General features: G+C 48.3%; 1 protein-coding gene across 4 annotated transcripts; it reads right to left on the bottom strand.

Moving 5' to 3' along the window:
• Nucleotides 1-7,908: 7,908 nt before the first annotated feature.
• Nucleotides 7,909-45,549, bottom strand: TBX5 (T-box transcription factor 5). 4 transcript variants are annotated; one of them, XM_015878483.1, is made up of 9 exons: nucleotides 45,291-45,549; nucleotides 40,192-40,367; nucleotides 38,890-38,984; nucleotides 36,211-36,330; nucleotides 35,478-35,625; nucleotides 33,461-33,613; nucleotides 26,106-26,197; nucleotides 16,320-16,546; nucleotides 7,909-9,029 (listed from the first exon to the last, which is right to left on the bottom strand). In XM_015878483.1, the coding sequence occupies exons 2-9, from the start codon at nucleotides 40,336-40,338 to the stop codon at nucleotides 8,446-8,448; spliced, it is 1,566 nt and encodes a 521-aa protein (XP_015733969.1). In that variant the 5' UTR covers nucleotides 40,339-40,367; nucleotides 45,291-45,549; the 3' UTR covers nucleotides 7,909-8,445. The 4 variants fall into 4 exon arrangements, with proteins under 4 accessions (XP_015733969.1, XP_015733968.1, XP_015733967.1 ...); XM_015878482.1 differs by lacking the exon at nucleotides 45,291-45,549 and adding an exon at nucleotides 42,810-43,206; XM_015878481.2 differs by lacking the exon at nucleotides 45,291-45,549 and having other exon boundaries at nucleotides 40,192-41,764.
• Nucleotides 45,550-68,586: the final 23,037 nt, after the last annotated feature.

Here is a 68,586-nt window from a genome sequence, read left to right as displayed (position 1 = left end):
CATATCTTTCTGCATCCCCCAGGCAGGAATACTCTAATCACTAACATACCCCCAAACATGTACACACAGTGGGCCGAGAATTGCTTCCTTCTGGCCACAGCTCCAGCTAAAGACGTGATAGGGATTGAGCTACTTTATCTGACAGTCGGTAAATGAATTACCAATTCATTCTGAGCTTGGAGGGGGATTTTTTCCCCTTTAAAAAAAGGGTCCTTTTATATGTGTCTTTGATCAGTCAGGGCCTTGACAAATTATTTTCCAAGGAATTTCTTTAGCCCTAATGCCACAAGGAAAAAAAAAAAGATTTGCTCTCAAAGAAAAGCTTTTATGTCTCAAAAAGTTACAGCGATGTAAGGGGCTTTCCTCCATTTCCCACTCATCTCGCTTGCTTCAAGAAATGGAGGCAGGTAGCCTGAAGATTTTTCCATCCCATCTAAAGGCAGAAGGGAGGTGGAGGATGGAGAGGAAGCACTGTCAAATCTCCTAGCCACATTATTTCCAGTGTGGAGGAGCACTGTTTAACCCCAGCACAGACTCAACCAAAAGGTCATGGCCATCACTGACACTAATAAAGAGACAGTTTGGCACTAGCGTGAGCAATTGAAGCAAGAGACAGCTCAGGGCCATGTCACCAAGAAGCTACTTACTTGTCCCAAACAGCAGCACAAGGCATTTGGGGAGAGTTGAGATACCAGGGAACATCTCCCTACCTGTATTGCCAGGTGCTGGGGTCATTCTGAAGTGAAGAAAACATTTATTTTTCCTTTAATAGAGTCCAAGATGTTTGGGGCAGTTGGGGGGGATGGTGGGAAGGGGACTCTATTTTTGTCACATGGCAAGCATTGCATCCTTGATTAAGTTCCAAGCAGTGTGGGCAATGGATGGCACAAGCCATGTCTGGGGCATAGCTGTACTTCATTATAATGAATTAACAGGGAAATAACTCATCCCCCAGTTACCCTGTGTGTCCTCCATGAGGATGGACTCACAACAGGGTCCCCAGGAAGAAGGCACTAAACTTGAAAACTGTCTCAAGCTGGTTCACTTTTTCTGTAGTACCTGTTAAACATTTCCTGGCTCACAAAGTTGGCTTTGGCTGAAGACCTAGTGTAGGTTATATATAGCTACCTGCTCCTCTCAGACACAGGGCCACCTCTCCTGCCCTTGGAAGTCCATTCTCCTGGGAAGAGACACAGTTGTGTTCCCATTGGCTGAACCCAGTGAATGAACTGGGGGACTATCCTATCCATCAGTAACTGATCAGGTTGTTAAAACTGTCCTAAAAGCTGCCCCAGTCAGATGAGGAGATACCATGGACAGATTTCCCATACTATATTATGTAAAATCTGAGCAACCTGACATTACAAATAATTCCCTATATGAGGATCAGTGATGCCCTGATTGATGAGACTGCTCAGTCCAAGAGCTCACTTCCTCACCAGCGCACATCTCAAATGTTGACGTGGCTGGAAGAAGAGCATTGGGAAAACATTTAAAGCTTGTTTTGGATTTTCATTTTAGTGTCCCAGCCTTAGAACTAGGAATGAGGTGGCCCTTTTAAAAATGGAGGTGAAAGTACAATTATTTCTTTGGAAGCTAAGCAAATGATGTTATTCATGCTGAAGCAGTGTTTTGGTGCTTCAAGAAAATAAAAAAAGAAGTTATCTGCATTGTTCCAGTAGTGGTATTTAATTTCTTTTCCAAAGTGTTTGAAGGTCACCCAGCAATGCAGAGCTGCCAAATCTGCAGGCCATGCCCCTTGCTGTGCGGTGCTGCCTCCTTCCCAGCCACACAATTTCCATCGAAGACACTTGGAAACGACCCAGAACATGGTTTTATTATTTGGTCCCTGCACAGGCAAGTGCTGCAGTCACTGCCAAACTGACTTTTTCATCACCACCTTGACTGGCATCAGCCCAATAGCAATACTGGTGCCTGACACTCAGTGAGGCTGTTAAAGCGTCTGGGTTCATGCACACACTCATAACTCACTGACCAGCTCCAGACTGCTTACAGCATCGTGGACCAGCCGTGGTCCACTGACCCACTGCCTTAAATTAAAAGCTCTCCAAGTCTGGAATCACCTCTCAATCCCTGTCCGGGCACGCCAAGCAAAAGACTCAGGCAGGGTAGCCAACATAATTTGAACAGCAGCAAATACATCATGCTAGTCCAGCTTTCAACCAGCTAGGCTTCCTTTCCCAGGTATGTGCCCCACAGAGACCATGCTGTGCTGCAGTAGGCTGCCATGTTTCTAATTAAAAGATCTGATGAAGAAGGTGAATGCAGACCCCTTAAGGTTTACAGTGATCTTGAGATGGAAACCCCCAGGTCATCTCCCAGACCATGCTTCTGATGAATGGACCTGCAATTTATAATCTCAAGAGACAGGATAGAGGAATCTGCCTTCCTGTAGGCAAAGAAACACTGGAGAACTTCACACAAACCCTGGCTTATCTAAGGCTTCGGAAGTCTCCCATAGTATCCTCTCAGCTGAATTAACAAGTTATGGACTGGATAAGTGGGCAACAATGTGGGTGGAAAAGTGGTTGTAGCGTCAGGCGCAAACAGTGCAAGAAGTCCAGCTGGTGGCTAGGTACCAGCAGCATCCTTCTAGAGTCAGAGCTGGCACTACAGCTCATGGGCACCATTACTGATGACCAGGGAAATGGGGCAGAGCTCACAGATTGTACAAAATAGAGAGAAAGCAATCTATTGGAGCAGTGGGGTGGCTGCTCAGAGGGATCCCACTAGAAAACAGGGGTGGTAGGAACCTTATGCAGCTCAACAAGGGCAGAATTGAAACCTGGCCTCTGGCATGAGCTACCCCATGCAAAAGGGCAGGCAGGGCCTAGCAAGCAGCTTTGCAGAAAACAACCTGGGCATTCTGGCATATGAGTCAAACAGAGCCAGCTATGTGCCCTTGGAGCAAGGATTATTTGCACCATCAGCTGATTGTACATCCAGGGGAGTGACTCCTTCTCTCTGCACAGCACTTAGAGCAAATAATACCCCATCATGACACCTGTTTGTCTCTCAACAAGAATGTTCAATCAAAAACCCAAGGACAACAAATAAGTTCCAGATTCGTTGCAGCCCAATGCTGTGCAGGAGCTGAAGTGCAAGGCTGGAGGCCTGTGGTACTGTGGGATAGTGATAGGGATATTGAAACCCCTCCGTGCTACAGACATGCACTGCAACCGTGTTCTCTGTGTGCCAGATCACACAAAGCAGACAAAGAGCTGCAATATGTTATTATTATCACGATAATAAAAATAATAAAATACACGTTCAGCCTTAGGCAACAAAAGCATCTCCAACACCAGCATTTACAACTGTACTACTGGAGCTCTCAGTCCCTTGCTATTAAAGAGCATGTGCTCCCCCCTCCACTCTAGGTCTGCACTTTCCATCCATAATTCAGGCAGTGTTTTTGTTTGGCCTCGAGGTGGATTACAAGCCATTTGTTAGGGCTGAAGCAGAGGCCAGCTCCTTCCAAGGTACAATCACACAACCCCACACTGGTTGCACAGAAACCCCTTCTTAAGGACTGATTTCCATCTCCGTACTGCAGCCTCATTATTTTACTCAGCCTGAAAGCATGTTTCCCAGCAGTGCCTCTGCCCTCCATCACCATGGCATGACAGCTCACCCAGGTGATGGATCTCAGCAGGGTAGGTGATGCATGAGCAGCAGCAGCCATGAGAGCAGTGTCCTTCCAAAACTTGAAGGGAGCATATAAACAGGTGGGGGAATGGCTGTTTATAAGGGTGGATTAACAGGACAAGGGGGAATGGTTTTAAACTGAGACAGGATTGGTTTTGGTTAGATATTAGGAGGAAGTTTTTCACACAGAGTATGGTGACACACTGGAACAGGAGGTTGTGGATGCCCTGGAGGCATTCAAGGCCAGGCTCTGGGCAGCGTGATCTGCAGAGGGATTGAAACTAGATGATCATTATGGTCCTTTTCAACCCAGGCCATTCTAGGATTCTATGGTTCTCTGATTTGTTTCAGCCAAAGGAAGGATGAGAGCTGCTGAGCATGGGGCTTCTCATTGAAACACATCACGGTTTCATTCTGAAAGGAATTTGGGTGGAAAAACTTTTCATTGGAACTTTGAAAGAGTAAAGGCTCCTAAATATATATATGTATATGTATATATATATATGTGTGTGTATATAATATATATATGTGTATATATATATATGATTTTTTTCCCCTAGGGGCAGGAACTTATTCAGGCCACTTTCTGAACGTTTTCCATTCACTTCCAACTTTGAAGCCTTCATTAGGCAGCACTTTTTCAGGGTGAGCACACATACCAAAAAATAGAAAGCAAGATATTTTTGTCTGGTGATGAATCCTCATCCCACTTCCAGACAAGCTGCTTCTTTTCTGCCTCACTTTCCTCCCTGGTAAAATTTCCATTATTATTATGTAGCCTAAAACTGAACAGAGAAAGGGGAAAAAAAAAGTCCTCAGTATCCCTTGAGAATTTCATATAATCACAGGGCTCCAGAAACTGGAAACTTAGAAATAGAAATAGAAATAAAATAAAATAAAATAAAATAAAATAAAATAAAATAAAATAAAATAAAATAAAATAAAATAAAAAACACTGCAAATCACACAAGACTCAATGTAAAAATGTCGGAGTTGGCAGCACCATACAGATCTATGGTATTGTGGGTTGGATTTATGGGCAAGAATCCTGAGGCTTTGGGCTGTTTTCTACACCCAGCCCAGAGGCACAGGGCTGTTTTCTGTCTGGGGCGGTGGGGAAGGTCTCACAGTTCCTCTGCCCCACTCAAGTGGCCTCACCCCCAGCCCGTGTTGGGTTGCCAGGACTTGCAGGTCCCACATGAAAAGCCAGCTTCTGCTAACTGCCCTCGTCCTGGCTGCTCAAGGTTGAAATAAGCTGATAGGGACAAACAAAGAGCTCTCTATTTGCCTGCTCAGGGCATCTGCAGCTTCCCTAGGTACAAATGATGGTGACTGGAGAGTGGTTTAGCCCAGGCAGGCAGCTGCAAAAACAGTGCCTGTGACCACAGCCTGCACATTGGCGTTCATTCCTTAAAAGATGTTTTGAGCAGAGGTTGGGTTTCTCTCTCTCTTTTCCTCTGGTTGAAGGAATTGCACAGCCTGTATTTATTTATTATGGTTCATACAGAAAGCTCTGTTTTTCTGTGTAGGAAAGTTTCATAGCTGCTTTCCGTACTGCCAAGGCAGCCTGAAGGCCATCACCCCAACATGGGAATGGGCCACCACCACCTCCTTCAGCCATCACATAATGCCCAGGGCCCTCCTCATTTTGGTACACCAGGGTGTTTTGCCAGGAAGAGGTACCAGCAAGTCCAGATCTCAAGGGCTCTTCAGAGAATCATAGAATCATTAAGGTTGGAAAACACCACGATGATCAGCTAATCCAACTATCAACCCATCATTACTATGTCCATTAAACCATATGGCCATATTCCACCCTCTCTGTCCCCAAGCCCATGGCAGAGGTACCCTCAGTAGTGCTTATGGCAGTGACAAGTCACAAGGCAACTCTGAAGACTGTTTGATGACAGCTGGGACTTGTAGGCAAAAAGGGAATTGCGGAACCATAGAAACATAGAATTTCTTGGATGGGAAGGGAACTTAGGATCATCAGTGTTGCTGATGGCTTATTGTCAGCTTAGCTCTGGTTAGCATTTACTTCTTTCAATGACATCCACTTGAGTGTAATTTCCACTAGCTTTTGCGTCATCATCACCATGATTCTGCTGAGGAATAAGTCCTTAAGAAGAGAAACAAGGGAAATCCCTTCAGCTGGTGAGCTGGGAGGACCACTTCTCCAGGCCCAGCATGGAAAGGCACATTCACACCCAGACTGGAACTCACCAGTTTAGTTTCCTTAGTACTCTTAGGGATGCAAGGCACACATTTCTGCTAAGACCTCTCTCCTTACTGTATAACCACTGGCCATTTAATTACATGTAAATTGCCATAAAGTGAGAAGATGATTACATGATTAGCAGTGGGGTGATGAAGCCTAGAAAGTACCCCATGGTGACCCCATGGAGACAAGCAGCTTTGTGTGTAGTTCCAGATCCCAGACACACCCACAGACTATACAATACTTGCATCTCCTTCTGCCACTGCCCAGCACAAGCTCCCCTGGGGCAGAGCATTGCTTTTTGACTGTGCATGCCTTATCAACACCAACATGCGGCACTCACTTCTTGCATGCAGAAGGAAGTGAAAGCAGAGAGCAGACGGAGGTACACTTCAGCCTGCAGCAGGGCAGTCCCAATGGATGCCATTCCCCAAGTCCTGCCTGCAGTGGGGATAGCTAGGTGGAAGCATGAACTGTCCCTGCTCACCTTCTGCATCTCATCAAGGTGTCCCCAGTACCTGGCCAACACTCCTGCTGGTGTGGACACATCTGGGCCTCTTGGGTGCAGCCTATTTCAGTGCAATCTTTTTCTCTGGCTCTGTTTTCTCATCTTCCCATTCCTGAAGCACACAGCATCATCCCCTCCTTTGCTGAAGCTGGGAGGCAGCCCCGTGCCTCCCCTAGGCCAGATATCCCCACTAGAATGGGAAAAGGCTCAGCTCCACCTCCATAAGGTCCTCACTCCCAGCTGGGTTCCCGAGGCTGTTCCTAAATCTTCCTTGCTTGGAAAGAAACCCTGAGAGCCTTAGGGCTGACAAGGGGAGATTGTTGAGTGGGAAGGACTCAGCAACTCACACAGCGATGTAGAAGCAAACCACTCTAACCTGTGCCCAGCAAGCTTAGCCCAGCACTGCCTAAAGGCATTGGGATGGTGTAGCTGGTCCACCAGAAAGAAATGAAAATCCAACTGGTTGGTATCAAGCAAAAAAGAATAGAGAAAAGAGGTAAAAAAAGAAAAAAGAAAAAGTGGGCAGGTCCCTTGCATTTCATAGCATGTGGTGTTTATTAGATATAAACTTGCACACAAGAATAGGAAACCATAGCTAAGTCAGGATGCATGGTGAGGGTATCTGTCTAGGGTCCCTCCAGCACACACACACGCATTCCTGTGCGCTCACACTCATGTTCTACTTTGCTGACACAGGTATAGCTCTTTTGTTGGTTAGAATTACTTTTAATAAAAAATATGTGTATATTATAGAGAAAGAGAGGGGAGCACAGCTTGGAGAGAAAGAGGAAAAAGAAGAAGAGAAAGCAAACCATATTCAATAAACTGAACCCTCTGAGTGAGCTGTTTTGTTGGCTTTGTGATGCAGGAGGACTTACTCCAACCCCTGTAAATAAACAGCACAAGGAAATACCACACCTGAAGAGCCCTGTGTGGACATGACATGAGTTTGCTCCTCCTACTCTTGTTCCCTTCCACTCCCTGCCTCCCATGTGCACTCAGCAGCTCAGCATACCCAGCCTCCCTCTCTTCCTATTCCATGAGCTGCAGAGCTCCAGCAGCAGCCAGGCAATGAGTGCTTCCAACTGGGAGATACTTCGTGTTTGTGAGGCCAGATGGTGGGCTGAGAGACCAGGAGATGGGAAGGTGTGAGACAGGGAGATAATGGGGAAGGGGAGAGAGATGAAGGATTGGCAGTGGTGGGGAGGTGCTGCTCGTTGGCCATGTGTGGGGGATGTGATGTTTGGAAGGAGCAGTCCCACTCACAATACGACACCTGGGTGATGTAGCTGCCAGCTTTCTTGTCTGTGGATTCAGAGCATCTTTTTGCCATTGAAGAGCGATGATGACCATACCAAAAAGGAAAAGAACAGCACTCCAAACTTGGTTTAAAAAAAAAGAAAGAAAAAAAAGGGGGTCGGTGTCTTTTTCTTCTTTTTTTTTTTTTTTTCTTTTTGAGAAAATTGAAAGAAAATAGATATATATATATTATTATTTATTATATAACATTGTCAACATCAACACCACAAAAAAAAAAAAAAAAAAAAAAGAAAGAAAGAAAAAAAAAAATAGTAACATCCCAGTTGTTTTCATCCCAGCACTCTGGCTGTGTTGAGAAAGGCAGCAGGAGTCATGTGGCTCTTTGGGAAGGAGAAAAGAGGGGGGGGGAGGGCCAGGCAGAGGATGGCTGTGGCAGCGACACAGACCAGGGGTGGGGAAGTGAGGGCAGCTCTCTGCTCCGCTGGGTTTGCCTTCTGAACCAAAGCACGGGGCGGGGGGGCAAGGGGGCACATCCTGCCGTGGCCAATGAGTGCTCCATCCATGCTTCCAACCATTGGCACAATCAGTGTCCATTCCCCTCTAGTGCTGACGGAGAACATTCACTTAAAGGAGACTTGCAGAATGCTCTTGTTTTTGTTATCAATGGGGTGCTGTTTCCCCACCCCCACCCCCCCTTTTTTTTTCTCTTATTTCCCCCTCCACTTTTTAAATTTTATTTATTTTATTTTATTTTATTTATTTTATTTTATTCCCATTTCCACTGACTGCCTCGTTAGCTGTTTTCACTCCACTCTGGCACCATTCCCACACCATGCACAGAGTGGTACTGGTGGGGTGAGAGGGTTCGAGGCACGCCATGGGAATAGAGGAACTCTGCAGGCTGCAGGCTGCTCGGGGGAGACTGGATGCCGGTCTGAGGTCCGCACTGCCGCACAATGGGTTGGTGAGAAACTGAGGTCTGGTGCTGGAACATGCTATGGGTGTCTCCTATCTGGGGGGACGTGTGGTTGGCCACGCTGCTGAGCCGGGGCATCAGAGGCCCCGAGGTGAAGTGGGCAGAGAAATGCTGGTAGGGTAACCTGTCCATGGGCTGCATGGCAGACACTGTGCAACTGCTGTAGGACGGCACGCTGGGCCATGTGTTACAGCTGATGTCTTCCAGGCTGGGCACAGGGTCCGTGGGGGGAGCAGAGCTGGCATACATACATGCTTGGCGCTGGGCTGATTCAGTCCTGTATGAAGTGTTCAGTCCCTGCTGCTGGGGGTAACTGGACCTGTAGAAAGGATCCTCTTCTGCCGGTGAAGTTTCCATGTAGGGCTTCTTGTAGGGATGCTCAGTGGTGGAACATTCCTCATCTGTTGAAAGAGAAAACTCCTGACAGCAAACAACAATGCCATGACCTTGGCTGAACCTCCCTCTCTGCAGGCTGCCAGGACCATCCTCCTTTTACCAAGGGCACAGCCCATACAGGGCTGAGGAAGGTGTGTCCTAATGACCATCTCGTTCCAATCCCTCTGTTGCAGATACATCTCCCAGTGCTGTCACAGCCCTTCCTTGGAACTGTTCTGAACAGATCCTGCTGAAGCAGCCCATTTTGCCTGCTGGGCTGGAGAAGGAGGGATTAGTTGGGAGCTCTGGGAGGAGAAGTAATGCTATGAAATGCAGAAGAAATCTGGAGACGTATTATTTCTGGTGATATCCCATGATACCAAACTTACCTCTGTTGGCTGCCAGCACTCCTGCCTGCAGACACAGCACCCTAACAGACATCCCACTCCCAGAGCTGATGCTCTTAATTAAAAGCTTATACAATTATACACTTCTGTGATAAGTGACATGATAAAAACTCTACTGTGAGAGCACCAGCTATGACAGAGGTGAAGCAATCAGATTTAACAGCCTCAGCCTTCAGCTGTGCCAAGGGGCACATAAATCCATTCAGGGTTGTGTGTTGGGAGCCAAGCAAAATGAAGAAGTGAATGTTCCATCTCCAAACAATAAGGCACATCTAGCAGAGCCCTTTTCTTTCCCTGCAGCATCCCCGTGCCAACAGCAGGAAGGAGATAAACAATGTAGGTGAAATCTCTAGGGGAAGTAAAATGAATAAATGAATATGCTCTTATTTATTCATTCACGGGGTCATCAAGTGAAATCCAGCTCTGCTGGAATGGATGGCAGAGTTCCCAGGAACAAGAGCTTCACTGAGAGATTTTAAGGTCAGTGAAGAAAGGGAAGGGGAGCTTGTTCTGACCCATGTTAGCTTGATGTTGGTGCTCTAAGAGCAGGATTCCTGGTGTGGGCAAAACATGGCACTCCATCTAAAGGCATAACATTGGAAAGAATACCACCAAGAAATGACCCTCACTGCTGTAAGCAGCCTTATGTTCTTCTCAGAAGCTGCACCTGCTCTGCTTGTAATATAACCCATCACCTCCCTCAGGTACCCACCCAGTGCAGCCAACACATCTGGGCACCAAAGGGCAGGACACCCACACATTGGAAAAGCATCTTTGGCACAGCCAAAATGGTTAGTGCGTGCAGCAGTGGATCACTGCCCTCATTTCTGATTAGGTTTGTTGTATAGGTGAAGGTGATGCAGTTCTATATGAAATGAAATCTAAAGTCCTGGTTCTGAACGTGGTCCTTCCTAAGAGGCACATTTGCAGTATCGGCCTCTTACACACAGCCTAAAAGCTTTGGATCCCTAACCCACCACTGAGTAATAAGAACGCTGGGGTGGAAAAACAATGTCTTGTAAAATGAAGCATTGTTCTGCTAATAAAATTTTCAGCATTAAACCACATTACTCTGCTGGCATTAGAAGCCTCTGGCTTGGGGTTTGACTGTTTATTTTATTTTATTTTTTTAAGTCTGAAGCTCAAAACAGTCAAACCCTGTTTTTCCATTGTGCTGAAGTGAGCCTGACATACAACCTGAGGCTGCTGACTTTTCCATTGAGCCCAGATGTTCCACTCCCTGCTTCGGCACATCCAGGCAGGGCTGCAGAGCCACAGGTCTGCTTCCAGAATGCATTGCAGGTGGAAAGAAGAAAATGAAAACAACCAGCACATGAGTGGAAGCCCTACAGCTCTTTCTTCTTCTTTATGAGCTCTAGCAAGTTCTCTGCTGTCTTTTCTAGAGTCATGCTCACTGATCTCAAATGTGGAAAGGACGTGGATATTCCAGTTCTTAAGAACTTTAAGGGGACTGTACCTATCTCCAAAGAGGACACTAACAGAGAATCACAGCCCACCCTACCAGTGTCTTCCCCCAGACCCTCTTCCTACTTCCCTACTTCCCTACTTCCCTACTTCCCTACTTCCACCTCTCTCGCAGTGCTAAAAGAAGAGGCATTCCCATCCTGGGCAGCTCAGAGCCAGCCCCATCTGCTCTGGAGCCTGGACAGTGCATCCCAAGGCCACAGTCCTCTTCCTGAAGGTCCTCTCACACCCACAGCACCAGCAGAGCATAGTGGAGAAACATCTGCTTTCTTCTGGCTTTGCTTCTTGATGCTGGTTTCCTAACAGTCACCCTTGTCCTTTTCCTGGTGGCTAACTTTGGGAGATGCTCACCATCCTCTGCACTCATTGCTGTTCTTAGAAGTCTGGGGTGGCAATCAGCTCTTGTGAGCAGCCCCTTGGTACTGCACAAATCTCCAGTAACAGGGGGTTCTGCCAAGCAGGGGAAGCAGCCAGAAGTGGATCTAAGGAAAATGGAGCCTGCAGAATGCATGGAAACTGGCTCCCTCTTAGATGATTTATCTAATGAAGGAGTTTGAATGAGAGCATAAACAGTTCCAAGATTTCCGGTATTTACTACTTCCAGCTGGGTTGTAAATACCACACAAATGACTTTTTAAATAGAATTTTCCCAATTCCAGGATTAGACCTATCCAAAATGAAATGCAAACACGTCAAATCTCCGGACTTCGGGGTAGCCAGGGCCCACCTCTTCCCCTGGTGCAAATCCTTTGCAAAGAGCTCCTTTCCAATTCATGGAACTGAGCTCCCTGGGATAGAGGACAGTGAAGAATGGGACCCAAATGTTTTAGTTTTTAAAGCTCACCCACACTTCTCAGACATTACAGAAGGTTCATCCCAACTTTATGAGGGACAGACAATGGATGATTACCATTAACGCTGTTGTTTTCCCATTCTGGTTTCTCATATGAATCTAACATGAGTGGGAACAGCCAATCACAATGTACAAAGCCAACAAGGGCTGTCAAAGAAGAAAATGATGGACTCAAACAAAATGCACATCCCTAAAGGGCAGACAAGTCATATGTCCTGGGACATTAAACCTAAGATGTGCTGTGGTTGTGGTAGTTATTTGAGCAGTCACACTGCTTGCAGTGGCTGCATTGCACTACAGGGGAACACAACAGAAAGAGATACAGGGCAGAAAAAGGAAAAAACAGCACCAGAAGCTGTAGGCAGCAAATGGCTCATACTGCCTGCAGAGGCATAGAAAGCATCTCCTGGTGAGGCACCAAGGTGTCTGCATGAAGCAGCACTGGCCTCATGAACATGTCCCTTCTTTGCAGCCTATTACTCCAGGCTCCGAGCTACATCTGCTGCATCCTCCCAGGCTGCAGACACCTCTGGCTGCGAGGTAGCTCAGAGCTTGGCCAACTCATTGCAACTCCTAAAATGCTGGCAGGAAGATGGTCATCCTACAGCAGGCTTTTATTCAGCCCTGGTCCTACAGCTTTTTCAAGAGAAAGAAACCCCATCTCTCCATGATAAGGAAGAAATCAGCTTGGTAAAAGGTCAGCCCACCCTAACAGTGCCTGTTCTTGAGGAAAAGGGAGAAAGGCACTGCTGCATCTCCACCAACCTCAGCAGAACAAGTAGGAGATGAGAGATATATACTTCCCCATGGGCAGGGTCACGTCCAAGCTGAGTGGCTGAACAACAGAGTTCTTGCTGGTTGGAGCCGGTGGATTCTGCCTCATCCTTCTTCTCCCTCAGAGTGCCAACATGACAACTTTTATGACCTCCCCTGAGAGAAGCTGTTCCAGTCGCCTCCTGTTAAGCATCACAAGCATCCCAGAAATCTGCCAAGTGGTTGGGATTGTGTAAGGCTGGGAGGGAGCAGAGGTTTAGAGGAACAACTTTTTAGTTCACAGGAAGTCTGAGAGAGAGGATAACACAAGGGAAAACAAGTACTGATGCCCTAGTTGGGATGTGGGAGTAAAATGAAAGTCAGAAAGCCAGCTGCCTGCTGGCAAGTCCTTTTGGGCTTCCCAAGAACAGCAATGAGACAGGAAGAAATGGAGAACAACTAGAGAAAAGGCAAAGCTTTAACAGATCTTCGTTGCAACTTAAAAATCCACGTCAAGAGATGAGGCAACTCCTTAGGAGGACACAGTTGTGGAGTTCATCCATCCATCCGTCCCAGAGCAGTCCATGCAAAATGCCATAGGCAATATCAGTCTGGAGGTAGGAATCAGTGCAGGACCATTCAAGCTTTCAGGAGTGCTATTCCCTAACATTCAGCATGTCCAGAAAGTGCTTGGAGCAGCGACCTGTCACATCATACTGGGGTCATTCCCAATGCCCTGACCCCGTGTTCCCATCCAGGCACCAGGAATTGCCACATTGGTGGCTCTGGGATGTGTCCTTCCTTCCTCACCCAGAAGGGGATCTGCTCTCTGAGACAGAGGAGCCTTCAGAGATAACATCCCTGCTGCTCTCCCCTAATGCAACTCCATATCAGATCTACAGAGTGAATCCATCTTGTCTTGACAGCTAAGAACAACACTGTCAACCACTGAGTGAAATCTTGGTCTCAAGTCACCAAGAAAGGAGAAGGTGAACAAGGTGCCATTTAGCTGCTCAAACAGATCCATTCTTTACCACGTCTAAAAGAAGAATCACCCTCCTTATTAGAAGGGTTCCAAAGAAATACCACAAGATGTCAAAGCTGGATGGAACAGTATCCAAGAGCCTATCTTGTAAAGCAGGGCTGGTATTTGCTGCAGAAGATACAGATACCAGCTGGTCTTGAACACATAAAGATTACCCTCTGCCCTTAGGAGCACTTATCCATAACCACAGCCTCATGAGAAGGAAATCATCTGCTGGAAACAAATCCTAACCTGACTGAAGAAGAACCAGTACTTTAGGAATTGACTGAACAGATTTCTACCTACACTTTACCTTAGATAAGAAGGCTTGTTAAAATATATGCAGAGAGAATGCAGTAGGAAAGCAGGAGAGGTGTATCAAAGAGTTTGGTATTTCACTGAAGGAGGAGAGGCTGCAAGAGGAAGATAAAGAGAAATATAATAGATAAGATGATTTCCCATAGTTTAATGCAGACCCTGTTCAGCACTAGAAGAAAGTGCCACACTCGGCCTGAGTTTGAGATGAAACATTGGATCACGTTCTGATTTATCTGAGAAGAATTGCTCATTCCTCGGTTTTTGTTGTTGTTGTTGTTTTAATTAATTTCACTTTGCAAAGCGCTGCTTGGCAGCTGATGTTGGCTCTCTGTTTCCCATTAACTTTGTGTTTCTTTCCTTTAAGCCCCCATGACTGTTTTCGATTTGCTGCGTGCATGGGAGGAGAAAAAGCACAGTGAGGAGAGGAGAGGCTCAGGTTCCTGAGACACACAGCTTTGGGAAGAAGGCAGTGATATCGGACAGGACGCTGCTTCTCTTTGATTAAAGCATTTGGCAGCTTTGATAAAAGGCCCTTAACTGCTTGTGCCACTCAAGCCATCACAGAGATAATGAGGGGCTTTCGGCCCTACAGACAAGGACACGCTTGGCCAGTCTCCTGCACTTCTGCAAGGGCCATGCAGGCCAGAAGGGGCCAGGGAGCTTATTATGGGGTAGATAGTCGTCTCTTTTGTGACAATAAGAGGAAGTGAGATAATTGAGGGATTGAGGGAAACCACCCATGGAGACACCACTTAGTGGGAATCCCAAAACTGGAAGGAAACCTCTGCTGATTCCTTATCACTTTACAATGTGGAGGCCAATGATGAATTGCTCTATGGTGCAGGGACATGCAGATTGCCGAAGGGCCACAGCCATTTGGGCCAGCTTGTTTTGTTTAGTTACAGTAGAGGGGAAGAGGAACGTCAAAAGCTCAGCTCCCAAGGCACCGACGCTGGATCTCAGGCTGAGACACCAAGGGCCACTGTGACCTCTTGTCCCATTGACAACATCAGGCTTAGTGGCAGTCCCACCTTGTCCCAGCAGCTTGTATCCATCATTCTGCACCAGGATGGGGGGACCAAGGGAGACACAGCTCACTCAGACCTCAGAGAACTCTCTGGAAGGGCACTGCTGTTCCTTACTCTCCACCTGGCTGCTCTCTTCCCACCACAGCTTGGATATGGGCTGTGTGAGAACCAGGGTCACCCCAACAGCTGAAGAACTTAGGAAATTATGCCTCCATTCCTCACTGTTTGGCTCAGCTCCACAACATGACAATATGAAGATTTCTCAACAATTTTGCATAGGTACATGTATATACAAACATCTGCAGATGCTATGCTACAATACTTGGAGAGTTCATCAAGAATGAGACCTCTATTTCCACTGCCCCATCTGCCAGCACTTCCCAGCATCCACCAACTTCACCCTAAGTCTGCACTATACATCCCCAGCGCCCCAGGGTACTGATGCTAAAAATAGTGGCATGTGGCTTGCTGATAGGACCCTGCAGGGAAGCAGAAAGAGATCTGTTCTAGGAAGAGATTACCAGGCTGGAGCAATCCTTGGTGCAGCCAAATGCTGAAGTGTGTGATGTCTCCTTTTGGCTTTCCCTGTGCACCAAGTCCCAATACTGGAGAAAAGTGAACCGGGGTAGGCAGCCACAACTTCCTGCCTATCCCATAGCACTCAGTCCTGGAAATTCCCTATTTTCCTCTGAGGGTCTGGGCCTGATCTCGGGCTTTTGCTTTCCCAGTCCTGAAGCGTTTCCACATCTGGGCACTCCCATTGCTCTGGAGAGGAAGGGAGAGCCCACAGAGTGCCTGCTCCTGCCTGAGAACAATTATCCTGCCGGTACCCCAGGCTCTTCACGCCAGGATGAGCTAAGCAGTCAGTGTAAAGCACTCACAGTGTGATCCCTCCAGCTCTGTCAAAGCAAGTCAGTCACGCCAGAGGGGAATGAACATAGATATCATGATTTTCAATCCCATGCCCTGCTCATTAGATCGAGCAGTTAAGTGGAAATGCTTTCTGCATATGGGCAAATGTCTTCCAGCAGTGAGACTTTTAGACAAAAACCACAAAATCCAAGCTGTCAAGGTATCTACACTCAGAGATTAACCCTTCTGGGGGCTACAGAGGCAGATAAGTCAACTTTATCTCTGGCACCAGCTAGCTTGTCACATGTGGATTCACCACGGGTGAAAGGTGCCAGCCCCTCTCCCAGAGCCACTCCCAGCCCAGGGCAGAGGAAAAAATCCAGGCTCCCACTGGTGAGATGACTTTCATAGTCCTCCTCCGTTCTCCATTCTGCTCCCCACCTCCACTGCACAGCCCTCAGCCCTTGCCCATCTTCAAGTAGCACCACAAAGCAAGCTGAGGCCACCCAGCCCACAGCAAGTGAGCACCACAAAGAAATGGTCACAATCACGCTAGGGAGAGCAGAAGTCACAAGCAGAAGTATTGAAGGCCTGACCTTTTCTCTTGGTGCAGTGGTAGATCTGGCTGTGCTCCTGGGAGACTGGATAGGGGTTGGCAGGTGGCAGCAGGTCCTGGGAGGTGCTTGACACCCCATTCTCACACTGGTACTGGGAGCCCAGGTTGGAGGAGGTGGAAAGGACCCTGGTCTCACCACTGAAGGGGCTGTGATTCGAGGACACTTTCTGTCTCACTGTGCTCCTGGGAACAACTGGGTACTCTTTACTAAAAGCAAACAAACAAACAAAGCAGAAAAGCAATCAATTAATAAATAGATCGGTGAATTAATAAATGAAGGCAGCACATTAGTGTCATGGTGTAGATGAGACTTTCATAGAAATAGATATGCTCCTCCCAGGAGACTGCAGCCCCATCATGCTTTGTCACTGTAGCATTCTCTCCTCTCCTACTCTCCTTTCAGTATGTTTGTATTCTTGCCTCTTCACCACTAATATTTTAGACAAACGCATAAGATAAATATATATAAAGTCATAGCAAAATAGTGTTTATGAAGTTCTTCCTATTTAGATTGTATATATGAGTATGTGTGTAAATAAAAACCTCAGTTCTGCCAAGTTGCTTACAGGGAATCAAGCCGATGTGAAAGTGGATTAAATATTTAGGTCTACTTTTTCCCTGTGTGGTGGTTGTCCCCATTCCTTTTCCCCAGGCTCCTCCAGCCTGGTTGTCCTGAATGGGGATCTCTGGGCTCAGAACGGTCTGAACCAGAGCCCAGATTACAATACAACTTTCATCTCTGCAGCTACAATCTCCACAGTGGTGATTTACAGGTGCCCTGCTCACATGCCCAAGGGTGGATCCTCTAATCCCGCCTTGAACAGGCTCACCTGGCCACCTATGTGTGGAAGATGAGCCTTCAATCTCCTCTTTGGCCTTTTAGAGAGGACCTATCACAGCAACAACTCAGAACTTATTTACAAAATTTAACAATGCCAATTATATAAACCTACTCTCAGCAGGGAGCTTTCATCCAAACCACTGCTGTGGTGACTGCCAGAACCATTAGCAACAGAGCTGTTATAGAGGGGAAACTCACCCAGGAGCTTAAAACCAAGTGAATGTGTTTCTCATTGTGCCACAAATGCTTTCCAAACCCTGGCCAAACAAAGCCTACACCAAAGGCGGTGTTCTTCCCCCACCAGCCCTTCAGCTCCTTCCCACAGCTGACCAACCAGGCATCTTTTTGCCCAGAAGTAAATTCCAGGCTGTGCATGGTGAACAAAAAGAGAGGTGGGCTGGTAGGAACATGAGAGGAAGTGGGGACTCATTCTTCAGGTTCACAAGGCAGTAAAGGGTGCCAGGAGGTGCTGTGTGCTGCAGGAGACCTCTCCACCAGTGGGCATTCAGCATCCACGATTCCATTGCAGGAGCTTCTGCTGGAAGTTGGCCACAATTCATTACCTTCAGACCTCCCTTCAGATAATCCCCTTAAGTACTATGTCTTCCAGCCTTACCAGATTATGGCTTTGAGCTGTCTGCTTCTGCCACAACCACAGTCCAACCATACTACCCTAACCCTAACTCTAACAATCCTCTGCTAAATCGTGTCCCTGAGCACCACATAAAATGGTTTTAAAACGTATTCAGGGATGGTGACTCAACCATCTCCTTGGGGAGCCTTTTCCAGTGCTACAAAACCCCTTCTGTACAGAAGTTCTTCCTGATATCCAGCCTAAATCTCCCCTGGTGCAACTTCAGGCCGTTACCCCTCATCCTGTCACCTGTCACTGTTGAGAAGAGACCAACCCCATTTGCTCTGCAATCACCCTTCAGGTATTTGAGGAGAGCAATAAGGTCTCCCCTCAGCCTCCTCCTCTCCAGACTAAAATGACACAATCCTCTTTTTTTTTCCCCAATGGAATGCCTATGAGCTGCTACAGAGGAGGGACACACTGTGGCCCGATGTCACATCATGCTTACTGTGGCTCTTTTGGAGGACAGCAAAGCTGAATACTGTCACAGTTTCTTCATTCTGGGGTGGAGGTATTGGATGCCTCCAATGGACAGCCCTTCTGCAGGTGTTTCTTCCAGTAAGACCACCATTTGCATCAGGCTCTTGCTGTGCAAAGCACCATATATATACTGAGAAGCAGCCCTCACCGTGATGCTGCTCACCTATAACAATTATTTCTCTGTTGCTATAGAGAGCTGTTTGTTTTTCATTAATAAAAGGTATTTCCTTTCTCTAAAGGATCTGCGTGCCTTAAGCTGCAATATTTTTACCCTAAAGTGCCTAGCAGAGGTGGTGTCAGGGTCCCAAAATACTGTTGAGCACTAATTCCTTTCCAACTGCTTTTCCCGGGGAAACCATAGCCTCTGTGGCTGTCAGAGGAGTGTAGTGCTCCATGGCATGGTAGGACACATGCTGGAGGGAGAGGAGTTGGAAACATCACATTTCTGTTCACAGGAGGCATCACACAGACTTATCTTCAGAGAGAAATATTTCCATTTCAGTCTAGCACACTGGGTGTTATTTTTGCCCCCAGAATTAACAGCTGGAGAAGCGAGAGGCAGGAAACTAAATATCAAAAATATTCTCTTCCTTTCACTTTTTCTCCTACCATCAATGGCAGTTCTCTCTGTATTTCTACTCCTCTCTTCCTTACAAGCTCTGAGCTCTAAGAAAGGGATTGCTTCTGTGCACTGTATCACTACAGTCATCTTGAAGCATTTGTACTATTTCCTGAGCACAGCCACAACTATAGATTGCCTTTTGGTCTTTCAAAATGCCTTTTATTTATTTATTTATTTGTCTCCATTGAATACCTAGAAGTCACTGTCCCCAGAGTAACCAGCTGCAACCCTGGACCACAGTTCAATGGAATTAAAGGTTTCATTCACTGCTGGCACACAACACTTCTTGTGTCCAGAACCGTTGCTGTCCACAAAAATGGCAGAGAAGTTGGGAGGACTGATTAACTGTGACAAGACAGGAGGTTGTCTGCATAGTAAGGGAGAGATTGCTGTTCTTGGGTAAGCATGAGCAACAGTTTTATATGGGATCGTTAATGAGCTACATTTCAGTGAAGGAAGGGAAGGGAAGGGAAGGGAAGGGAAGGGAAGGGAAAGGAAGGGCGGGATAAGGAGAAGCGGAAGGGAAGGCGAAGCGCGATAAAGGGAAGGTCGGAAGGAAGGGAAGGTGAAGGAAGGAAGGGAAGCAAAAACACAGAAAAGAAAAGAAAAGAAAAGAAAAGAAAAGAAAAGAAAAGAAGAGAAAAGAAAAGAAGAGAAAAGAAAAGAAAAGAAAAGAAAAGAAAAGAAAAGAAAAGAAGAGAAAAGAAAAGAAAAGAAAACTTTGGTTTGGGAAAGAATTTACAAGGGAAGAAGATGTTACTGGTACACTTAAAGTGAGTTCTAGTTAGATGAACATTTGGTTACCACAGCTCGTGTCATACAACAACAGAGGAGGACTGGGAGGAAGCAGAAGTGCTGTGCAGGGCACTGAATGAGCTCTGCTAGGTGAGATTAGCAAACTCCTTCCCATTGTCACATCTCGTGGCATCTTTCCTCTTCCCCAGCCAAATGACATCCTCACCATGACACAATGACATAACTTATGCCACCAATTGGTATCTAGAAAGGATTCAGAGGAGGAAGTTCAAGGAGGTCTTCTAATCTTAGAGTTGTAAACCTCTTTGGCCTCTTTACACTAATAAAAACTGTGGAAAATGATAAATGTATCTTCACAGTGCGGCATTCAGTTCTCTTTCCTGCTTATCACTGTGTTGCAAAAGAATAGTGAATTTTCAACATATTTTCATGTGCAGACTTGAAGTTCCCCAGTTTACAAGTCATTCTATAGTAAACATAGCTAGCAGACAAAAATAAAAAATTAAGTCTCTCCATAAATTCAGTTTATAACTGCGAATCTTCTCTGTTACAACATCCAGTCCCTAGTGGCCCTAAGCAAATGATTCTGTTATGGCTCCTCTGATACTTCTGCAACAAAGCAATGGGTACCAGGCTCTTCAGAGCTGTTATAGTAACAGTAATGAGAACATGGGAAGAACCATTAAGTACCAGGTCCCAAAGATAATACCAATATCAATTTGAGGTCAGGATGAGACATGACATGGAAGAGAATTTCCCCATGGTTGTATGCTGCCGTGTTTTCATAGCATCCTTTGGAGCCTCTAGGCTCAGCACCATCTAAATTTTCCTTGTGATGACAATTCCTACCCTCAAGGCTGACATACAGTGTATCAGTGGCCAATATCACATTCCTCTTCTCTCTTTCTAAAGCATCATAAGATTTAAGTCATCCACTCAGCACCGATGGATGCAGTGGTACAGGATCAGACCCTTATTCCAGATGTGCAAATACAACTTGAAGGTATTTGATTTTGCATTACCCAGGCCACCAGTTTTTGTCCTTTCTGCTGAGATTTGAGCGTAGGAAAGAAATGTAAGTAAGCCACAGAAGATATAGAGAGGAAGAGAATATGTCACTGCAATAAGTATAACATCTCCAAGGGAAAAATAATAATAATACCAGCAAACAATTGCCAGTTGTCACTGTGCATTCATTTCAGCTTATTTCCAACACACTGTAATAAAACCAAACCTCTCTCAGGAGACTGTCTGGAGAGTCTGAGGTGGATAATCTACAGCGTGAGAGGACTTAGAGAGAGGGAGACTACTGAGTACTTCCTTCAGTCTTAGCACAGATCAAATATGAGCATGGGGACTGCAGGGCAGCCCCACAGAAAACAGTGTCCCAGACTAGATGTGTACTAAAATAAGTCCAGATATCCAGAGAAATATGAAAAGCAGCAGGCTCCACCAGCACATCAGATGTCCTGACCTCCTCTCCAGCATGTGAAGGGGCCAAATACAGCTGTTCTGGGGGCATGTCTATGCCAAGTACCATTTCCCCTGTCACTCAGTGTGTGGCACAAATAGCCCATTGCAATGAACCCAAAGAACTAACAGAGAAATTGCTAGAAACCCAGAGCTCTTATCATCAGGCACATGAAAAGCTGGAATGCCACAAATACCGCTCTTCATGTAACAGGAACACAAGAGGATATGGAAAATGGACGTTGGCCGGAGGCAAAATCAGCAGGCATCGATGTTGGGCAGATCTACAGATCGGGTCCTGCTTGACAGATTCAGTGGTGGGGGAAATTACCTCTGAATATCTTACTTTAAAAGAATGGTGGATACCCTCCAGTAAAATCCACAGAGCCTTATTCTGGATTTCATCTGAATCTCATCAAATTCTGCAGAATGTAGTTCAGGCCCATGGTTTCCACTGGGGTTTTGACCAGGAAACTTTCCTCAGGGACATTTGCTGGAGGAAAACAACATCTCTCCAACAGATGTTACAACCCTAAGTCTAGCACTGAAAACGCTTCATACAGCATGTGGCCCTTGGGACATTTCAGTGATGGAAGATGGGAAATGAAAGTGGATGTAAAGATGCAAAGAGAACATGCCGTGAGAGTGAGGTTGTTTGTGGTGGACTAAGACCTACTTGCAGGAGGTAGAAGAGGGCCCATCAGTCCAACATGATGTCAATATCCTGGGGTGGATCAGATTTTTAGAGCCTATAGGCTCATCCATTTACTCTACAGGCAGCCAAAAATGCACCATCTTCTCTGTTGTACCAGTTCTGAATCATGGCACTGTTTGTATATTCTATGAGTCTGGCCCAGTTTCTGCTCTCGGTTACACCAGGAAATATTTGGAATAGTTCCCCTGGAGCCAAGAAGATTACTGTTGATTGATGCCAAAGGAAGCAAGCTACGGCTCAAGCTCCTTGATGGAGAAAACATATCTATAGCACTGAGCCACATCTGTAAGTCACACGGCCACTCTGCCCTTCGCTGAGTGCACTGCTCTGGGTCTCACTTAGTAAAGGCCCAGGGCAGCCACCACAGGAGCTGAGAGCCACCCTTCCATGTCATCATCTTTCCACTCAAAAGCTTTCCCAATGAAGAGCTTCAACAACTAATTGCAGCAACCCCAGTGAGCAGTAACCAGGGGCTGAGATTTCCAGAAGCTCTTCAGCACCCATAGTAATCAACACAGACAATAGGAGTTGCAAATGATCAACAAAGTTGGCTGAAGGGTTGAACAGAATGGCTCTGTCACAGCACTCTAGCCCCAGACCCACTGACACTTCTCCCCTGCTGTCTCTTGGCAATTACAGATTAAAAGGATAAATAAAAGCCACAACTTGCATGACAACCTCCCAACTCATTCTGCAGTCACCGTCTATTATAAGCACAGCTCCTCTGACTGTCGTGCATGGAGAATTGTTAAGGGCCAAGTCCTACTCTGGCATATGCAATTCAGACCTCATTGTCTCTGCACAAGCTTCACCCTCAGTGGATTTCTGCTGTGCATTTTGCTCTTTGTCCCCACCAAATTCCCCTTGGCACTGGCAGGAGAGCCGGAAGGGATTTCTGCAGCACAGAAACAGATCTGAAAGGACTGCTTCGCCTGATATTCCCAGCATCACAACCACATGATTCTATTCACCTGATTTATGCCTTTCAATTGCAGCATGACCACAGGATGCAGATGCAGTTTAACATATTCCCCATGCATTTTCCTGTAGTATGTTGGTGGGTTTTTGTTGGTTTTTTTTCCTAAAATAATCAGGAAGGAAAAAAAAAAACAAAAAACTGATCTCACTCTTGAAAAAAAAATTGAGTTAAAAAAACCATGTTGTTTCAGAGCACTTATCCCATCAGAGAAACTGCTACGGGTCCCACGTGCCTCAGGAAAGAAGGGAGGAAGTGAACTTATGTCAGAAGTCTGTTTTCGCTGGAATTGGGATCTCTCTGGAGCTCAAGGCTATTCACTCTGAATGAAATCATCTGCTGCTGAGAGGCTCAACAACACTCCTGAATGAAGTTTTCTACCTACACGGACTTTTCTTCTGGGAAACCAGAGGGGAAAAAATCATCACACAGGTCTTGCAAATAAGAGCCACAGAGACGGCTGGGCTCATGCACATCCTCATCTGCCCCACGGAACACCCATCCCTGGGGTGCTCAGGACAACGTGCTGCTCTTTCTTGGCTGCAGTGCAGAGGGAGATGGAGGGAGAGCCTTCAACAAGGCACCCGAGGCCTTGCACTGAACTCACACTTGGCTCTCAAATTTGTCTTTCTTCCCTGCTTTGTCTTCCTCCCCCCAGCCACTGCTGTCTGCCATCAAAGGGGAAAGAATCGCCATCACCAAGAGCTTCTATACACCACTGCAAATTGAGCTGAGCAAAATAATGTTGGACCCAGCAAGCCAGCCTTTCTCTTTGTGCTTGCATCTGCTGACAGGCACAGCTCTTCAGGCCCAGGTGGAGCTCCTCTCTCATAACTCCAGCTTTTGAAAGTTAGGCATTCACTCTAAGCACATCATTCAGACTGCAGGCAAGGCAGGGAGGGTCCTTCAGCCCAGCTTACTCCCATATCACTCACGTCACTCATGTTACCACCTTCTCAAAAGCAGTTCTGCTCTCTGAAAGCCCCTTTTGCACAGAGGAGACCTAGAAACCCAGCCCAGCCAGGTATCTGGTATCTTCAGCCAGTTGCTGCCATCAGGTTCATGCCCACAATAGGGTCAGTGCTGGGAGCTCATCACAGGGCTTGGGTCTCCCTCCAAAGCTTTCCCAAGACATACAGGTGATGGAGGTGAGAAAGGGAGTGCTCTAATCATAGCTGGTATGGCATTCCCCAAACCCACCATGCTCTGAGCTCACACACCCTGCTGGAAGGATTCCCTTCCTCTAGGCCTGCTCTCAGCTCTGAAATGTCCCTCTGCACTGGAAGTTAGGACACAGTGAAGAAAACAAAGGTGCCTAGGCTTTCCTCAGCATGAAAAATTTATTTACTCCATGGCTACACCCCCTTAATGAGATGATCAGTGACCTGATGAATGTCAGGTCACCGCTTCCCAGGACTAAAGGCTATGTGCTGGTTTGTAAAAGTATTTATTTTTCCCAGCTACATTTTTTTTCCCCTGTAACGAAGAAACTGCCCTAAAATTATGCTCTCTGAGAGCACACGCAGCCATCATTCCCCAAAGTCTATGTATCAGTTTCTGCCAGCCAGTGAAGAAAGCAGCCTCACTGCATGTGTGTATACACACATACATTGTATTTAAATATATATTTATGTATGAAACATAAAACCACAGAGGTAGGCCGAACTTCTCTAACATACTCAGTGCTGAATGGTTATTTATCTCACATATACATCATTTGCATGTTTTAATATATCAATACATTTTGTAGGAGTTGTGATACATAAAAAGTCCACAAACATGAGTGCTTATTTGCCTGTATTTACAACCCTGGATGGACCTTCATCATAATATAATAAGCTGATCCTGCTCTCTTGTTAAAAAAATGACATCTTTGTAAGTGTGCAGAGCTATCTCCATGTAATCTGTACAGAGAATAAGTTATTAAGGAAGCAAGTGAAAATTAACACTATGGATTTTAACCCTTTCAATGTCAGGTCTGAGCATGTGTGTTTATATATTCCAAGTGTTTCTGTTCACTGTATCAGACTATGACTGCAGGCCCCACAGAAATACACCAAGCCATTTTTAGCACAAGCTCAGCATGGCACGTTGCCATGCTCTTCACATGTCATGAAGTCCTTCTAACAGTCCTCGCTGTTTTACCTCTTCCCTCCCCCCTCCAAAAACCCCACAATGAATGTATACCTTCAGATCTTCCTATTGGCCCTAATGAAAGGTTATGGGTGTTTTGAATAAGGTTCTGGATTTTCAGGATTACAGATGTCATTTGGTGCCCGCCTGTTGCATGGCTGTAAGATCTATAGGTCACCAACTGTAAGACTTGTGGATCTACATAGACATCAGCTCCCAAGACAGCAGCTACCACTTACAGCCTGGAGGGATCAGCTCCAAGTTCCTGGGCTGCCTGTGGGTGAATGCCTCCAGAAGCCCCTACAGCCCTCTGCTCAAAGCCAGCTCCACTGCCTCCAGAGAATAAGGGATCTAAATTACTCCTGCATTCCTGGATGGAAAATGCTATATTGAGATTCTACATCTGTCTTAGGTGTAATCACGGGTATGGCAAAGTTCCTGCAAAACATTTGAACCAGGAAGTAACTTGACACATGTATGAAGTTCCAAGGCAAGTGAAACGCATGAAGTTAATTACCAGCAGAGCCTGACATTTAGAAAAAGACTTTAAACAGGATTTTTAAACAGGATTTAGGCATAAGTTTCAGCCTACATATTTACATCCAAAACGGAGATCCAAAAAGACCTCTTCAGCCACCTGGCCCTGGAGATCCCAACATTTTCCAGCACCATCCTGTTTCACCCTGAAGCCACCGTGTCTATATCCCTGCTTTGAGAATCCAAGACTGACCAGAAGACCCATCCTTCCTGCCTAAGACCCTGTGAACATCAGAAACCAACACAGTGCACCAAGTCTCCGGGATGTCTGGAGAATCCTTAACAAAATTGCACTCAGAATGGAGCTGAGGCCTTTGGCTCTACAGCATTGCCAGCTGGGGAGAAAATAACCCTCAACTCTTCTGCAATAGCCCTTTGTCCCAGTGGCCACAAACCTGCCTCTGCAACCCAAGCATTAAAACTGGAGTGGGTATTGGCCTCACGTTGCAATGGTATTTCACCAACCTGGGGTAAAAGGCACAAGAAGATGCCAGAGAAGGGACTGTCACCATGTCCTTGTTTGCTCACCCACCAGTGATACACAAAGCAGAGCCTGGAGATCTCATAGGGCTGGGGATCTCCATGATGGAGGCATGCATTACCTCTGCATCCTGGACATCCTGTGGAGCTCCATGTCATCGCTGCCGCGGAATCCTTTTGCAAAGGGGTTGTTCTCAATCTTCAGCTGAGTGATCTGAAAGGGACAAAACACAATGAGTTCATCGCAATTCCAAGGCACGGACAGGGAGAGAGGGGATGTTGTTTATTAAACCCAGGCCAGCTGGGATGGTGGGGGAAAAACGCTTTCGGGAACTCAAGTCATCCTTCAACTCAGGCTCGGAGCACTCCAGATGGGGCTTCCTCCAGCTCTCTCCACTGGAAAAATATCTCTTGTCAACAGCATCTCACTTTCCTCTGGCTTGCCCCCTACCTAACACATAGAATTCTCACCAGAGGAAAGCTGCTTTCTGAAAGTTCCATGTCATCTTTTTGCTGCTGGGATAGAAAAGGCTGCATTGAGCAGTGGGCTGGTGATGAAGATGGCATTGCCCAAACAAATTTTGCTAACACCAACAGATATGCTTTCATCTGTGCATAACCATAATCAAAACCTCTCCAGCCACAGAAGCCACTCAGCCAAGGCTCACCCTGTCTGATTTCAGAGCTGCTACTAGCACCCCAGGAGCACTGCAGCTGACATGCCTTCCCCACCCAGCTACATACCTGCAGCCACAGATTAGGAATATTTCTCTCCCAGTTCACTATAGGACAAATTAAGGGGGTCTGCTTTGCTCAACTAGTTAGCTGCATTCGGAGTCTAAACTTAGCAAGCGTGAACTGACCTCAGTCACCTAACTTTGGTCTTCCTGCAACATCAAACTTGAACATTTAAAGCATCTGCCATAGAGAATGTCCCTTTATCCAAACCAACTCTGTTGCAGAGGTGCAGTCTTCTCCTTCCAGTACCTCCCCTGAGGTCTTAGGTAAAGACACAGATTTTCTCACCCTCAGGCTGACATTAAAGCAGATATCACCTGTGGACTAGCAACACTCCCCACCACACTTATGATCTTCTATGAGCTCCTGTTGCTGTGCCACATTGCTGCAAGCACTTTGGTGGCACTGCAGAGAAGAGCTGAGGCTGGATCAGGCACACGCTGTCCTGAGAACCAGCCTGGATCAGCTGCTCCTCCAAGCTGGCATGGCAAAATGAAGGCAGCATGAGTTTTGGCTCACTTGACAAAAACACATCCATAAACTCACTGCTGTATGAAACAAATCCGTCTGCAGCACGCAGCCAGGGTCAGCAACCAGGGAGCATCAGCCTTACAGGGAAAGGAGATGGCCAGCCTCTGTGAAAAGCCTCATACCAACATTCAGCTTATGTTATATCAAATACATAGATGGCAGAGGCGGCAGTTTCCCTTCTTCCCTTTCTCCATCACTGCTGGTCAGTCCAAGCGCAGGGCCAGTAGCAGGGAGAGCCCTGTGCTTGGAGCAGCTTCACGCACTCACCGTCCAGTGAGCCAACGGGAAGGGAAGACCTCAGGAGTGATGGAGGGAGAACAGAGAGAGGTTCATGCTCACCAAGCCGAGCACACACAACTGGACCCACCTCTTTGCCAAAATTCAAAGAGAGAAATCTGGCCTGGCCAGTGTCAATAGCAAACCCTGCCAGGTGTCTACATTACCAGCTCATTTTGTTTTTTCTCATCGTATAGCATATTTTTTTCCAAAGGCTAGTTGTTTACTTGACTTTTTTTGCCTAATTCAGACCCAGATCTCACACAGCCCCCATCACCCACGTACACATGTCCCCATAGGCACTCCCACTAAGTCAGGCCCTAATTCGCATCATAAACAGGCACTAATTTTTTTGTTACACATTTCAAATTTCAAGGAGTAGACTGAACGAAATACCTATTCGGACCAATCTACCATTTGAGATGTTGTCTAGCAGTAAACCAGTGATATATTTTACAATTAAAAGCCCAGAACTGTTAGAAAACTGTTAGAAAACTGCCGTGGATGTTGCAAAGTAACTGCCTATCAGTTTCCACCGCTGAGGCAGTAGCATGTAATAGGCATTATTCAACTTGTGGAAGGTTCCATTTAATCTGCATTCTGAAACTCGCTAAATGTATGGGTTGTCCTCACTCGCTGAACCCAATGGCAATATTTGCTTGCATAAGTGAAGTCCTTCACGGAGCGAGGATTTACAGTATTGGCACTAGCGCACAACCGTACAAAGGTGCAGATTCATCCCATCCTAACCAAAGGCTCTTTAACCAAGGTGCCTGCACAGAGGACCTCAGCTCCCGGTGTTCCTGCTGGAATCAAGGGAGGAGATGGGGAGTGCTGGAGGGCAGGCAGGCTCTGGGGTGGGCAGTATTGCCCAAATTCACTCTGCTCACTAAAGAAGAAGCCACCAACGTGAGCCCCTTAATTAAGCGTCTCAGCTAACTGCTCTTTTTGACTAATCAAGCCCTCAGTCCCCACAGAATGTTGGCAAAATATGATACAAGACCTCCATCTTGCAAAAACATTGTTTACTACTAGAAACCTCCTAACGCTCTTTGGGAATGCCTAGAAATAATGGGATGAATGCATGCGTTGATTACAGAAAGCCCCATGTAGATCACCTGGAACTGCAAACGCCCTAAAACAAAGGATCTGCTGCGCTGAAGGGATCTAAGAGCTCTGGAGTACAGAGAGCCCTAAGTTAGGTCTGAGCTCAGAGGTTGGCATCCTTCAAATGGGTTTCCAAGTGGTTTCTTCGGATAATACTTAGGGGCATCAGCTCTAGTACAGAGTCTAAACCAGTTTTAGGGGGAAAAAAAAAAAAAAAAGAAAAGAAAAACAAAAGAGAAAAAAAAGGAAAAATAGAGAGCGACCTGGTGAGCCTCTGCTTTAGAAAACAGCCTCTGGAAGGTATTTTGTTTGGCTGCTTTTTGTCTGACTTCTAAACTATTCAGAAGTGGAAAAGCAAACAAATGGGTGGAAATTGCCTTATTCTGTATCTGCTTTGCCACAGCACAACTCTGTTTAATTGACTGTAATTCATTGGGGGTGGGGACCAAAAAAGCTGTCAGAAAGTCAAGTGACAGTGACATCATAAATGCCACATCCTGCAAGGTCATTAAGATGGAATACTTGGGGCTAAATCAGATAGCACAGATTCAACAAAAACGTAGCGTTTTGTTTATTGATCTGTTAACTCAAAGAAACTGATGGCAAAGTTATGTTTATATGGCCACTAGTCGCTAGTGCTGCTGCAGACCCCTTGGTGACAAGCATTTTCCCAGTGCAGCCTTCCCTATCTACACTTCTCAGTGCCTGTCTGATCTATGGGTTCATCTTCACTTCAATGGGAAGCAACAGTTCCCACTGAAATCTCAGCGCCTCTTCTCCGTACCTTTCTCTAGGCTAACTGACCACAAAGCACATCTGCTGAGACATTTCCAACAGCATCTCTTGCTCCAGCATAAAACTGAGCTTTGCATCAAGCTAGGTGGAAGAAATGCACACTCTTTGTATTTTTCATTCTTTCACAGCCATGTATTTACATGAGTTTGAGTCTCTAGATTCATGAGCGCTGCTACAGCCAGGGTCAAATTATCACTCTGTATTGATAAGGTTTCTCTTCATTGCTTCTAACTGATAAACTTTGTTAGTGCTGAGATGTTCCACACTAGATGCTCTGGTCTCCTTTCTGTTTATGTACTTTCCTATCAACCAAACCACTTCTACATTTTCTGAGCACCACAGCCAAGGGGGACCACACTGCTCTGACCCTCTGGAGGCTATTCCAAAACTACTCCAAAGCTGGGCATGTTGAAAAATCCCCACAGGTGCTGGGAGTAACCAGGAGGCTGAGTTCCAGGCTTGAAAACACAGAGCCTTTTTCTTCTGTGCTGTCACATACCCCATGTGGGAACCAACTCAGCGTGTAGGAGAAAGCCAAACCAGAGCAGTGTGAAGGGAAGGATTGGATGAAGACAAGGTGGCTGCTGAGGCTGTATGCATCTGGCTGGGGCAGGCAGAGCAGCTGGATGGGGAATGGGGACTGTAAGCCCAAGGGAAAGGCTGGCGGGGTGGGGAAGAGAATACTGAACCCAGAGGGCAGTGAAGGAAATGGGAGGGACTGTGAGCCAGTGACTGGTCAGAGCAACTGGTGTGAGACAGAGGGGCCCATTGAGAAGCTGATGGCTGTACTGGAAGGCAGGGACAGAAGTGCTTGGGTGAGGAGGAGGTGGGTCAGAAGATGGGAGAGGGTAAGAGTGGGGAGAGCTGTGGTGCCCAGGGTCACCTCAGAGAGAAGGCACAAGCCCAAGGACCCCAGACCAAGCAGAGATAGGCTGGGGGACAGGACTGGGCCAAGCCCCTCTGCTGAGTCACTCCATGGGATACCAGCTGAACCATGTATCCGTGGCCTCTGACATCTTGAAGTGATGGATGCAGTCCCCTGCAATCCAACCAAGAGAGCCAAGCTCTGAAACAAAGCATCCTGAGCCCCAGGAGCTGCCCTCCTCAAAAGAACAGAAAGCCTTCCCTAGGTTGTCCACATCGCTGTGATGCCTGCAGCATCCCAGCTAGTGCTGATATTACCCAAAAGGAATTTGGGCTTCCAAGAATGATGAATAACTTGGGGGGAAAAATCAGCATAAAACCGGATATCCTGAGGGAAGGAAAACCAATATAAAGCCCAAGTCCAGCTAACAGGAAAGTAAGTTGTAAAAATTAATGAGAATAATTGTTGTGAACTCTTGCTTTTGAAAGAACTCTCGAGAGGGCAGAACCTTAATTATTTCTGTCTATTAGGGTTCATTTCCTAGTCCTAAGTAGAGAGCTAGTACCTAATTACTAGTAACACAACGATTTAAGCTACAGCAAAGCGGTGCTTAACTGTAGGGGAAGTTAATATTTGGGAATCAACCCGACTGCAAGCACCCATTGTGTAAATGGCAAGGAAATAAAATGCGCATGTAACCTATTTTAACACCTTGATATTTCTGGGGTTGTTTTTCGGGGCTGCAGTGAGGGGGGAGGTGACTGACACAGCTGCTGACAAGTCCACTGAAAACGTTACAAAAACATTCTTCGTGGCTGAGTTCTCCTTTTGGGGAGCGAGGTGGGGAGGGGGAGAGCCCAGTGGGCTTAAATATCTTTGCATGCTGCCTTAAATATCAGGGGAAATAAGCACAAGCCCTGTATTGCGATTGCAGCTGTGCTCTCGAAATGAATGGACTGATCCGCAGTCAGACAGGTATTCCTGTAAGCTGTATAAGCATCAACTCAAATGCTGTTACGAATAAGTCACACAATTAATACTGCAACATACTACAGCATCATGCAAGTAGTTTTTGAAAGCACACACGTGTAAATTAGTATGTGTGCCCGCATGTAAAATTATCCATGTAAAACAAATCGCTGTATAAAAATGGTGTATAATTGCACGGACAGGAGGCTCTGTGTGAAGGGTGCTCTATGGGTGATAAATGGAAGTAAGAGGGGTGGCAGTAAGTGGGTATGAATAGGTGGTGTACAGAGAGAGAAACGTGAGGATGGATGGACAGACCAGTCCTTCTTGCTGAGCTCCACAGCCACAGCCTGTGATCATTTATGGCAACAGAAAGCAGAACCCAAAAACACACTCAGCCCCAAAAACAACCCACTGTGACAGCAGAACTGGGGCTTGTGCCCACAGAGCAGCCCTACGTGTGACAGACGTCACCATTCAACACTGCCAGCACCAGCTGCACCCTGGTGCTGTGCATTCTCAGCACAGGGGCAAGCTGCAGATTTTATTCCCTTCCCTGGAGGGAGATGCCATTTGGGGTAGATCATTCCCTGGTTTATTTTTATGGCCCTATCTTTCTCAACTGGGGCTTTATCTTGGGGCTCCAGCCATTCTTTCAGTTGCTCCCCCCAATGACTCAAGGCAGCAAGGAGAGGAATGTGGGCGATGGGGGGGGAGGGATGCGAGAGCATGTAAAATGTGTAGGGGGTGTGTAAAATATGTAGTGATGTCTGTGTGCATGTGCATGTGTCTGCAGGGATACGAGCGCATGTGCATCTGTAGAGATTCATGCACTCATCAGTGTGTATGTTTTGACATAGACGGATACGCAGATGTCATTCCTTATCAACCAGATGTTGTTGATTTACAATCAAATATCCCCGCTCCTCCTAATATGGCAGTTTTCCCAAACTACTGTACTTACATGTTTTTGCTTTGCTTTGTTTTATTTGTGTGGTAATTTCCCTCCCCCCCCCCCCCCCCCCCCCACACCCCTACATAACAGTACTATTTTTCTTCAAAGGAAAGCAATTGAATTCAGGCCTGTTTTCTCATAGGGAAATTCATTTAAAGCAAGCGGTATGTCCTGTTTTATTAACTCCCTGATCTATTAATATTATATTCTTTCTCCAAATCCATCAAGCAGAAATTAAACTTGATTTTATAGCATCCACAACGGAGTTATAATTTAAGGCATAATTTGGCAAGGGCTCAACTTGGACTCAGTCTGCTTGTCCTGGCCGTGCCAGCAGCTCCTATTTTAAAGGGCAGGGATGTATTTTCTTTTCTCCCTAGTTACGGTGAAACACTCTTTCTTCTCCAGCCTGTCTCTGCTCTCTGCATCTCCCTGGTCAACTGATGGATGGAGGAAACGCAACCATTTCACGCATGTTTATGAGCTTCCCCATTACATCTCCAGGAAAGTATCCAGAATTCAACTATGGTCTTATATGACCTTTCTCTATTTGAAAAAAAATAATGGTATGCTTTCACTCTTTTGAGCATAAGAGAGACATTCTACCTGCCCACAAATCCAAGCAAAAACCCTGCTTTCAATGTCATTAGGAGAGCCCTCTCGGAGGCACCCCAAGGAAGCTTAAATTGACACATTTTCATACATTTTGCTTTGTTTTGCTCGGGCAGGAGCTGACTTCAGGCTCAGAGCCTCCCTTCCTGCCAGGGTCTCACTGTCCTCGGTCAGTAGGGATGGAGCCATCCCCAAACAAAGGAACGGAGCACAGCCAGCTGGGGTTATCAAAGCCCTGGCCACAGAGGGGAGCGCCCAGCTCCCTTCTCCAGCACCAGATTACAGCCTTTGACTGATGTGGGGAAAGAAGATAAAACCAACTTCCTCGGTTGGTCGCCTCTACTCTGAGCAAGCCATCCTGTTTGAGCTCATTCCCCCTTGGAGCGCCTTGAGCCCCTTCTTTGGATGCTTTGTGTGCATTGCCAGGAATAACAGAGTGGATGGGGACAGGACAAATCTCAGTGGATGGGGTAGCGGTATGGGGAAAAGAAAGGAGCCAAGACTATGGCAGGTGGGGAGGTGAGGGACATGATGGTGGGGTGAGGAGGACCTCAAAAGGAGCTGTGTAAGGAGGGAGTGAGGAAGAGGAGATACAGTTTCCCAGCATGAAGACCCAGCCCAGCCCTCACCTTGTGATTTTGGTAAGAGGTAACAGCGATGAAGGCAGTCTCTGGGAAGACATGGGTGCAGAAGGCGGTGTTCTTGGAGCCGAAGCCGTTGTTCTCATCCGCCTTCACAATGTGGAGCCGGGGCTGGTATTTGTGCATGGAGTTCAGGATGATCTGGACATGGGGAGAAGGAGAGGAGAGACCATGGGAATGGAGGGGGCAAAACTCAGTGCATTCCCAACCCATATAACCTTGTGATGGAGAGAGGAGGCAGAGGGGGACCCTCAGTCTCTTCCCCAAAATATGAAGTGGGGAGCCACTTCAGGACTCCCCAGAAAGGATGGGGGAGGGAACATCTCTCCAGAAAAACATTCCTCACACAGACAAGGAATCCATCATGGACCTTAAAACATGTTTCCACAATTGGAGGGGGCTCTCTGCCCTTCTTAGCACCCCCAGCACGAGTACCTCAGTCTTCCCAGCAATCCAACAAAACAAGGGGTGAGAGGCAGAGAAATCTGAGTGTCCGCGCCCTCACCATGCCACCCGCAGAGGATGGGGCAGGAGGGTGGTGGGGAGGGAAGTGCTGCTCTCAAGATAAAAAGCGGCCTCTGCTCCGTACTGGGTTAATCTCCGGGGGCAGTGGCGGGGATGGGGACGGGGGGGGGGGGGGGGGGGGGGGGGGGGGGGGAGGAGGGGACCCGCGCCGATAATGACCGGACCCTGGCGACAGCGAGACGCAGCGCGCCCCAACGCCAGACCCCGACCGCCCTGCCGCCTCCCCCGTCCCGGGGGTTTAGGCAAATTGCTTTGACATCCGGGAAAGCCGTAGACATCAACGGTGAACGATCTAATGGTTTTTAATTTCATTACCGCGACTCTAATTGAGAGGCTCCCGGTGCAGCTCCGCCTCTGAAGTCTCTCTATTGTCCCAGCGGCCCGGCTCTACTTGCAGGGACTCCTCCCAAGAGCCGCCTGCTCGCAGCTGGGGGTGCTTGGCCCCTGGACCCGGCCGGATACCCCCCAAAATCGCCCCCCTCCAAGCAGCATTTGCAAGCATCTTAATTTGTGTCCAAAGGGAAAAAGATAAATAAATAATACATAAATAAACCAACAACCCTGAATTGAAGAGCGAAAGTTTGGCTTGGACAGTGATGCTCAGCTCTCAGGTGCACTGAGGGCTGGTTCAGCCCCCTTCCCCCTGCCGAACAGGATTTAGGAACACGAGCTTTTCGGAGTAAAACAGAGAAAATAGAAGGAAGAAGAAGGGGGGGGGGAGAAGCTCGGGGAAAAAAATAATAAGTGAAACTGAAGTGCTGAAATGAGACTGGAGAAAAATGCGCTCTTGGAAAAGGATGTTGGGATCTGGATTCATATACTCTCTTAAGTAATTATATATTTTTTTATAGAGATATATATTTATAATTCATGGACACATATGTGGGTTTGCTCAGAGAAACCCGTGCCTTTGCAGACCTCCGAAGGTGGGCTGCTGCTGGCTGCAGAATTCACACAAGCTAACAGGGCCCCTTGGGTCCAACAATTGTTGGTGGGATTTGGCTTTTTTCTTTTTTTCTTTTTCTTCTTTTCTTTTTTTTTCTTTTCGGATCGAGGGGTCCACGTGGCTTTAGGTCCTATTTCCTCGAATAATTATGCCTGATTGATTTTTATCTTTTAGCTAAATTCATGGAAGCTATGAGCAGATTTTAAGGCTCTCAGACTCCCCTTTGGGTTAAAACCAGGTAGCTAAAGCATCACTGCTGTCTGTAATCAGTTCCCACGCAGTGCTGTGAAATAAACCTTTAAAAAATGGACTATGTATTCTCTTTTTTTTGGGGGGGGGAAGGTCGTAATTGGGGCTCATTCCGTCTTACCAGGGGAGAAGGTAATACCCCACCCAGATAATGGATTTAGGCTATACGTTCGGTGGCTCTGGCAATGCGGTGCCACTCTCAGGGACAAGGTTGCGCGGGACCCCGCGATCGCCCTGTGAAGCTCGGATCCTCTTCCCCCGGCCCCATCCCAGCCCGGTACTCACATGTCCGAAGGGGTCGAGGTGGTTGTTGGTGAGCTTGAGCTTCTGGAAGGAAACCAACTGCCGCATCCAATGGGCTCCGGTAGCAGGGGAGTCGGGGTGCACGTAGAGACGTCCGGGCATGGCCGGCTCTGCCTTCCCAGTCACGGACCTGCGTGGGACAGAGGCGCTGAGCTCCCACCCGTGGGGTCCCCCCTCCTGCCCCCAGCACCGTGGTGCCCGGCGGTCTTCGGAAAAACAAAAAAAAACAAAAACAAAAAACAAAAAAACAACAACAAAAAAAAAGACGTTTACGGACACACACAGTGCGCGGAGAATTAATGGAGATCTTTGGCATTTTTCCCGTCGAGATGGCCGTTTCCCCATTTAACCCCATCCATCCTCCTTCCTAACTACGGACACCCAAACCAGGAGCAAAGAAAACAAGAAAACATCTCGTATTCCTCCTTCAGCATCTCCCCTCCCGGAGACGCTGCAGCCCGAAGCGGCACCAGGGTAGCCATCGATCTCATCGTTAAGATGGATTACAGGTATTGTTCGCTAATTGCAACATATTGGCTCTCTCTTTTATTCCTTTGGATATTTTTTTCGTGTTCTTCCGCAGAGGTGCGTCCCGAGACACTCAGGTTCAGCCCAGCAGCCAACAGCAACATCTCCCACCCTATGCCGTCCGGGGTCGGGCAGCCCGACACGAATCAGCGTTCCCTCCCGTTCCCCCCCACCCCTGCGTGCGTACCATTTATTATCTGCAAATTTGTATCTGTGGTCATCCGCTGGTACAATATCCATCAACAGTATGTATTTCGTTTTTGGATTGAGTCCAGTGACCTTCACTTTGTAACTGGGAAACATACGCCTATAAAAGAAAGAAGTGTGTAAATATAAAAGCAAAGGAGAGAAAGTTTCCCAGGGTGGATCTGTGAGTTGCGTGTGGTTTGTCCGAAGGTGGAGGGGCCCTGCAGCCAGGCGGGGGCACATACTGTACGGACTGGGGGGGGTGCGTGGGGGGACAGGGGACTTTGTGAGGCGGAATCGTAGCTGCGATCCCAGCGGGTTGGTTTCTTCACCTACTCCTCAGTTCTTCTATTTATTAGCGTTTCTTTCGCCAACGCTTAGATTCTTAATAATAATAATAATTTTAATAACAATAATAATAAATTTAAACAGATCTGGCCGCGAGATCCTTTGGAAGCAACTTACTTTCCTGTTTGCTTAAACTGTTGGAACAGTAGAGGAAATATGCCAAAAAAAGGAGGTGGGANGGGGAAGGTGAAAAAGAGAAGAAAATATATTTCTGCAAAGGTACGTGTTTTAAATATGCACATTTTTCCAAAGCTCACGTGTGTATCAACCGCTCTGCGTTCAGACGCTGAAAGAACACACGAGCTCAGGTGTAGCACCGAGGACGCGCATACAGAGACATCAGCAAACACACCTGACAAATACTTGGAAGCGCGCTGATAAACACTGAGGACAGCGGCTTTTCGAAATAGTTTCCATTACTGCACGGCAGAGACTTAAAACACTGGTGTTATTTTAGTTTGAGCTTTCCAAATATTTAAAAATAAAGCAGCTAAAAACATAGCCCTTGACTTAAAACGCGCATAAACAAAAAGCCCCACACCTCTAAAAATACTGCGCACTTCTCCGGGGCTCGGGTTCTTATCTATGCAATAGGGCATCTGGGCTGGTGTGTAAATCCACGTGGTAAGAGATGAAGGGGGGAGGCCGGTGACCGAGAGGGGGGCTATGGGGGTAGACTGAGGGAGAAGAAACTGAATTCCACCCGAACGCGGATCTGCGCGTCCACCACGAACACCTGATCGGCAACGGCGCTACCCCGGGCTTCTCCAGCAATGAGCATAAGGAATTCCATGCAGAACAACAACTACCCTGTGTCTTCCCCGGTGCTGCATGCACTCTCCCCTAAACACCCCGCTCTATAAATGTCGGTTTTATAGCTCTCCAGAAGACGTTCCTATGAGTTACGCTATTTGTTTGAAATCTCAGCAAGGTGGCTTATGTCCGTCTCCCTCATTGCGCTGCTTTCTGAGAGGAAAAAAATAAAAAAATAAAAAATAAAAAAAAATCTGCTTTTCTTCGCTGAGCTCCCGTGTCCCGAGGCAGCCGGCAGCCCGTGTCCCCGCAGGGTCTGGAGGTGGAGGGACGGTGCTGACAGCAGCTCCGCTGTCGCTCATTTCCCGCACAGGTTGCCCTTTCCAGCAGCAGAGCAAGGCGAGCTGTGAGACAGACCCACTCGCAGCGCTGTCTGCAGCCAGCTCTGCTTTTTTTTTCCTCCCTCTCTCCAGGCAAATTTTGGAAGACCACAACAAATACCAGATGACGGAGCAAAATGAAAGTCTGACTTGGCGTTTCTTACTGTGCCTTCGCCTTCTACCTCTGCCATTCTTTCTTTTAAGGATGCGTTTCCCCTTCCACACCGAGCCTCGGGCAGCACCAGGTAGGGCACTTCGTTTCAGGTCGTAGAGAAAAAGAGTCCCGAGCTCGCAGGTGGGACTGCAGAGATCGTTCCGCGGGGTGTCCCTTGACCAGCCCTCAAAGACACTAACATTGAGGATAACGCTAAATAACCTCAAACGCACTCAAATACATCCGCGTACACATATAAATATCTGGTGGATCGGGTTTACTAAGCCGGCCATGGAATCCATTATGCACAGTTCCAATAAAGCTGGATTTGCGAGGCTGTATATTTTTCTACACACCCACGCAGGCGAACACACACATATAGAAATGTGTATCTGGACGCGGTTAGACATGCGTGCTATTTATTTGCGGGCACATCTATTTATGCATCTAAACTGCTACACTATCGGTATATAAACAGTAGCTTAAGACCACATATAATTTTAAATGGGGTGGTGTGGGTGTTCTGCATATATTCGCCTCAAAGAGCGCATAAGAAATTAGAAAGGTCTGGGGGGAGGGGAAAAAAAGCTTTCCAAAAACGCGGAAGGACACAGCAGCTCCTTTAGTTAAAAATAATGGTAATAGGTAATATTAACGAGATCGCCCAGCGAACGGCTCTAAACAAGGTCAGCTTTTGGCCAAGTGGCTGCAATTCGGAGCTTGCCTGGAAGGTTTCCAAAGGCCTGAAATTGGGATTAACGATCCAACTGTTCTGGTTAAGAAAGGAGCCAGAAGAAACAATTTCTTCTCAATCCATCCTCGCAGGGGTGTCACGGAGCCCCGGGCAGCAGCGGGGCTGAGGCCGGGCACCTCCGTTCCACGGTGGCCGCGCACTCCCCGAGCGCACGAACACGCGTGGAGAAACTCAAGATGTGTATCTGTTCAAAACTCTCCCCTCAAACGCGGAGGATGGAGGAAGATTCAGCCCCACGGACACAAAGGGCGTGCAGCCGCCTCCCCCCGCTGCACTGAGGCTGTTTCTTACCTTCCAGCCTTTGTTATGATCATCTCCGTCCCCACCTCATGAAATTTCAGCCACAGCTCCCGCTCGTGCAAAAACACTTTGATCCCCTCCATGCCCTGCAAAGGAGGAAGGCAGAGCCATGAGCACTGAGCCCCGAGGAGGCAAAACCAGGGAGGGAAGCAGCCGGACGGTGGGGCCGAAGAGCGGGGAAGGCTTCCCGGGCAGCGCAAGATCCCGCGGGCCCCGGTGATGTGGGAGCGGGGAGAGACGGCTGGAGCCGGCTGGGAGAAATCTCCCCGTGCTGCGATCGGGAGGCGACCGGAGGAGATTCATATCCTTCTGTTGAGTGATTTACACCCGCTTCTGCAGGCTGGGGCCCAATGGCTGCGATCCCCACACACCTTGGTGCTCATCTTTTTAGCCTGGTCCAGAGGTATTTCTCGGAGTGGAGCGTGGGGGAGTCCCGCGGCCTCGCCATAGCCCAGCAGAACCCCTAAACCGATCACACATGACCCCCTAACAATAAAAGAGCCAAAAACCGTGGGGCCATGGTTTCTCCTCTCGGGGATTTACCTCTGGCCACCTAAAGATCCCAGCGAAGCCCTACTCCCCAGCACTGAGCTCTGGGGCCATCTCTGAGCACTGCCCGCAGCCCAGTTCCGCAGTCTGGCCCTGTCCTCCTCAGCAGTGTGGGGACCACAGCTTGGTGGGGCCCGCCGGTGAGTCCACATGTGTAACTGTGACTCGTGGGGATCCCTCAGATGAGACTTAGTGGGGATGTGAGGGGGGACACCGGGTGTGCCCAGCTCCCAGGTGGCAGCGGTCTGCCCAGGTGTGACACCCATGGCATGTCATGGGATGTGTGGGTGCAGGTAGAGCTGTGTGTAGCCGAGTACACAGGCACAGTGCATTCACGTGTACATTTTTATGCATATATATGTTCATATATAACTTAAATCTACACAGGCATATAGCAAATACAGATATCTGAGTGTGTGTCTGCGTGTGCATGTACACTCAAGTATGGACTGTGCGTGCCTGGCTTTGCACAAGTGGGTCCCTCCCTGTGACATTCACAGTGATTTTTCCCTTCATGCCCCTCCAGCAATCAAACACACCGCAAAGAACTGCAAAGCAAGAAAGAGCCCACCACCCTTTCAACCATCAGTCGAAAGCTTTCCTTCCCGTGAGGCCTAAAATGACTCATTCCTGCCCAGCTCACAAGCAGAACTACAGCTGGGATTGGGGGGAAAACACAGAAAAATGGCCAAAAAAACGAGAGAGGGGGACAAAAGAGAAGGGGGGCTGCGGCCGGGTCCTTACCTGCTGGGTGAAGGCTGCCTGTGGAGAGGTGGGGGCCTTGCTGGTGGTCCCCAGCTGGGGATCTTGCTTGGCCTCAGCCTGCAGCTCCTTGGCCTCCGAGTCAGCTGGCGTGCTCGGGAGTCCAAAGCCTTCCTCGGTGTCCGCCATGTTACGAGCTTCCTTTGCTGAATCCCCCACTGCAGGCACACATCGAGGAGAGAGCAGAGATAAGAGGCACATAAGTAAAGTCTGACACTCAATCAAATATATATACATCTAACTACACACATGCACTGAGCCCGGTGCTAGGCAGGGCGGGAAGGCGAAGCAGCGCTGCCCGCAACTCACTTCTAGCAGCCCGGGGAGGGAACGAGGCCCTTTAACTTCTGGAGAGGGAGAAATAAAGACTTATTTATTATCCCAGCCCGCAAGGGATGATAGGATTTGGAGGTGGGGGATGGGACGAGGGGAGGCGGTATTATTAAATGCATCTTTTGGACAAGGTAAACAGCCGCCTTCCCGCAGTCTGCCCGGCAGCGCACACGGGGCACCTTGCCGCGGGACAGAACCGCTCAGCACACGCGTGGACACGAGGTGGGGCATCTCCAGGGGAGGAGGGAGCGGGGGGGGAGCTGGGTCTCCCCATCTCTCGGGCCGATAATGGTCTTTCTGCGGCCGGGTAGACTGGAACATCCCCCCCGTTCTCCCCGAGAGGTGGGATCCTCTTTCCAGCAGGCAAATGCCACCGCCACGTGATGCCGTTTATATAACCCCAATTTCAAAGAAAATTCAACTTCGTGCACCCCTGCGAAGCGCGACCTTTCCACCAGAATCAAATAAAACAAGTATTTTATCCATCCTCCAAAATCCCAAAGTCAAAACGCTGTTCCGAACATTTGCAAATCAAGCGGGAATGGACGGACGACACGATTAAAAAACAACTAAAAAGCGTGAATCAGTCCGATATGGTGCAAAGTAACGCGCTCACGGACTACGCGTGCAATGAGCTGAGCCCTAACGGGTGGAAAACTGCACCGGCAGCGCCTGAGAAATCCCCCGCTTACATCTGACGCGAGCAACAAGAGCGAGTTTTAAAGGAGGTGCTTTTTGGTGGAGCTTTGAGGGCTCTATCAGGAAAGTTCCAAACAGGAAAAATAATAAAAAATAAAATAAATAAATAAATAATAAAAAATAAATGGAATGATCTGATAGTAGTTTTTTTTTCGTATGTTTCGAGGTCGGAGTTTTAATATCTTTAAAGAACCTCTCTCGCGTGTTTCAAAGAGGATTCGGTTTTGAAAGGCCAAGCGTATGGAGACAATACTGGTTTTAAGTGCATGAGAACGTTTTGAAATGAACCATCCTTATCCCTGCAACAATATTTAAAAGCCTTTAAAAGAAAACATTAAAAAAGGCAATTCTCCTTTAAATGCAGAGGAAAATTGGGAGTGGGAAGGAGGGGGAGAAAATGCTCTTCCCTGCTAGTGGTGGGTAATATATACATACACGTATATATAATTTAAAAGGACAAAAAAGCAAAGGGATTGCGGGTCCACACCTCCGGAGCTAAAGATCACTGACAGAAAGGCCCCGTCCCCCCCCCCACACACACACAGACACACACAAGTTCCCCACCGCTCCCTTCCCACAGCACGGGGCAGGAGAACCGCACCCGGTAGGGACTGAGCGGCCGGGAACCCGCAGACACCGAGTGCAGCCCCGAAGCTGCCGAGCCACAGACCGTAAGGGGTTTTTCTTCCACTCCTCCTCTTTTCTTTTTCTTATTTCTCTTATCCCTGAGCTGCCTGGGGTTGGTTTGTTAATATTCTCCCCGTTCTCCTTTTTACTACAGCCTCGGAAACCCACACTGCCCATTTGGAATCCATCTCCCTCCAGCGAGGATCTATTCTTCCTCTTGAACCGGCAAGTTTAGGAGGCGGGTTGAGGGGGGGGTGGGAAGGCACGTTTATTAAAACAAAGAGGGACCCAGATATGGCAGCACAGGGCACGAGCCCCACTCCGTGTCGGCGGGTCGGGGTATAATTAAGCAGACTAAAATAATAATAATAATAATAATAATAAAGCGAGAGGTGATGGTGGCAAAATACACATATATATATATATATATATATATATATGTATATATGTATAACCCGGCAACTAAGAGCAATTGGAGAGCTACTGCTTCTGATTTTTTTCTCTCTCTTTTTTTTCCCCTTTAAAGAGCTTCTGAGAAGAAATGGAGCTTGACAGAACCAGGCCGCGATGGCCGTATGAAAAACGCATCCCGCTTCGCTAAAGTAGCACCGAGCTGGTTCACAGTATATATATGTATATATATAGATAAAGAAAAAATAAAGAAGGAAACCCAGCCCACCCTCTCCTTTTGTTCCATACTGCTCTCGCTGCGCCTCGCGCCCCCCGGCTTCTCCCCAGCCCTGCACACCGCCGTGGAGCCCCGGGGAGCGACCCTCCCCCCCCCCCTCATTCCGCGTCTCCCGAGGCCTCGCCGTTCCTCGGCAAAGACAGTTTGTGTCTTACAATGACCCCGGATAGCCACTTTCGCTCTCTCTCTGTCGCACACGCGCACACGCATTACAGACACCGACGGACATACATGGCAATGGAAAAGCTGTTACCTTGCTTGTTGAATTCCATGCAATCAACGCATCTCCATATATATATGTATGTGTATATTTTCCCCCTTGGCAATGGAAATTACAATGGGATCAGGCTTCTCGTGTGCATATTTCCTTTTATTTATTTATTTGCGGATCAGCATGTGAAAACCCAGCCTGGAAGAAAAAGCTCTATCCAACGCAAGCCGCCTGCCTGCCTCGCTCTCTCTCTCTCTCTCTCTCCTGCTCTCTCCAAACACTTCCAGGTTGTCAGACGCACCAGAAAGGATCCTGAGACCAAGATAAAGCCCCCACCCCCACCTTTTTCTCAGCCTGATCTGGAAGATGCACTTTTCCCCACCCTACTCTTTCTTTTCCCCTTCAAAATAATAATAAAAATAATAATAATAATAAAAATTAAAAAAAAAAAAAAAGAAAAAGAAAAAAAAAAAAAAAAGGAGGAGGGGGAGAGGACGAGAGAGAGGAAAAAAAAGCCAACGGCACCCCCTAGGAAAAGAAAACGGGGGGAAAAAAAGTTCGGGGGCTGGCAGAGGCCTCACGGGGCAGGTTCGCAGCGCGGTGTTACCGCGGTGCTGCGCGGAGCAGGGCGCGAGGTGCGGAGCGGAGCGCGGAGGGGACGTGGGCTCGTCCAGCTCCGCTCGCCAAGTGCCGGGACCCGCTGCCCAACCAGCTGGGATCCCTGCTCCGGAGAGACTCCCCTCACCAGCCCTCCCGCCGCCCCCTCCCCCCAAACCTCCTTTTCCAGCCTATTTTTCTGGCCGGCAAACAAGAACAAGGCACAAAGACAATCGCCAAACTCCCCAGCAGCCCTCCCCCTCTGCCTTACCTCCTTCCCTCCCTCCTCCATCCATCTCTCCCAACCAAAGAGAAAATTCAGCGCCTGGGATATCCCCTTCCCCCTCACCCCTTTAAATAAATCGCTGGCTCCGCTAACCTCACACCATCCCCGTCCCCCTTCGTCACCAACCCCCCCCCCCAGCCCTCAGAGGCTGCCCAGAGGTGTAGACGAGAACCCATCTCAATCTTTACTCGCAGAGGCCTCTAAAAAAAATAATAATAAAATTCCGGGGCGGGGGGGGGAGTGGAGGGGGGGTAGAGGATGTAGAGGAAGAGATCTAAAGTGGACGCTACTGACGCTACTCGGTATGACCTGGGAAAAGGGATGGAACACGACGGAGAGGGACCAAACCCACCAAGGCTAACCCTGCAGTTCGTGTCATCCCCCCGAGCCCCTCTCTCCATCCTCTCCCCCACTCCTCGCCGCTGCCGGCCGGGGCACGCAGCCCCACAGGCTCCGCTCTGCTCAAATAATCAAACCGTCAGCGAGGAGAGGGGACGTGGCTTTATCTGCGTCTTCCTCCTCTCCCTTCTCGCTCTCCTTTTAATGTATTATTTTGAGGGTAAAGTTGAATAGGTCAGCGCAGGGTAAACAGCCTTCCTGTGGCATTCTGCAGCCTGAAGAGAACCAGATTGGCGAGTCGGATTTTTGATAAGACCCGGAATAAATGGCATGGTTTAGATCTGTTCTGCCCACCTTCTTCCTTCTTCCACCCCCTCCCATTTGCTCTACATTTTTTTACATCATATTTGCTTCCAACCTCCCCCTCTCTCCCCCCCCGCCCCCCAAACCTCAACCCTTTTCTGCCTCTCGACCGTTCCTTTTGCATTTCGAGGAAGTTTCAGCAGAGCCACAGCGCTGCTCAGCTCCTCGGGGCTCGGGGACGCCGCAGCCTCTGCGAGTTGCAGGAGAAAGCAGCGGGCGAAAAGTCCGGGGGGTGAGCGACCGGGGGGGCGTGTGTGGGTGTAGCTTGGCATCTCCCAAAGCCCCCCCTCCCCCCCAAGGGCGTGCAGTCCGACAGCTACCGAGGAGAAACAGCGAACTGTAAACGGTTGCAAATCAGAATAATAAAATAACTGCACTTGTAGCCGCGGAGAATTAACCAGCGAGTAGTACTTAAACAAACAGAACAAAGCTTGTCCTGTCTTTCATTATTTTTAGAGGGGAGAGAGCCGAGGAACCCTTCCAAAAACACAAATAAACGAGCGAATAAATCGCGTCGTCCTTCCGCTCGGTGCCGCGACCGCTCCGGCCTCGGCCTGGGAGGGAGCGGGCACGGCCAAGGCTTCCCTCCCACAGCCACGAGTGGGAAATACAAGCAGCAGAGCCCGGCCGGGCTCGGGAAAGCCGGGACGAACCGGGGGGAAGCGGCGGTTGGGAATGAGCCCCTGCTAAATGCAAGTCAGAGGAGAATCTTTCTCAATATTATTAATTACTACTTCATTAAAATACGTTCAAGCAACGAGGTAAAAGATCGCTTACATGGGGGGAAAAGGTTGTTCGCAGCTCGTAGCAAAGGAGAACGCGACCCGACCCTCCCCTAACCAAAAAGAAGGCAAAAGTGGAAATCTCGAAGTTTGCAGAAGCGCCCTCGAGCGCGGCTGCCGCCCGGGGAACGCTACTGGAGCGGGTCGCGCACTCACCTCTGTAGCGCCAAAGAGGCTCGCAAACACCTCGAAGACAAGCTGAAAACGATGCAAATAAATCGAATTTATTTCCGTCTGCAGGTTGGGGGGTGAAGAAGAAGGAAAAAAAATTGCTGGGAAAAAGGAGCGCAAGCCCAGGCTCTCTAGGACTGTAATGTCAAGGCGAGGGAGCCTTCCAGCTAGAAGCCGATTTGTGGTCTCAGACAAATTAAATATTACTGTTTATTACCAGCCATACTCCAATAAAATAAAGAGAGTTCAAGGCGATAGCTGCTATCTCACGAGCTTTGCTCCTATAGGACACGGAGACGTCACCAACCACGCAACTGGCCTATTCTGTCATGGTTGACTGCAGCAGTAATGGAAGGTTAATTTGTATTATTCTCCTCTTTTAAAGCCCTATCAGTGAGATTCCTGTGGGGTGTTTCTTTTTTTCGTTCTTTTTTTTTTTCCCCCTTTTTTTCTTTTCTGTTTTTTCTCCCCTCCTAAGAAGCCATTCGGCTTTATGCAAAATACACCGAGGCTGCGTGCCTGCATATGTATATAGAGACACGAATATATCACACAACGCACGCACATGGGTGTGAGGCAATGTGTGTCCTATTCTAGTGTGCATCACCAAAGAGAGCACAGAGTAGCTGGAAACTCCGGGAATATCCACTCTTGGGATGGAAAAGAGGGAAAGGAGTAGCAAAGCTCCCACCTCACCGGGAGCAGCTTAACTTAATCCAGCGGTCCTGGCACTACTTATCTGAATTTTTAAGGAAATCAATTAATAATAATAATAATAATAATAATAATAATAATAATAATAATAATAATAATAATAATAATAATAATAATAATAATGATGATAATAATAATAATAATAATAATACATTGTTGGAGATAAACTTGTCAAATGAATGCTCAGGCGCCTCTGGAAGCAACCACTCTGGGCTATATATAGTAAATGATAACCTGGTTATTTGCACAGATTCAAGTGTGCTTCAGGAACCAATTATTTACTCTGATCTGAAATAATAATAATAATAGTAATAATAAATTAGGAAATCGAGGTGGTTATTTGCCAAACGAGATTGGCAAGTTAAAAATAATAATAACAATAAAAGAAAAGAAAGAAAGAAAAGCCCCAAACTCCCCAAATGCCTCCGAGCACAGTCAGTGGCTGCAGAAGAGCAGTCGCTCCCACAGCCTTCTTCCCCTCTCCTATCTCTCCCTTAACCTGAGCAGGTTTCTTGATGCACTCACGGCAGAGACTTCACCAAAGATGCTCAACCGTTGTTTCCTCCAGCAGGAAGAGAGAGGAGGAGAAATAGGGAGAAGAAGAAAAAGAACGAGCATCACCTAAGAAAGAGCGAGAGGTTGCTTCAGGACTCGGTAAGTGTTCCCAGCAGGGCCCTAGGCAGCTCCGGCCGAGGGGCTGCGGGCAGTTTTTCCCCCCTATCACAGCCTCGGCTACACGTCCCTGCTGCCTCTCCTCCACCATTCCCCTTATGCTGCTCCCTACCCCATTCCCAGCCCTGCAGACCTCCAGGCCTCACCAAAAGACAGCAGTGAGGATGACAACCGGGGGGGCGGGGAAGAGAAGTTCCATGTCACTCCGCAAAACCAAAACCAGAAACAAACAAACAAAAAGCCACCAAAAAAAAACCCAAACAACAACAACAACAAAACCCGAACCCCAGCGGGATGCTGGGCTCCCCCAATAGCCCAAGGAAGACTGCACGCTTTGCAACGCTGTCTTTGCTCTGCGTTAGGGCAGCCCGCAAAGGGAAATCCACACATGTGCTTATGGATGGGTGTGCGCAGATGAGTGTGAAAACACGTGCCGTTTGCAAAAACACGTGTGCACGCGATGCCTTGTGCAAATGGCGTGGGTGTACAATGCGCGTGGAGTGCGCCTGAGCTCCAGAGATGGGTGAATATTTGAGAGTCCTTCTGTCTGCATAGACCGCTCATAACAAAAACGTGCACTTTGTGAGTGTGCAAATATCGAGATGCTCGTGCACACTCGCACAGCAGTACTCGGGCCCCCTCCGTTACACATACCCGTGACTATTTACGTCCTCCTCCATACTATACGCCCACGTTTTGGGTGCGCGCAGGCATAAATCCGCCCCCAACTTCAGCGCAGCGTTAACGCCGATCTCTCCGCCGGGTGCGTGGAAATCCTTGCACACCCAAAGGCACTGCCGCGTACAAATGGACATACTGCATAGGCTCCCACACCACATCCTGCGGCGCCCGCCCCGCAGCCACTTACCTGCGTGTGCGGGGGCGCGCGTGGCTGCGGCTCCTCGCTGCGATGCGGACAGCAGGGTCGGCCCCCGCCTTCCTGCCCGGAGGAACCCACGCGCGGTGGGGCCGCATTGCCACAGCCCCCAGCCGGCTCGCTGCCCTGGAGGTTTCTCCTTGCGGGTTTTACCCAGGAGAGGTGGAGGGAGGGGGGTGGCCGGGGTGCCGGCTTGCAGTGGGGTCGAAGTGTTGGCAATAAGAAATAGTACCGGCCACGAACTCGCTGCCCCCACCCCTAAACACACCCTTTAAAACACCGCTTCTGGGGTCGGCGGTAGCACAGAGATCGGCCCTCTCGTTCGGCCGCTGCTCGGAAGAGACCGCTCCCGGGGCCGGCAGCGCTCCGCTAGCAGCCCGGAGCCCATAGAAAGCGAGCACTTCTTTTTCTCTTCCCATTGATTTAGCTCTCCCATAGCAAGAATATTCTTTTACCTTTTTTTTTTTTTTTTTTTTTTTTTCCCATCCTCTTTGGAAATACTTTAATAAATTCACTGTTTGTTTTTTTTTTTTGTTTTTTTTTTTTTCCTTAAAGCGCCCTGTATCGATCGGAGGGTTTAACAGAAAGGTATTAGTCTCAAAGTAACTCCACTACAGTTCTCTCCGTGTCAGTATTTCCATCTCTAAAATCCCGCATTTATTGCTCTACAATTCTACCTCTCCTGAGTAGATATCGAGCTTTTTTGTTTTACGTTTTCAAGCTGCAGGTGAACAACATTTGTCTTTAAAAGCTGGCGGTTTGGCGATCCTTTCCCGTCTTTCTCGTTACTATATACAAACAAATAAACAAACAAAACCAGAAAACAAACAAAAAGACCTTGCAATTAGAAAACAACACACACGCGCGCGCGCGCGCGCACGAGAGCGCGCACAGCCCATTCATTTCCCAGGAGAACTGCAGACTTTAAAGCAGTGACGGGAAGGAAACACAACGGGCAAAGGCAGAGTTGCAAAGCTCTTCTCAGCTTTTCCTCTGGGCACAGCGCTGCTCAGGTGAGGGGCCATTGGGTTTCCCCTTCCATTCCCCCTTCTTACTGTGCCACCCTCGGGGACTTCGAGGCACAAAGTGCCCCACGATCCCCTCCCTGCCCCAGTCGATGGCTCCCGATGAAGCGGAGAGAGTTACTGATGCCGGAATAGAGCCGCTAATCTGCCATTGCCAAACAGGGTGTCAATCAGGACTTTATCTCGGGCCAAAGGAGAAAATAAAAGAAGATAAGGCCTCGCTGTCGCCCTGGGAAGAAAGTTAAAGGGGCAAGAGGGGGAAAGTTTTCAGTGCCCCTTGCCTCTCCCTGATAGTGATCTTGCAGTGACCTTGAGCTGCGGCTGGGGTGGGCAGAGGGGCCCGAGCCGAGTGGTTGTTCCCATCCTCTGCTCGAGGGACACCTGCGATTTTCAGTTGTCCCCTCCTTTGCCCCAGGGCCACCGCCCGCGGGAGTCGACCCCCAGCGCCGCGCAGCTCCCTGCCTGCTTCCTCCCTCCCCGACTTCCTTCCTATTTTTTTTTTTTCTTTCTCATTTTACTCCTTTCCAATCCCTCTCTCCGTCTTCTCTCCTTTTCTCGCTTTTCCTCCTTTCTTTTCCTCCCATCTCCTTCCCCCCACTCCCCTTTCCCCTCGTTCCCCTTCTTCCCCGTTCCCCTGCTCCTGGCCCGCACAGCGAAAACTCAGACAAGCCTCGTAGTGCCGTCAAGACCACATCCTTCACCTTAACCGAACCTCACAAATTTCGTGACCTTCTCCCAGCCCCACTGCCAACCCCACTCCCAGGCTCAAGACTCAGCCCCGTTTCCATTCGCATTCCCAGCCCCTACGGCTGTAACCCGTCTCTGTGCGGCTGCTCCGGGCATCCCAGAAATACGCACTGCCCTCACAGTGAAAATACAGATTATACATAAAGGGCTAAAAGGCTCCTGAAAAGTTTGGTTTGTTTTCTTCAGCTCACGTTAAGCGAAACAAAAAACCAAACAAAACCAACAATAAATAAATAAATAAATAAATAAATAATCTATAGGATAAAAGGGGACATTTCCTCTCATCAAAAAAGAGCATTCCTCCCCGGTCCGTGCCCTTGTTCTTTGGGCAGAGACTGGATGAGGCCAACCTGGTAACCTTGTAAATCTGCATCTGTGAGAGCAGAGGGGAGCTGGGAATGGGACGGGCAGAACCAGGGGCTGCAGGCTGTGCGGCCGGACCGTATTCTGCTGCCGGGGCTGGGGGCTGCTCGGAGCTTTCCCGAGACCTTTAATCCCCACAGAGGTGAGGATCCGGGTGCAAAGATCCGCTCAGGTTGGCACAGGGTTTGGTGAAGCCGATGTCTCTCACGGACACGTGCACGCGCACTTCTATATCACAGTAAAAATTAGACCTGTTCCACGTGTACCCAGATGGATGCGTGCTTTTCTCGTTTGGTCTGGATGGAACAGTGGCTGTGAGCACAGAAAAACGAGCTTTGAGAGAACACTGGCTCATTCCGTGACTGTCTGTTTGCTTTGGGAGGCGGATGTGTGCGTTTACCTGCTCGACTGCGCTGCCGCGGGCTGAGGGACAGGATCTCCTGCCTTCGGGAACACATTCTAGGCACGACGGGATTGGAAACCATTAATTTCCAAATAATATTTTCTTTTATTTAGGGAAAAATAATCCGCTCCGACCTCAGCTCCAAAGACTTCGAGCAGAGAGCTGGGCTCTATCTGCGGGTCCGGGCTCCGGACCCCCCCACCCGCACCCGGGACAGCAGCAGCATCGCTCGAGACAGTGCCTATTTTCTGTCATTAATAACTCGTTTCTTTCAGGGGAAAAAATATATATAAATATATATATCGTTTGGATCCAAGATTGTTTTTTATGATTCAGTTGGACAAGACGGAACACATGTTAGTTTAAGCAGGTTCATGAAATAGCTGTAAATCAAATAAAGTTTACGAGTTTAGCAGGAAATACTGAATAGATGAAAAAAAAAAAGAAGAAGAAAAAAACCCCTCCGCCAAGGCAGAGAACAGCAGGCTGAAAGAGCTGGTGGAGTTTGTCCTGCTCTGTGTTTCTCTCTGTTCTCTTGTGCATCTTGCCGATTAAAGGCCTCGAGACCCCGTGTTGGCGCCAAGTGGCATGTTATTAATCAGTTATCCGTAGGTTCAGTCCACATAAGAGAGAAATTTAATCACCAGAAACCAGACCCGACATAAAAGAGAAATCTAAAATCAATTCCCGCCCGCCTGCCCCCCCCACCCCCCACCCCCCCCACCTTAGCGATCCCAACGAGCAGAAGCGATCAAGATCTCACTCCTTCTCCCTTAATTGCACCGAGTGAAACGCGAACTTCTTTGGGCTTTATTCCGAAAAGCATTAATGAAAGAAAAAATAAAAAGAGGGAAGAAAAAAAAGGTAAAGGAAAATAAAATAAAGGGAAAGGAAAGGAAAGGAAAGGAAAGGAAAGGAAAGGAAAGGAAAGGAAAGGAAAGGAAAGGAAAGGAAAGGAAAGGAAAGGAAAATAACTCGACAGAGGTAACAGAGGGGGGGAAAGAGGAAAAAAAACAAACAAACAAAAAAACAACAAAAAACCCAAAAAAACAAAACAAACAAAAACAAAAACAAAAACAAAACACCCAAAGAAACAAGGACCCACCACTACAATGCAACGAGTGTGTCCTTAATCTTACTATAAAAACGTGATGGGGGAGAAACAGCCCAGGCGGAGCCTTTCATTATGAATATATGTATATATATACGTATGCATATTCCAAAGAAACGCGCTGTTAAAATGACTTCTGAAGGCTCCCAGAGAGCGACACCCCTCCCCAGATGCCTGCAGGGGTTCCAGCCCCGGCCTGGCTGAACACCCTGAGGTGTTCCGTTGTCATCCCCACCCCTCCTCCCTCCCCACACACACACCCAAACCCCTCAGGATCCCAAAATGAGTAGAACCCGTCAAGGTTCGGCGGGCTGACAGCAGGGAATGCGCACCCAAAAACTCTGACCCTCCAAATCCCGAAGCTGAGCTCTTCCTTTGGGCATTTCCTCCCGACACCAGCACCATAGTTTTCTCCTCCAAGGCATTTTGGGTGGAATTCCCCAGTTTTTGGCTAGACCAAGTGCTTAAAAGAGAAACTTCGCTGCCTCCTTGCTGTCTCGGTAGTGGGACAGGAGGGGACGTTGCCCTCCTTCGAGGAGTGACAGCAGGATAGAAGGACCCGAAATATCAAACACGGGGACAACAACATCCTGTTATTCCACTCAGGACCCCAAACACTTCCCTGCTTATACCCCTGGCACCGGCCCCACACTGCTCCCCCAGTAACCGGGCACAGAGCTGCGGATCCCACGTGCGTTTCGAGCGGACAGCGAGATCCTCCCGACGAAGCAGGGCTGGGTGACACCCCACCTCCAGGATACGGCTCTGGGTGGGGGTGCAGCGGTTGCCACCGCATCTCTCCTCACCTGCACGGTGAGCCTGCAACAGGGGAAGGCTGAGGGGGGAGATTTGCGCTCCGGGGATATATTTGGAAAAGAATTTCCAAGCCGCTCCAGCAAATCTATGAGAAAGTTACCGGCCCGACCAGGGAGGCTGTGCTGACGGCTGCCCTTCCCCGTGCCCCACACTACCAGCACTCCCTCACCTCGCTGCCAGCTCCTGTGTCCGCACCCGCGGGGATGTCATTTTTTCCTCTAAAGGGGACAGGAAGACACACACACGTATGTACGTATATATTTTGTTCAAAGCTTTGCGTACCCAGATGCAGAGAGAAGCGCTTCACCCCGCTCTACCTCCAAACCCCAGAGGCTAAAGTTAAAGCAAACAGCCGCATCCGTGACGGAGGGGCTCTTTGTGGAGAAGCTCCCACCTTGCCCGTGTCAGCCAAATCCGCTTATTCTGCCTTAAAAAAGAAATAATAATAATAATAATAAATAGCAAGGGCTGTTCTGTGCGTCTCGACTTCGTGAGGACAGTGGATGGCAGAGGCCCCCCCACACCCTGAGGCCCCACCTGAGCAAGCTTAGAATGGCTGAGTGAAACCCGTTGTTTTCTCCGCATTTTCCCTTATCTTTTCCCTCCACCAACTTTCTCCTCCAAAAAAAAAAAATAAAAATAAAAATAAAAAATAAAAATAAAATAATAAAAATAAAAAAAATAGAAGGCATCGATTTGACTTTACTTGCCTGACCTTCTTTTCCCCCCTCCACGCTGTATCTGATCTTTTTCTTACAGCCCAAATAGACTGGAAACCACAGAGAAAATAATCAAAGTGCAGCATGTTTTCCCACAGTAGGAATGCATGTTAGCACTCTCTCCACGTCTTGATCCTCTGCTTGCGTGCGGGTATTCAGACGGAGATGCGTTCAGGGCAGATCTAGCACAGATGCAGAGCTCGTTCGAGTCGTCCGTGCCCCGATCCTGCTAGAGCCTGAACAGACGGGGGGAAGAGGGGGAGGTGATCCCGTATCCTCGGGGTGCAGAGTCTGAATTTGTGTAGGAAACACAGAAAAATACCACTGAGAGTGTGCGCCTGGACAACTGCTGCACGCACGCACCGCTATATTCATATCGCCCCCACTCGCGCACCGCCCCCACCCGTGCCCGTGGGTGCCACAGCTCCAGGCGGCTCTGCCCTAAGAGTTCATCCCGTGCCGAGGGTAGGTATGGGAAACAGGGGAAGGGGATGAGAAGGGATTTGCTCTCCTCGGTAGAGACCCACGGCCCCGATCCACGGGCGCGGGTCCCTCTCTGTGGGGAGGAGGAGGAAGGAAAAAGTCTCCTTCTGGAGCAGAAAATGGTTTTCCAACCCCCACTCACCGCCGAGCCTGGCCTTAACCCCTCATCTCCCCTCCTCCCACAGCTGCGCGGCATAGGTAGCTACAGATAAGTGAAAGTGGTATTTTTATAGGCTGATAAAAGAGACTTATCTCGGCTTTTCCGAATCTGACAAAGATTCCCTAATTGGTCATTTGCCCACTGCGGCTTTCCCAGGCCGGAGAGTGGCTATTTTCAGCCGGCCGAGGGGTGTCGGCCCCATGCCCTGTCGGAGGAGTTTTCTCTGCCCACAGCCTCCCTCCGCACGATTATCCCCCTCAATCCGAGGCCGCTTCGTGCTGAGGTGGGGGGAGCACATCAGCTGCTCGTTGGGTCCTTCCCGACAACCAATGCATTCAAGCAGAGCTGAGGCGCTCTGCTGTGTGTGGACAGAGGGTAAGGATGTGCATTTTTGCACAACCCTATCCCCCCAACTGATAGGGTGCAGTGATGAAATAGAAATTCAAGATGTAAATTAAATGGAAACTTAAATACAAAATTAAACGGACTATCTAATAGAAGTTCATTTTCTCTTTGTACATCCTGGGGCACCCCTCAGCCCCCATCGGGGTCAACAGCTGCTACCCAGCCCAGAGCAGCATCACCAGCCTTGGTTCATTGCTCGCAGCTCCACTTCCTCTCATATTACAGGGGAAAAAAAAAAAAAAAAACAACAAAAAATAACCAATTCAAACCAACCAAACAAACAGAAACAAAAACAAAACCCAAAAGCAAACCCAACCCACACCAAAAAACATAAGCCCCAAAGCACAGAGGAAACGCACTCATTCCTACCCACCCAGACCTCGCAGGCATCTCACATCACAAACCGTGAAGCAAGCTGGGAAGTTACCCACTAAACTTATTTCTCATTTTCCTTCTCTTTCCTGGGGAGAGGGGCAGGGAACTGAGGGATTAACGGCCCATCTGACCTACCAGTGCTGTACGCACATGAATCAAGCACAATCAAAGGGCCCAGTGTCAGCATTAGCTTGACCCCTCCGACTGGCGTGGGGCTCAATGCACGATGAGGCCTGTTCTGGCTAGAGCAGCAGAACACTTCCCCCGGGTTATTAATGCCACCGAGGGCCCTGCCCAGCCTGCAGATTGGGGTTACAGCCACTCTAGGTGTGGGGGTGCTGGAAGTAAAGGAGGCTGACCAGCCAGCTTCACTTCAGCTGCACCAGCAGGGTTCTCCCACTCCTTGGAGTCTGAGTACGTCCCATTGATTCAGACTGTCCACTCAGAATCACAGGAAGGAGGACGGAGTGTGTTTTGCTTGTTATTATTGTTATATATATATATAATTTATTTTCCCTCCAGAAAGTGCAGAGAATTATGTCCTTATGCCTTTTGTCATTCCAGACTTTGCATGCATGATTTCACTGAAATGATATGAGCAAAGAAGATCAGGTTTCCTTTGGATGCTCTATGACTAGGGGCATGCCCAAAGCCCAAGGGAACAGGTGAAGGCCCAGCCATGCCATGCAGCAAGTGGGCATACACAGAGCACTTCAGGTCCAGCCTTCATGTCTGCCTTCATGGATCTTCAAAAAAGGTCCTTTAACCAAGTCTCCAGCAGCAGAGTGCTTTGTATGAACTGAGTCAGATTGGAAAATCTCAGAAGATACCCCACAATCCCTCTTTCTATTGAACATTCCCCACACTGGTGAGGAGCACGTGAATTAGCAAGTGATCATGGGGAGCAAAGCTACACAGCCATAGCTCTGCAGGAGATGACTGAGGGGATGCGCACAGTTCTATCAATGTTTCAGGTTCATCCTCCATTTAAATGTCACATTTAATGGAAATAGTGCACCCTCATCTTCTCTCCTAGTCCAATCTGGGCTATTTTTATTTCCTTCACTCACATTTTTACTTAACACTGACTTTTGCTTTTAACCTGTTCTTTCCAAATGCATATATATATATAAAATTGTCCTATTAAATAAATTCATGTCAACACTCTCTCAGCAACACTTGGCTCTTCATCTGTAATGGGTTCACTGTCATTAAATCTTGTCATTTTTACTTTTGCCTTGACAAGTGGTTGGGTGAGAGGGAAGCCAGTGGGAGCAGGGATGGATGATGTGGGCTGGGAGGGTTGTTGTGTCATCATCCTTGTCCCTGTCCCTGTCCCAGCTCTGAGCAGGGGCTGCAGGTTCCCGGTTCTCAGCAGGTTCTCTGCCACCAAGTTTTGGAGGAGCATCAGCTGCTGTGTCACAAACTGCAGACAACACTGCCCATGAGCCACCATTCTGAGGACAAAGCCAAAGCAAAGAGGAGGACACCAGACAGAGCAAGCACTCACTGATGGAAAGCACTGCAGCTGCAGGACTGCATCCTCACCCTATGGAAGCCTCCAACCAGGACCACAACTTCTTGACCCATGGCTGCACCAGGGAGTGTTCTGCAGCACTAGAGATATTTGTCTCCCATGAATATCACTGATGACATGACGGGATGGGATCAGTGGTTAGATGTCCACTTCCATGTTGGTTGGGTGGAGATTCCTACATCCCCACTGGCTTCCCATAGCCCTGAGATGTGGCTCACCTCATTGGGTTGCTCCTGAGATGTTTTGGTGGTGTCTGTGCACTTCCTATTGCATAGGTGTCCTTATTACAGGACCAGCACATGTCCCTGCTCTCAGTCTTGGTCCCAGAGTACTCTGCTGGTGAGCTCTGGGCACAGACAGGGTGAATTAACCCTGATTCCCACATGTTCTAGAGGCCACTGTACCTAAATAGTTGGCTAGGAGCTTGGAAACTTCAAAACTGAACACGTTCTATGCAATTTGAAGCCATTTTTTTGAAGAATTGTGGGGCCATTTGTAAAATAGTGGTGTATGATCTAAGGGGCTGAGAGAGCATATAACCATCCCTTCCTAGCCTCACTCTTGACTCTCTCCAGACCACATAGCTGGCTTCATTAGTCGTGCTGGAGACTTGGCAACATCTAATTTGGGTAAGATGTTCTAGGAATTGCTCAAAAATACATCAGCTTCTGATTAAGCTGCAGCCCAGCTTACTCTCCTTCCAATTACTGCCATAACCAAGAGCAGAAAGTCTTATCAAAGAGAAGGTCCCAACTGGGTTGGGCCTTCAGGAAACAGAAGCAAATTTGCCCTGGGAAACAAATCCTTCAGTATCCATGAGTTGGGTTTAAGTGGTACTTAGCACTTTCTTAAACCCTGTGCATCACAGAGCATTTCAGCATAGGCAGAGAGCAGCTACATTATGCAAAATAAGCTGCAGCAGATGTACCAACCCTGAGTAGGGTTCCTCAGGCCAGGACCTCAAGTAAACCCTCCAAAAAGCTTTGTCTTCCTTTCAAAAACTGAGACTGATTATAAGCCATAAATCCAATGTATCGTAGCTGTGCAGGAACCCTGGCAAAGAAACAAAGCAGCTGGAGATGCCAGATAGCTGGGCTACCTGCTGAGGGACCTCTAGCCAGGTCATGGTGGGATGCAGGCACCTTCCTCATGGCAGCACTGCTGCAAACAAAATAAAACAAAATAACCTTCCAATTTCTACTTCGATGGGAAGTCCGCAGCATACATTTGGCGAGGTTTACAGGATGATGATGACAATGTGTTTCTCCTAAATAAAATTCATTTTTTAAGAGTACATGTGCAATTACTTTGAGTTTTGGCCTGCATTCAGGAAAGAATTTCCCCTCGGGTCAGATTTGGCAGGGACTGGGGAGGTTTTCTTACTTTCCTCTGTAGGGTGGGCCATGGTCCACTTCCTAAGATCATCTGGACATTTTCACCTAACAATTTTCCTGCTACTGCTGGGATCTGGGACACTGGCAGTGCCCTTGATCTCTCCTGCATGTAAGAGTTTTTGTGGCTTTTGGTCTTTTGTACTAACAGTCTTAAATTTGTTATAGGGTGTTGGGAAGTGTTTTATGGTCTGTAGTGCACGCAGTGGATATTCTGGGGACCCCTCTGGATTAAGCAGCTATTGCATGGTCACCTGTAATTGCAAGTGCCTTTGCTCACTGAGGCAGGTGGTCCCTCCCTGTGCTGTCACTCCCCCCTCACCTTCCAGTAGCAGGGCTCTGACATTCAACTGCAGGGCAGTCACACACGGAGTGGTCACGTGTGACATCCCTTCTTTCTTTTATTTGAAGTGGGATGCTTATAAACCAAGGTGATGGGGGGCATTAGAATAATAAACAAGGTGGACGCCCTGGGACTGGGAAATTACAAAAGCTGGGCTCTGCTCCTGCCTTGCTACTGGCTGACTGCAAGGTCTTCCTCCTTCACACCTCGCTGGATACACATTTAGACCATTGCTTAACCCTCTCAAATCAAAGAGACTGGAACAGGTGTTCTGCTCAGTTCAGAGACACCTCCTGCAACAGTAGGGTTGCATACCTTACTTACCCACGTACAGCACACAGAGCCTTGACAAACAGGCTAAACTGTCTAATTTTTTCACTCTGTTAACCCTGGCTAATACACACAATGAGCACAATGCCATGGTTCTGAGCTTGGTCAGGTCTTCAGGACTCCTACAGAACAGGTGACAAGGGCACATCCAGCCTCGATAAGCACAAGACTTACGAAACCAAGCAGAGTGCGGAGTAGCACAGCATGATGCTTCCTTCAGCATGACATGTATTTGGGGACATGGTTCATTCTTGGTAGTGTCATTAAGGTATCCGTGCAGCAACACTGTAGGCGGGTAGTAAGATGGGTGCTACTGTGTCACTGTTCATTTTCAAGAGCTGAAGGTTACATATAGACATCCCACATAGCAAACTGGTGTTCAATTACTAAATTTAAGCCTGGGTAAAAAATCCTGTTCCATAATTCACATGAAAAGAGAATATTTTTATGTATGAAGTTTCACCTTTAGGCTCACACCTGCCTGATCTGGGTGTTTCTGCTATTCATTGATAGCACATCATGCTCCTCAGACCTCCACTCCAAGAGAGTGCCCAGACAGTTTCAAATTACCTCCAGCAACACCAAATACCCAATGGACAGAACTGCTGAGATTCCTTTGGGATCCAGGGAATGTGTGCACTCAAGCCCTTGGCCGTGTTCTCAGCTCCATGTCTTCAGACATGAGCTGCATAGCCAGGAAATCTGGTCTGAAACAAGCAACAGAACCCCCATCCCTCTCCCAGCCCCAGTGTGCAGTGCAGATATATTCCCTCTAATCCTCCAAAGAGAAAAACAAACAAGCATACAAATGCCAAAACATTTACTACTCCCCAAATTACTCAGACTACTGCTAATTAGTCTAAATTTACAGCAGCTGCACTACTGGAAGTGAGCTCAGCTGTTAGCCCTGGAAATTACTAGGACATAGAACTTTTTACAGGGTTTTGTTTTGTTTTTGTTTTCTGAACTCATAGAAATTGACAGGAATGTTCCAGTATACTAACTAATTTCATCAGCATTTCTAAGGCTCCTTTATTCTGCACACACTGGGGTAACCATGAAGTTTGCAAGCATGAAATCCACAAATGCATTTGCTCTCACAGACTCTTGCACAGAGCAAGTTCAGCCATGTATGTCCAGAGAACCACATAGGAGAGGGCGTGGAGCTCCCCAGCTCTATTTCTCGCACCTCGTTCATCAGCTCTTACTGATCAACACAGATCAATGCTGAAGGCTTTGGAGGTGTTCGCTGTGTTTGGATTTCATTTCTCCGTTTCCTGGCAGAATTACTGAGCCATGATTTTCGGTGTGCGTTATGCAGGCTGGGTCTCAGCAGAATACAGTGCAATGTGTTTTCTGGCAGGACAAGCTCTAGATCTGTTTGTCACTGCTCTTCAGAAAGGTGGGAAGGTGCTCTGGGTGATATTAGCCTGGAGCAGCTCAGGCTTGCAGCACCCATTCGTGCATTACCTTCCACCCGCCCTTACATCTATGTGGCTCAATGAGAGAAGTTCTGCTGTGAGTAAAATTCAGCCACAGATCCCACACAGCACCAAGCAGCAGGTTAGTTTGCTCTGCTGATTCACCAACTGCTACAAGCCAGCAGAATTTCCTCCTTGGGTAATTCTCATCCATTTAGATCCCACTTATTGCTCCAGATCTGGAGGTAAGATCATAAACAGTTTATTTGCACCTAAAAATGGATAGTGCAGTAACAGCAGGTAGGCAGACAGGTAGACAGACAGACAGACACGATGATAAACTATACATCTGGCATATAAGTGTCATGGCAGTGGAATTACCATTCCCCAGCCAAGTTTCACGCTTTGGAGAGTTGTTTTGACATGCTGTCAATGCAGCACCAGAATAACCTGATTTATTTCCCCTGTTCTCTTTGAAAAGGTCTATTTGGTGCCATTTATTTTGCACTCACTTACTCTCCATCCTATCAGGAGGTGGGAGGTCAGGGGGGTCACTCCTAAGAGAGTATCACATTCTGTACAGAATAGAGAAAATGCTCTAAGTTAGTGGGAAGGGAAGAAATCATGCTGCCGCCTCCTTTCAGCCTCTGCTCTCCCACAGTGGGCTTGTATACCTCTTCCCTTTCCACATCCTTGCTCTTCCTTTCAAATGGAAAAGCCAGGACCACTTTTGCTGTTATCCCACCAGCAGCAGTGCCCACCCCCCTCCCCCACTGAAACAACCTGCTTCGGTCTCTCTTCATTTACGCCTCCTCCAATCCTTGGCTGGGAATTCTCAAGATTCCCATCTCAATCCGTCCACCCAATGTCACACAATAAAATCCTTCAGGCTTTTCTGTCTTTCCCTATAAAATAGATATCAAGCCCCAAGTGGCCATAAGAGGAACTGAAGCCGCAGGAGTAAGCATAAGCCTCACTGGTTTCAGAAGGGATTGATAACAATGGTCTGAGGCATTTTTAGGCAAAGAGGATACAGCGATTTGTATATGCACCACTGTAAATCTAGAATTCATGCTTAGTCCATGTATCAGCTCTACACTGGGACAGCAAACCTCACACCTCACACCCCCAGAGCCCACCTCAGCCCAGTGAGCTGGGCAGAGCTGCCTCTATCTCACAGAAGCACAAAGCTGTTGTGGCAGCAGATCTGCTGCTGAGACACTTCATACCCACAAAGCACTGCAGCGAAGGGGACTTGGTGGGATGGCAGCTGAAATGCAATGCATTCCACAGCAGACAGCACCAGAGAGAACACACAGATGGGTATGTGACCTTCTTCCTCTTCTGGAACGTAACACGGATGGGCAAAGCTGGAACAGGGATGGAACAGCCTGATAGATGGGTCTGCAGCAGGAAGAGCAGCCTGCCAAAGCAGAGCTCAGGCAACTGTCCAAGCCCACTTGAGTGCCACAGCAGCAGCTCAGACCTGCCCGGTAGCAAGGCAGGATCCCCTCCCACCAAGTCTCGCCTGCCTTATCATCACCTTCTGCACACAACCAGCCCTGTGCACTCCTCTCTTGACTGTCACATCAATCAGGAATATTGCCTACATGTCCTCCAAGAGCAGCCACATCTCTACCAGGACAATTTTAACCAGCAGCTTTTCACCTCGCACCTTTGCTTTGTTTAGTTCATTAGTTAGGGAACATCCATGCCCGGTGCTAGGGGTTGTCTGGCCTGGGTATTAGATCATGGAATAACACGAGCTTGGTGTGCAGCTGAGAGCCAACACTTGACACCTGCCTTCCTCCATCATCCCAGCCTGGTAATGCTGTTCTCCCCGCTCTGTTCATCACCCTCACACATGATAGCTCCTGCCTGCCTGGCTGTCCTCGTGTTTCCAAACACATGAACCCACTCCACTGCCTTGGTACTCCACAACAAGCAACAAGCATTGCGCTTGTCACGTTGTTTGTGTATCAGAAATCAGAGCACTGAGAGTATTACATACAGTCAAGAGATGAGCACAGAGGCAAAGAACAGACTTTTACACAAAGATCTTCCCCATGAAGCAGGAGAGGCACCCTCATTATCTCAAAAAAAATCATTAAAATAAATAAAAAGAACAATTAAGAATCGAAAGTGATTCCTATTAGGAATGAGAACAGCACTCCAGAAGTAGCAATCAGAAAAGCCAGTACCACCATCTAAAGTAATGTAAAAATTGCCACGATATGGAGGGAGATATTCCAGCATGTGCACTGCAGCATTTCCCCCTGGAAATGTAGACAGGTTTGCTTCATTTCCTCTTAAGATTTTGCTGAAATATCAAACAGCACAAAAAGACCCCTATTTGCACTGAGTATACGACTGTTGAGTGCATAAGCACTCTCCACATTGCATTAGGCACATTTCCATTCACCAACCGGCCTCTGTGGGCTCCCATTCCTAGCCTGAAAAAGAGAGAAATCTGAACTGAGGGGCTGGTTCTGACAGTCCTTCATTTGCAAATCTGCTTGTCTTTCACAGGCGTGTTAGCTGGGGAAGCTCACCAAATGGGAGCAGGAAGCTCCCAGTGGCTTTTACATTTGTCTGGAGAGAGGACTTCCCCAGAGAAGGACCAGGGCTCGGTAGGGAGGCTCTGCCCTGCTCTCTACTGATGGGCCCCCATTTTCCTTGCCCACTATTTGGTCTGAGGCCTTTCACACCCTCACTATTTAAAATCCAGCTGCTCTCCCAAGTCTCTCTGACCCAGACCTGTCTCCTCTTCCACTCCCAGTGCTGGGGAAGGACTGCTTCCTATGTGATCCTATATGACTACACTACCTGGAAACCAAGCAAGAGTTGGAAGAGCAGCTGGAATTTAGAAGAGGCTACAGGCTCAGAGCAGTGCAGGAGGAGCTGTACAACAGGAAGGGCTGAGAAAGAGAAAGGCAGCTTTCCTTGCTGACCCCACTGACAGACATACCACGCTAAACAAACATCAGGCTGCTTGAAATCCACAAACTGAATAGCCATCGGAGGGCTCCTACTAATTACCATTTTATTACAGTGTTTTATTTGCCTCAGATTCTGCAGGAGTGTGTGAGGGGATTAGGAAACAATGCTTTCCTTTGTTAACCTTTCTGTCTGCTTTTGCTGCTCTGCCAAGACCTGACATCCTCCAAAATAAACAGAAAATAAATGAACAAATAAAGACCTCATCAGCCCTGAAATGTATTGAAAAAAAGAGTGGTGTGAAAAGATTTGATCACATTAAACATTGGATCAGTATGAGACAACACCTCCAAAATTCTCAGTACAGGTTCTTTTACAACAGAGATTGACACTGTGGGAGTAAGAGAGTAGCGAGACTCTTCCATGTACAGTTTGGTATGATTTTCTGCAGCTCAGAGGCTACGTGCTGCTTCTTCAGCATGGCAGGGCAGGTAAAACCCAGGAGAGAGTGCAGCGTAATGCAGCTAGCAGCACTCCAACTATTTACCTTGGACCATTAGGGATCCACAGAGAACATCCCAGCAGCCTGAGCCTGGCTTGCTACCTGCTTTTAATCCTTGCTGCAATCCAACTGTAATGTGGGCAGCTAACACAGCACAGTCTGCTCCCCTGATGGCTTTCTGTGAAAGTAAACACCTCTATGGGGACGTTGTAGTCTCGGGCATGGATAGAATGAAGCAGTGCTCGTGGCTGAGAAGTCACCTCCATGATATATTCCTATTACACTGTGGGGCTGCAGAAATGCAGGAGCAAGGATGGTCCAAAGGTGACAGTATGGACAAGCCATGACAGTGCTTTTCTGCCTTCCTGCAGAATGGCAATGGCTTTGAGCAACTGGGGCAGCACAAGAGCCACCTCACTCAGGACTGATTTTCTCTTCATTTTATTATTTTCACTGCAGCCCTATTCCTTGTCAGTCTGCAGAAGTAGAGGGTTCCTCAGCACCCAAACCCCCAAGATCTTTCAGAGAGCTTTTTTGCTGCTGACGAAAGTCCCTTCATCATCACTAAGACTAACATAAAAGTGGCTGAGGTTAATATCGGAGAAGCCAAACTATAAACTGAGAATTACACTTTAGCCTAAATAAATCATTGCCTTTGAGGCCGAGTCGGGAGAGAAGGGGGAAGGCACTGCTGGGACCCCCTGGGGTTGGCAGTGGGGCAATGAAGGATGGATGCAAACACAAAGGCCCCATCCTACTGGTTGGTAGAAACCCGGGTGCAGTCCTTCTTTGGGGACCTGGCTCCCTTATGAAGAGCCTCTCCCACCACCCTGGGGCTGCTTCCTCCCTCCCTGAGGGAAATGCCCCTCTAATGATTCCCCTGCTCTGCAGTTTGTCAGTCCGGCTGACTTCAAGCCATCCTGCATCTGTTTCGCCTAGAGAGCCGTGCTCGTCTACATTTTAATAAACCCTATAATTTACACATTTCCCTCATACCCTGTAATTTCACCACCCTGAGACACAGCAAAGGGAGAAAGCGCAGAGCTGGGAGCGCTTGCGGAAAGTGTTGCCAGAGAATCAGAAATAAGTAGAGGGCTTAAATCTGCAGCAGTAAAATAATCCAGGGGAGGGAGCCAACAATGACTGAAAAATAAACATCTCCCCCTGCACAACCGCAGCCGATCCCTCTCCTCGCAGCCAGCCCTGCCAAGAGATCGGGTGAGCTGGAAAACACACTGGGGGATTGCAGGAAAAAAAATGGCTGTGGGTTATATGGACCCCTTTTATAAGGCAACTTCTACCAGTAACTACTTTTAAATTTATATGTTCAATAAAGTCTTTTTTTTTTTTTTTTTTTCCCTTCTCCCCCCCAACCCCAAGTGCCAGAACCACTCGAGGAAACTGACACACGCTTCCCATTTGAAAATGTGTTACTTGACCATTTTTATTCTCTGCTTTTGTTCTCGGGGCAGCAGTCCCCCAAATGCGAGGGAGGGGCACTTCTGCGCAGAGATCAAAGCAGCTCTGTGTATACACACACTCTCACAAATTATGTATTTGTGATCAAGTAACGCAGCACCAGGAAAAGCTACGGGGGCATGTGGGAGAGTGAGATATTTACACAGGCCTGGCCAGAGGCAGAGGCATTATTTTAATTGTTTTTCACCAGTGCCAAGTCATCTGTTCACATATACGTGTGTGCACATAAAGATGATGGAGAGACCATCCTGCAGAGCCAGGAAACGTGGTGCTGACCCCCCAGGTCCCCAACACTTCCTGCGTGGCCCTGGCTCCTGCTGTGTTCCCAACCCCCCGTATCCCTTACTTTGCTCGTGGCTGGACACACGCAGGACCTTTGTTCTTCCCTGAACATGGCTTTATGGCTCACATAAAGGAATATATATATTTCCCCTATAAAAGCACAGCTTAACCGAAAAGTCTTGGGCTCTTCGGCAGTGGAGGGGGATTGAAAAAAGAAAAAAGAGTAGTGAAAAAATAAACGAGAGAAAAAAAGTCCAAATTGCGTTGTGGATTCTGTAGATGAGAAACAAAATGTTACCCCTCGAATTTAGGGGCAGAGAAGGAGGACCAGGGGATGGGAGCTGCCGGGGATGGGTATCATGGTGGAAGCCGAGGGACTGAGCGCTGCCCGTGCCCCGTGTGGGATATATTCCCTGATTCCCACTCCGAAGGAAAGACCCCCCGGGGCCAGAGCCGATGTGCATCCCTGGGGGAAGCCGGGCCGGGGGGAGGATGTCCCAGGACTGAGCTCGTGGAAAGCCTACAAGCTCCGAAGCAGCGGAAAGAGGAGCAAGAGAGAAGCCAAGTCTGGCGGTGTGTTTACGATGTAAAATCACGATAAAACTTACACTGAAAATATTTCAAACCCAAGAAGTGAGTGGGAAGGAAGCTCAAATGGACTCAAAATGTCCTTTGCAGGCGCGTGGCTGCAGGACGGTCGGAGGAGAATAGATAAAAGTACTCCGGGGAGCTGTTAAGCTGAAAGTCTCCTCCTCGCCAGCACGAAGCCTGGGAGGCGCAAGGCAGAGCGGAGCGGCTCCAAAATGGGGCGCAAAGAACGGCGCAGCTCCTCGGAGCTTTGCACAAAGGCAGGGGAAGGGGGAGACCCCCCCGTGCCCCACCTCGGGTGGGGTGTCCGGGAGCTACGAAGGGGGTTGCGGCCCCGTGCTCCCTTCCTCGGCCACAAAAGTGCCACCAGCAGCGCGGAGCAGCCTCGGGACACCGTTCACGCAGCTCGGGCCGGCTGCGGGGCTTCGTCCCCCACCCCGCACCCCCACTCAGTCTGCATTATTATTAGCAGTATTTTATCCTAGGAAAAACAAACGTCTCCCTCCCCTGCCATCACAAGTTGTGGGGGTGGGGGGGCCGGCTTGGGGAGGGGGAAGGAGGAGGTGGCAGGCCCAGATAACAAAGCAGCTGGTGTGGAACGAAGTTGTAAGGAAATAATTGATATGTAATAAGGCTGAGTGAATCTATCCCAAAGAAAATATTGCGTAAGCGGTTATGATTAAACATGCCCGGGCAAAAGGCGCTCTCATAAAGGAGTAATGGAGCTAAGGAAACAAATGATCATTGGGAATGTTAAACACAGAGGGGCATTTCATCACACAAACATAAATTCAGCTTAAAAGAGACTTAGGGGGGATAAGTCCCCCCTCTACCCCCAGGCTGTGCTATGGACGCCGTTTGAAGATGTTGGGAGCCCGCTGCTCGAGGAGGGCCGGATCCTGCCCAGGCTTTTCAGAGCCGGAGTCAAAACGATTTTCCCACCCCACAAAGGACTGTCCCCTCCGGGAGCGAACCCCAGTCCCCTTCTACCCCAAATCCGGACCTGTCCCTGATTTTTGTTAAGGAACGAAAAAAATAGAGCGAGATTATCCCGGATAAACGAAAAACAGAGCAAATAAACACCCAGACCCTCCCTTCCCTTTAGCATCGCTCTTCTCTCCCGGGCGAATCCCATTTCTGGAGACTCAGAAGGCGTTTGCACAGTGGGAAAACTGCGCTCTATTAATTCTCGGTCCAAATCTCCGCCGCTGGAATTGTTTCGAGTTGGCAGCTGTACAGACAGCAACGCTCTGTTGGCTGAAGCCTTCGCAGCCAGGCACAGAAGTCCGGGCTCGGAAATTCGTTAGGAGGGAAATAATTCTGTTTGGGGCGTTTTGAGTTCGGGGAAACGGCCCGAATACGGCCGGTACCGATTCCATCTGCAAAGCCAGGCGCGGCGGGGAGAGTTATCGGATATTTACCCCCACACAAAGAGCAAATCAAAGCTCCACACTCTCTTTAACCCCTCTCTAAAAAGCGGGGGCAGCTCAGGTGGCTTCATGCGGCCGGTCAGGTTTGCGGGACCGGCTCTGTCCCAGCCCGCTTTAATTTGAACAAGAAATTGGGGGAGAGAGAATGGAGGAGGGGGGAGATATATGTGTAACAACTTGAAATAATTTACCCCAGAAAAAGAAAAAAAAAAAAAAAAAAGAAGAAGGAAATCTGGGCAAGAGTTTATCAGGCAGTTCTCTTTGCCAGCATGTTAAAAATGTATAAGTAATTTTAAAGTGTGTCTTCACTTAATATATTTTCCCCTTTCTCCTTCAGATGACAAGGAAGAGCAGTGATTGCAAGATGTCTACAGATAGCGCCCCTTAAGAGTTTCCACATTGTACGGTTGAGGGGGGGGGGGAAAGTGTTTGTGGTTCTTAGTGCCTCCCGACAACATTTTTATTCCCGTCTCGTTTATGGCTCCTATTGTTCGGGCTGCGTACGGCGGCTTTTAGATTGAATTCGTACTTCCTTTCAAAGCGGCACCCCTCAAAACGAGGGAAGAAATTCCGGGGTGTCTGCGTGTGTTTAATGTGAGAGAAACTGATTTCTTCTTAACACACACAGCAGAGAGAAGATTCCCCGCATCGCTGTTCCAAGCTGCAAATACAGATTTACCGACTTCACATCAGTGGGGTTGGTGCGCTATTTCGGGGGAGTGAAGGGGAACCACCGAAGGCTTGTTTTGGTGGGAGACGGGGCTTGTAGGCAATATCAGTGACGTTTTTGTTGTTCGTTGCTTTGTTTGTTTTAATAATATTAATTGATTTTATTATGTTTTTATCCGCCGGCGCTGAGCCGGGCTGCCACGGCCTCGCTGCTAAAAACCGGAATCGGGATTGCTACGAATGTTGCTCGTGTGACAAATGACAGCGGATTCAGCACGAGCGTAAAAGCATCTTTTCCCGTTAGGAGGAAAAAAAAAAAGCACTTCATTTCCCTCTTTTCCAGACAGAACGCATTTTTCCTTTCCCTGTAATTTAAAAGACGGATGCCTCCCGTGCCGGGGAGCTCTCGCATTGCACTTGCTGGAGCGAACCCGCCCGTGCCTTTGGCCAGAAGCGCTGTGAGTGTCCGACGAGCTTTCGCAGGGCTTTCTCCTGCTCGGAGGGAAGATGTTTCATTCCTGATTTGCTCCCTGCCGCTTCGAAAGCGCCGTTAGTGGCGAGGCAGCCCCCTCGTAGCCCCTCGCCCACAGTTCTGCTCTCGAATCCAAAAAGCACCTGGAGAGCCGAAGGAGGAACGGGACGGTTCGTTCCCTTGGCTTCTTGGCCAATGTTGGGTCAGTCCGGATTCGTGCTGTGCTGCTGCGGGATGGGGCAGCTTCGCAGGGCTCACGGTGGGGGAACTGACCTCTGCTTCACGATCAGAACCTTCCATCTCTCCCCCACCCCACCCCAACCCCCAGAGCTCGGGCAGCAGGGACGAGAGCGGAGAGTTTGCAGAGAACTGTGCTCGGAGACGCGGTCACTCCCGGACCTTCCGGGGCACCAAAAGATCTCAGAGATTGAGTAATTGACTTGTGAGACTCTTAGTTAACTTTGGTATCCACCCCTAAAACCAACGCTTAGGAGCCCTAATCCATTATATCCCGGCGTCAGATGCAGATGTTTGCGTTTCAGCCGCCTTCGTAACCCCGAGCAGAACTAGCGCGGTGTGTCGGTGCGGCTACCGCCACGTTTCTACCCCAATCACCGCTTTAATTCCCAATCAACACCGCTCATAAGGTGTGGGTTTTGTTTTCGTTTGTTTGTTTGATTGATTGATTGATTGGTTGGTTGGTTGGTTCCTCCCACTCCCATGTAACGATCTACCCCAGCCCGACCTTTAGGAATTTGGGGGTTAGAGAACGGGCGGGGATGCATCACTCGGGCGACGTGAATTTCATCGAAACGCGGTTATTTCGGCAAAAAGAAAAGGATTTTAAAACAAATCCTAAAATGGGAGGAAACGGCCCTTCCTTGAAGCCGTGCACCCGGGCTCTGTGGTGCTCAACCCAAACCTTCCACTTCCCCAACCGTCTGCGCTTTGTAGGAATAATGGTTTTCGCGATTTCCGAGGTGGGAGGGGGGCAGAAATGGGAATAAGTATTGCTATCGAACGATTTTTT

This window comes from Coturnix japonica, chromosome 15 (assembly GCF_001577835.2).
Source record: "Coturnix japonica isolate 7356 chromosome 15, Coturnix japonica 2.1, whole genome shotgun sequence".
Classification (NCBI taxonomy): domain Eukaryota; kingdom Metazoa; phylum Chordata; class Aves; order Galliformes; family Phasianidae; genus Coturnix; species Coturnix japonica.
Note: the sequence above shows the minus strand (reverse complement) of the source record. Positions and strands in the feature narration are given on the sequence as shown.

Bases quoted from the DNA above. Each gene is read 5' to 3' on its own strand.
- TBX5 (XM_015878481.2), bottom strand. From the start codon at position 40,446: ATGTATATATATTTGATTGAGTGTCAGACTTTACTTATGTGCCTCTTA. The intron at 26,198-33,460 runs GTGAGGGCTGGG...TGTCCCTTTCAG, and splicing joins CCTCTTACCAAAATCACAAG to ATCACTCAGCTGAAGATTGA. The intron at 16,547-26,105 runs GTAATGCATGCC...GTTTGCTTTTAG, and splicing joins AGGATGTCCAGGATGCAGAG to TAAAGAGTACCCAGTTGTTC.